The 72,089-nt window shown below is 42.7% G+C and overlaps 1 protein-coding gene across 1 annotated transcript; it reads left to right on the forward strand.

Moving 5' to 3' along the window:
• The first annotated feature begins 4,687 nt into the window (after positions 1 to 4,687).
• Positions 4,688 to 41,535, forward strand: LOC107384100 (potassium/sodium hyperpolarization-activated cyclic nucleotide-gated channel 2). Its single transcript, XM_015957158.3, has 8 exons — positions 4,688 to 5,967; positions 7,842 to 8,265; positions 9,924 to 10,085; positions 27,902 to 28,120; positions 38,476 to 38,622; positions 38,846 to 39,086; positions 39,169 to 39,333; positions 39,753 to 41,535. Exons 1-8 carry the CDS (start codon positions 4,826 to 4,828, stop codon positions 40,700 to 40,702), a joined length of 3,450 nt encoding a protein of 1,149 aa, XP_015812644.3. The 5' UTR covers positions 4,688 to 4,825; the 3' UTR covers positions 40,703 to 41,535.
• Positions 41,536 to 72,089: the final 30,554 nt, after the last annotated feature.

The raw sequence follows: 72,089 nt of genomic DNA on the forward strand, positions 1-72,089 counted from the left end.
CACCAGCATATCCTTCATTGTGTTGTCGAACAGGTTCTATTGAAGCAATTTCTTTTGCAGGTCTGGTAATAATCAGTTCTGGATGTGATTGTGAAACAGAACTCACCTTTTCAAATAACCTTTTAGTCACAGTCAAGTTCACAAATACACAAGTAGAACAACTGATGTTTCACATAAGATTAAATGTGTCTGTGAAAACCTTTAAAGAATGCATTTTTTATTTATTACCATTTATTTATTTATTTAGTGATTTGAAATTTTAAGTGTGACAAAAATAAAACTGATGAGGGAAATTATCTAAGCATTATAGTGGACCACTTTGTTTATCTTGGTACAAAATGCCACTGTATAAAGTTATAGCTGTGGGTAGAAATAATTACTGGGCTTTTGTTGCAGCAGAGATGTAAAGATCTTTAAAGAAATTCTGTAACAGTTTGTTGAAGGTAAAACAGCGATCCCCCCTTATAATTTACTAGTTATGAATTAGAAACTGTTTAATCTTTTCATTTAAACAACTTTCTGTTGTTTTTCATTAGCAGCTCTTTCTGAGTGAGGCTTTTTCATCCCAAAGACCTAAGCTACTCTGAGTCAAAACCCATTTTGTCTCATTCTGTGTGATAACAAAAAATTCAGATTAAGCATGATGGGACTTTAAATTTGAGCTTGAGGGTGAGAAGAAAACTGCAGCGAGTCTTCAAAGGTGCATACTTGCCCACTTGTGAGTCTGAATAACAGTACTCGTGCTACTCTTAGGTTATTGCTGCTTGTTAGTGGTCATTAAGTGCAGATGGATGAAATTTTTAAGCTGGAACCCCCCCCCCCCCCCCCCCCCCCCCAAAAAAAAAAAAAAAACAGGTCTTCCAAAGCTCCAGAACCTGTTCCTGACTTGGATTAAAGGGAGGCTGTAGAACCCCTAGAGCTCATCAGCGGGCTTTCATGACCCGATGACTGGTTTCATCTGGACCTGTAGCTTCCAAACAAGTTGGCTCCCCTAGGTCTGGCCTTGAAGGCTGAAAAATTCGAACTCGCTCTAGAGACAGATACAGGTAGTTGCTTTGCCCCTCCCTACCTTACACCTCACATGGGACTGTGAACTCGTAAGATCAGCTTGCGAGTGATCTTGGAGAAAGGTCAGCCCCAGAAGTGAAGGGATGCTGTCATTAAGTTTCAAGTCTATTTTTACTGCTGCGCTTCCGACACACCTCAACCTCTGCAGTTTACATCATGCCAGACAGGAAGTCAAACACAAAAGCAGTGTAAAACATCCAGAAACTTTCTAAATAAAAGTCTCATGCAGGTACATTTATGTAATTTCTTGTAAAAAAGCAAAACAAAACAAAAAAACCCGTAGCCAATGTAAACAGCTATATTTTGATACATCCGGCAACCTTTCTCCTGGCTTATTGTTGTGTGTGGACTTATGAACTCACACGTGGTGTTGCACTTCCCCCATGATGTCATGAAATCACAGGAGAGCAGCTGTGTGGAATGCTTTCACTGCCGTTTTGCGTCAAAATTGCTCCTAGTTGTGAATGAGCTCGCGGGTAAAACGTCGTTATTACGTTACGTGCCGCTTTCACATCCAGTGGAAATAAGGGGGTGAATCACTGATGATCCAGGGCTTGTTATTGGAGAAAGATGTCAGTTTGTTTTATTTTTCATAAAAGTTAATAAATCCAGCAAAGTCTGTGTTTTGAAGCTTAGCAGAAAGACCTTGTTTATCTGTCCAGAGATAGCCATCAATGGATTTGAGTATGATAAATGATAATGATAAACGACCCGCACTTGTTTAGCGTCTCTCAGAGTAAAGACTCCAAAGCGCTTTACAGTACAGTGTATCATTCATCCATTCACACACATTCACACACTGATGGTGATGAGCTACGATCTAGCCACAGCTGTGCTGGGGCACACTGACAGAGGCGTATGTCAGAATCAGATCACTTGCATTAATGAAGCAAAAGTACTTGGAAGATTTTTCTACATCACAATGTTGGAGCCGTGATGTTTGGCAGAGACAAACCTCTAAACGTCTTCTGAAACCTTTCTAGGAGACATTATGACTCTGTTGCATTTTAGTGTAAGTCAAACAAACAAACTATTAATTATGCGTTCATTAGAGCTCAGAAATATTTAGCTGCGATTAACAAGCAGGTGGTGGATGAGTCACTGTGGAAACCTGCAAGCCTCTCATTTTTAAATCGGCATGAATAACAAATGTTTTATTTGTTATTACTGAAGCTTTCAAAGTTGTTTGTGCGAATAGATGACGTGTTTCCACCCACTGCAGATATAAAAAGCTGCTGGCTTGGCTGCTGTAGTGGTATAATTAGCAGGAAGTTCAATTTGTTTAAAAGACTTCCAGACAATAGTCGTATTTGTTTCCAGGACATTTGTTTATTTGTTCTTGCCACACTAATGAGGCCATCACTTTATCTTCCTTATATAGGTTAACACACTTCAGCATGATCAATGGATCAGCCTTATTAGGATGCAATATCTCCACCTGTGTGCTGCTGAAATGTGTTTCTAGGTCAGTATAGCTTCACTAGTTTGTTTAGTTTTGTTGCAAAGTTTTAACTTTTTTAAATTAGTGACAGAGAGCATCACACTGCTGCATCAGAAAATAAAACAACTTTCATGCAGATTCATACTTTTTTGGCTAATAAAGTAGATCATGAGAAGAGCACAATGAGTTGATTGATGTCAAAAAGTCACACTATCAAAATCTGATCTTTTAATTTGTTGATGACGCTGATTTTTATTTGACAGGTGACAGCTGTTGCTGTTACATGTATGCTTTCAGCACACCTGATTGTACAAGGAGTCAACATCAGACTAAACCAAACTAGATCAAAGAAAGCAGGATAACTACTTTATCTTCACTCTGGTGCTGGTCCCCTCAATTATCGTGGCCTAGATGTGTAAGGAAGAAACACTGTTGCTTTGGCTTTTGGTACAAAAATGCATTCAACATATAGTGCTGGAGTTCCTGTTGCTTTACATGTGTAAACCAACCCAGTAAACACAAAAATAGTATAATGCAATATGTCTCACTTCCACTTGTTACCTATTCATCAGGTTTAACTTTTATTTTGTCTACGACTCTTTTTTAATCCTTTGGGGATGTTTTCTGGCATCAGATTTTAGATTTGTTTTGGTTTTCTGAAACTAATTTAGTTGAGAATGATGAAATTATTCTGATGAGGATCAGCACCTCCAAATCTGAGACCATGGTTCTCGACCGGAAAAGGGTGGTTTGCCAACTCCGGGTCGGGAGAGAGGTCCTACCTCAAGTGGAGGAGTTTAAGTATCTCGGGGTCTTGTTCACGAGTGAGGGTAGGAGGGATCGGGAGATCGGCAGGCAGATTGGTTCAGCGTCTGCAGTGATGCGGACGCTGAGCCATTCTGTCGTGGTGAAGAGGGAGCTGAGCCAGAAAGCCAGGCTCTCGATTTACCGTTCAATCTATGTCCCAATCCTCACCTATGGTCATGAGCTTTGGGTAATGACCGAAAGAACGAGATCGCGGATACAAGCGGCCGAAATGAATTTCCTCCGTAGGGTGGCCGGGCTCAGCCTTAGAGATAGGGTGAGGAGCTCGGACATTCGGGAGGGACTCGGAGTAGAACCGCTGCTCCTCCGGATCGAAAGGAATCAGCTGAGGTGGTTTGGGCTTCTGGTCAAGATGCCTCCTGGACACCTCCCTGGGGAGGTGTTTCGGGCATGTCCTGCCGGCAGGAGGCCCCCGGGTTGACCCAGGACACGTTGGAGAGGTTACATCTCCAATCTGGTCCAGGAACGACTTGGGGTCCTGCCGGAGGAGCTGGTGGAGAAGGCAGAGGAGAGGACGGTCTGGAGCTCCCTAGTTGGGATGCTGCCCCCGCGACACGGACCCGGATAAGCGGAGGAAGACGACGACGAGACGACGATGAAAATATTCTTGTTTTCACTTTTTATAATCTGGATTATGTTTTAACTCAGTCAGGATTTAGAAATCATGCATAAACTGTGTTTTATCTTATTCCCATGTTGACACAGAGAATCAATTCAAACACAAAATTTGTTCAGTGGTTCCTAAACATTTCCATTTCTGACTCACCAAATGGCTGTTAAAGAAACATGTGAATCGTCTTTTACTAAAGAGCACAAACATTAGTCAACTAAAACAGAGTAGAATAAAAAACTACAACCCATCTCAACAACTATTTTACTCGTTTTATTCTCTGGTAGCATTTTTTAAAAGTGTCTTTTTGGTAATTTAAAAATTTTCTTGATTTCTGGGGATCATTTGAAGACCTTTTTGGTGTTTCATGAACCACAATGGGAGTCCCAACCTCAGCTTTGGGAACCGGTGTTTTAATCTCCTAGTTCTGATGATCTGTCAGAAAACATCTCGTGCGCCATCTGCGAGGCCGCTAGAGGGTGCTAAACACCAGATCAGGGTAACATTGTCGTTGTTAAAATCTTCTAAAATATATGACATCATTTGAATGTTCATTAGCACGTGGCAATTAAACTTTTGATCTGCCGAGATGCGTCACTCCTGCTTGCGTTTTATGCATTTTTTAAATTAAACCACGATTGAAAAAAATCATTTTAAAAAGTTGAGATAATTTATTTGAGAGAGAAAATTGGGTTTCATCAATTTGATAATGTTGAGATTATTACAGCATTAGTTTGCAAAAAAGTCACGTCCACTCCTCCCTCTCTTCCTCTGGCCCTTCTCCGCCCCCCTCTTTCTGATTGGCCTTCTTAAAGATAATTGGAGACAAAATCCGGTGTGTCAAGGACAGGAATGAGGTCTCACAGGTGTCTGCTGCTACCATGAAAAAGAAGGCGGTCGGCGGCAGCGGGTGCAGCCACATCAGCGCACCCAAGGAGACTGTCGCATCCAAATGCTCGAGAGGCAACAGCGGACAGAACTGCGCGGAGCCTGGTGGTTCACCCGGTGCGCCAAGCGGCGAGCAGCCCGGTGTGAGCAGCAGCGTCATGATGGACGAGATGGAGGAAGGAGAAGAAGAGTCCAAGTTCCAGCATCCGCGTTTGCGCCGAGCCGGGGGGAGCGGCAGCAGCGGAGGTGGAGGAGAAGGAGGCGGAGGCAGTATCAGGATGAAGAACTTTACGCCAGGAGGGGGAGCCGCGTCCTCGGCTTCCAGGAGAAACTCAAACAAGGAGCCCAGCCTTACGCACACAGAGGACGTTCCTGCCGCCTCACGGCCCACTGCTGCCTCCAGAGCCACCGAGACACCCTGTCCGGGCAATGCTGCCCGACGCGGCGAGATCAACCGAGCGTCTGGGGCGGAGGTGTCGGGATCTACTGCCACGTTAGAGGCTTTAAACGCGACAACGAGTGATGGTTGCAGGGGCGTCGCTCCCATTTCCAGCATGAAATGCAACAAAAACGGAGAATGCAGAAGGGACTCGGGGACCGGGAGCCTGCGCTCAATAATCTCCAAGCAGGAGAAGCAACCAGCGGGGTCGGGGAGAACCGAGGAAGGAGGGGGTGCCAAACGAGGAGCCTGTAACTCGACCACCGCTATGGACGGTTCGATCACACCAGGCCGGTCTCTAACCGGAGGGCAAGGAGGGGAGAACACAAACCCCGGGACCACCTCCGTGTCCAGCGGTGCCCCTGAGAAAAAGGACTCCAAGGTGTCCTTCTCTAACGCACCAAGTCGAAAAGCATCTTCCTCGCTGCACGGCCAGACTCAGACTCAGACCCAACAGCCAAGGAACTCTGTAACTTTCCAGAAACCGGAGGATGGACCGCCAATTGTGCCAGCCGAGGATGCAGAACCTCGAGGCAGCCAAGCCAGCTTCATGCAGCGGCAGTTTAGTAGTATGCTGCAGCCTGGAGTTAACAAATTTTCCTTACGCATGTATGGTAGTCAGAAAGCTGTAGAAAAGGAGCAGGAGAGGGTAAAATCAGCCGGAAACTGGATTATCCACCCTTACAGCGATTTCAGGTAAGAGATGGAGCTGCCAGGAGAGGCCCGTAAGGGTCCTTATCGTCATCTATAACTTACTTTACAGAGTAATGAAGCACAGGAAACAAACGCATTTTAGAGCTACACCTGATTTATCATTCCTCCCGTACTAATGAACCCATAAAGGATGTACTGCTCCAGTCTAATGGGCTGCTGTCAGCACACCGCCTCCCAAAAACAACCTGTTGTCAGGCAAATGGACTTAGCAAAGAGTGTCCTCTCAAGGTTGTAAACAAATCCGGCTCCACTCGGAAGAATAGCATGTCTGGGGCTCTCAGCAAGCCAGGCCTGCTATTCCAGCTCTTCGACGCATGACGCTCACATTTATCAGAGAGCACAGAGACGATGGCATTCATGGTCCAGCTATTATTTTAAAGATCTGGCTAATAAACGTGGCGCTGTCTACTCTGCGTCAAGAGCCGTGCAGACAGGATGGAGGCAATGAGCGCGTGCGCGTGTGCGTACGATGCACTCAGTAATGGAATGTCACCTTGAGCAAAGTGTGCGAATACCTCCAGCGTGCTCACTGGAGACAGATCCGCCAAGATTCTCCGGATCATGTCGTTACTCGACGGATTCGCCGTGTTTGTGACGTGGCTCAGCATCCAGCAGCTATGTCTTTCAAGCATTTAAACCACCAAATGGTCTCCGAGCGTGGCTGTGTCTGCAGCTCACCGCTCCCCCCAGGGGATGGGTCAAATGCGGAGAACAAATTTCGCACACATATCAGTGTGCGTGACAACTAATGGGACTTTAACTTTAGGGGGAATCCACGAGCCGAAAAGGCTCTACGTGACTAACGCGTCTCTGTGAGCAAGTATTGGTTGTTGGAGTTGCGTTTTAGTTGCGCAAACCAACAGGTTTTATTCTGGGCTGGGTCGGTTGCTTTCAGCACCACAGGGAGTGGACAGCTCCCCTCTCATTTGGAGTCGCGTCGCGCGTGTGGAGCGCTCTTCTACCCCCACCCCCGCGAGTCATTCATGTTTGACCCATTTGTTTTCCCATAACGCCGCGAGTCAGTAAAGCTCAACTTAAGACAATGTTCAAGATAAAACGTGACGACAAGCTACTTAATAGACGCTCTCCTACTTTCAACATGAGAGGAGTTTTTTTGCTCCCCGGCTTCTGTTCCTTATTCTTAAGCTGCTCCCTCACGGCAGCAAAGTTGCATCAAACATTATCATCAGCGGCGATTTAGGTAGAATTATCAGAGCTTGTTGCATAAGTCGCAGCGTAATGACTCAGCACTGCACCTGTCCCGCAGAGCTTCCTCTGTCGGGCTGAAACAACCATGATCTCACCTGTCACCTCTGTTGGACAACCTAAACACCATTCATGTCGAAAATCACTATTTTCAGTTCAACTTAAAACATTAACGACCCGGTTTGAGCCTAAAACATTCAAGTCACAAAATCCCTCATTATTTGGGCTAAATTCACTTATTACAATAAAAATACCACAAGAAAACAAATATTTTATTTACGATCATCATCTTACAGACACTTTAAGGCTCTGTGTTTGATTATCTAATATTCCAAAGACTAAGTAAAAAAGTAAATATTTTTCGTTATAGATTTGGAAAAATTTATACATAATACATGTAATTATGCTGCATTTTAACATAACATAACATATATTACAATATGTGCTGATCTGTAACAGAAAACCATTTTTTCATTATTCTCTGCATGTTCAGGCATGAAAAGCTCAGTTCCACATTTCCTCCATCTCCAATTAAGGATCCTCTTGTTTCTATAGGCTTTCCACCGCAGCGCCTCTTTCTTATCTGACTATTTTTGTCTTGTTTTCTTTCTCCTGCCCTTTCCCATTAAACACACACACACATCTGCCAGGTTCTACTGGGATTTTTCAATGTTGCTGTTCATGGTGGGCAACCTGATCATCATTCCCGTGGGCATCACCTTCTTCAAGGAAGAGACCACCACGCCCTGGATCATCTTCAATGTAGTCTCCGACACCTTCTTCCTCATGGACCTGGTGCTCAACTTTCGCACTGGAATCATCATTGAGGACAACTCGGACATTATTTTGGACCCTGAAACCATAAAAAAGACATACTTAAAAACTTGGTTTATTGTAGACTTTATCTCCTCCATCCCAGTGGATTATATATTCCTTATAGTGGAGAAAGGGATTGACTCAGAGGTGTACAAGACCGCCCGGGCCCTGAGGATTGTTCGCTTTACCAAGATCCTAAGTCTTCTGAGGCTGTTGAGGCTCTCCAGATTAATACGTTACATTCACCAGTGGGAAGAGGTAAGAGCTCATGTAGTTATATTTACTAGTAAAATCCTCCGAAACACCAATGGTGGTGTTGGCTCGTGACCAAATAAACAGTCTGCCTCTTTCTGCTCCAAGTGGCCTGCTCTTCTGATTTATTGATGCTGTCACCTGCCACCTGGAGAAAAACAAACACATTTGATGTTAGTAAGACATTTGAGCATGAACAAACCTTGCATTTTGTTGCTCCCACTGTCACTGGAGCTCCCCTCCACTCTGCCGCCTCACCGTCTGACCCAGCAGTCCCACAGGTGGCACCAGGCAGCCTAATAAGCAGACTATTATCAGAACAAACATGGTTAATCAATTAAGGCACCAGAGAAGGAGCAGGTGAGGTGGAAGATGATAGTAACAATCACCACTGAGGGCGAGCAGTGTCTATCATTAGTTATGTCACTAATTACATGAAATAAAGTTAAATAAATACATTTACTGTGTCCTGTTTAGTTGCTGGGAAGACTCTTTCTTTCACTGCCACTTTGGTTGTTGTAGCAGTGTGAGGGATAAGAGATCAGCTCAGGACAAAAGACCTCCAGTGATGTCATGAGATCACTCGACTTTTCATTCTTGCCAGTGTTAGCGGCCTGGTGTTGGCATTTTGCTGTGGTGAACAGCTCATTGGAGCTTGGCTACTCACTTGACCTTTGGATAATTTGATTTCTGAAGATATGATGTGATATGCACACATACACACTCAGTGATGCATGATGGGAAGTGATACTTGACAGGCATGGAGAATGAGGGATGATGACGTGTATGGTAACAGCTCAGGCCCATACAGAAAATATCCACTAGAAATGTTGGTTGTTTTTAAGTTATCTGTTGAGTTTTGTTTGGAAAACCCAAGATTCTGAGCTTGAAACTGCATGGTGGGTTTGTAGAGCTGTCCATGGTGCTGAAAATCTCCAGCGGCCAGAGACAGCAACAGAGGATCCCTCCTTGTTGGTAAAAGTAGGATCACATTCCCCTTTTCCTTGGTTTCTGGCCTGATGGAAGTGACAGTGAAAACATCAAAAAGGTTAAAACTGCATTTAGAAAGTTCATCACGTGTGATTCATGTCAGGTCCTATTCCTCATCACTCGCGTCACCAAGTATCACCTCTCTCTTTGCTGCACTGAAATGACCCACCTCCTTCAGTGGGGACTTCATCAGACAGTTCTGCACGTTTATATGTCGTTTCCACACATTTTTTCTGGCTGAGGATTACTTTTTCAACCTTTAGGTTGCTAAGCAGCATCATGATGAGGTTTCTTGAGGTTTGATGATTGGACTGAGTGAGTGAGCATGATTGATGTGTGAGACAACATGGACTATCAGCTGTTCAGGATCATGATGGTTGCTGTCCATCACTCTGTCCATGTGAATATGTCCATGTGTGTGATGTGATGACATGTCTGTCGGTGTATCCTTGTGCCCGCAGGCTTGCGTGAGAGTAACACATGTATGTGGCTGTGCGTGTATAAAACTCCGCCTGATGTCACACATCTCTGTGTGAAAACTGTATCACCTGCTCCTGTTGATGTTGGTTCAGGACTGTCGCCATTTACCTGCCATGTCAGAAACCCAAGGATCTCATCTCATCTCGTGTCAGATCATTCTTAACACTTCTTCCTTTTTCACTGTCAATATCCAGATCTTCCACATGACCTATGACCTGGCCAGCGCGGTGATGCGGATTATCAACCTGATCGGTATGATGCTGCTGCTGTGTCACTGGGATGGCTGCCTACAGTTCCTGGTTCCCATGCTGCAGGACTTCCCATCAGACTGCTGGGTGTCCCTCAACAAGATGGAGGTATGCATGAGGGAATCTGGTTAGCTTTAACTAACGGGGCGATTACGATCAAAATAAACCAGTTACATAAATCATCTTTATGTGAGAACAAATGCTGAGGGTTAACCAGATTACATTTAAAGCAACATGATTAAAGAAAAATGATTCTCCAAACAGATGGTGGGACACCTTTGCAACTTTTTCACATTTTTAAATAATCTTCTTGAGCCAGTATGTGCAAAAATGACCCTTAACAGTGTTAATGAAAGGCCACCCAGTTCCTATTGTCCCCCCGTGGCCGGAATATTCCACTTGCATCTTCAGACTGGCAGGCGGCATTGTTAGGACTTTAAAAAAAATGAGCTGACATACCTGGTGCTGCAGTCTGGTTCCAGCCCATTTCCTGCAAGTTTTAGATATTGAACACAGCTGATTTGTTTAATTTAGTGATGAATCACTCCTGTAGACACTGGGGAGACGTTTCAGCGGTTACATTAAGGTGTTAAAAAGACAAACACACAACGAGGAAAAAAGTTTAGCTTTTGGTTCTACAAACATACACTAGGGGGTGCTAAAAGCAAGCCAAAACTGATTTGTTCTTTAAAATGATGACTGAGAACATTATGACTGATTTGTAGTTATCCTCCCGTCCAGAACAACTGGATACATTATTTCCAGGAAAATGCATTTTATAGTATCAGAGAACTATTGGATTCACTCACTATAAAATCCAGTTTCTCGGTCCTGCACCATCTCCTCACATGCATTGTTTTATTAAGTTTAAGTGCCTCCAAGCAGTTGTGCAAGAACCTGAACAACTGAAGCTAGTAAATGAGAAATCTCAGGTTCCACATCCCTGACAAAGAACATTAGAGTGTACTTATATTTCCTCTCTATAAGCTCATATTGATTGGAAGTCATTAATAATGGCATACTGGGAATGATTTTCCAAATCACTGAAGGAAAGAAGCATACTTTACCCTAATGAGAGTGTGTTTGCCGTGCATGCGCTCATTCTCTTGCTGTGAATTAGAGCTGGGATGGTTCTTCTGATTCTGTCACTTCATACTGTCTCTATAGATGAGTGCTACTTGCCTCTGCATCACTGATCTCTCAATGTGCAGTCATCTTAGTAATGAAAAGTTGTGAAATGCATCTGTTCTTGCTCACAAATCGGATCATGCACTGACATTCTCATCAGAGGAAACATTTCTTCTATTTCTTCGAATTTTCCTCATGTATACCGCATTGTTTCTGACATTTCTTAATTGATATAATCTCCAAAGAAAGATTTTTAGTCCCCCACACACCCAATAATTAATTCAGTAATTTAAAGACAATCAGACCTTTTTTACGCCTTCTTGACAGAACTTAAGCATTAAATCTGCCTGAACTGTATTTTTACACATGCTGCAGAGCATTAATGGATGCTAATTCTCTTGTGAGGAAGAATCTACAGATTCAGTCATGTTTTTTTTGCCCCACAGCTGGATTTGTACTTTTATTTAGCATTGACAGTGAGAAAAGCATCAGTAAAAGTTGGCTAAAGGCTGATTAGTAATCAGTGATCATCAAAGTCTTTATTGTCTGTTGCTACTGTAGGGATATCTGTGCTTTAGTAAAGAAGAAAAGGCTTCAAATAAATTCATTTTCTTGATTTTAAATTTATGGAAATTGTGGAAATGACATTTCTATGGCCCTTCATCACATCAGCAGATGCTACATGATGTAAAATATCAGTTTTGTTAGCTCTGCTTGAGATTAGCAGCTCATAGCAACAAGTTCTGCTGTAGATCTTGTGTTCACTGAAGGTCTGACGGAACATTTATACAAATATTTTACCAAATTTGTATGTTAAGTCTTTCGGTGACCTCAAAGTTGATAATTTGCGCTGTTGGCTCATCATTTTGAGAATATTTATGCAAAGTTAGGTAGCTCTATACAGCGCTCTAGTGCTCAGAAACACATCTAGGTGACATTCGCTGCAAATATTTTATCTCTCATTCAAGGAGAAAAGCAAAAAATTCTCTCAGACAGATCAAGAAAGTCACTCATATCTCCATCTTGTGCAGCACCGATCAGTCTTTGTGACAGACAGAGGAAACATCCGCAGGTTATCGGTGAAGATGCAGTGGAAAAGAAGCCAGAGATTTAAACACACCTCCTGATCCCCCCATGCCTCCCCACCAGTGCCGTGGGGCGATGACAGGAAAGATAAAAGGGGAAAGCAGAGGGATGAGGGGGAATATGGCCAGGCAGCTGGGCTCTTTGTTGCCATGTCTCTCTCATAGAGATAAAAGCTGGTTGTTCATAGGTCTGTCTTTCAGCCAAGCCTTTTGCTGAGCAGGGGAAGACCACACCAACCCAGACACGAGGCACAAGTCCAAATTGGTTTTAAACAGATTGAGTCCTGCTCACAGACGTTGTCTGGGTTCAGCACGACTCGTCGTAAAACTCAGATTTGAAGTTTTTCTGGATGAGGCTTCTGACTCTTGATGTTATGGCTGTACAGAACCACAAAGTGTCCTACTTGCCATGTACGGACATTTTTATTACATTTTTATGCAACATACGACCCATCTGACCAATCATCGACTTGCAGCTTATTTGAAGAGCAAGACACACCCGGCAATGGTGAACCAGAATGGATTAAACACTTTAGTTTTTCAACATTATATCAATTTGTGTGCATGAAGAATAAAAGTTATGTGATATGTAATCAGCTCTGAATTGATTATGTCAAAAACAGACAGAAGCATTTTATACTTGTATCCATCAGCTATGTAAATCATCAAAGTGTGGAAATTAATTTAACTTTACTGCACGGTTACTCCATCCATCCATCCATCCATCCATCCATCCATCCATTCATTCATTCATTCATTCATTCATTCATTCATTCATTCATTCATTCATTCATTTTCATCCGCTTATCCAGAGTCAGGTCACGGGGGCAGTAGCCTAAGGCGAGAGGCCCAGACTTCCCTCTCCCCAGCCACTTGGGCCAGCTCCTCCGGGGGAATCCCAAGGCGTTCCCTGGCCAGGTGAGAGACATAGTCCCTTCACCGTGTCCTGGATCGCCCTTTAGGTCTCCTCCCAGTTGGACGTGCCTGGAAAACCTCACCAGGGAGGCGTCCAGGCGGCATCCTGACCAGATGCCCGAGCCACCTCAACTGGCTCCTCTCGACATGGAGGAGCAGCAGGTCAACTCCGAGCCCCTCCCGAATGGCCGAGCTTCTCACCCTATCTCTAAGAGAGAGCCCAACCACTCTTCGGAGAAAACTCATTTCGGCCTCTTGTATCCACGATCTCGTTCTTTCGGCCACTACCCTAAGCTCATGACCATAGGTGAGGGTAGGAACGTAGATCGACCGGTAAATCGAGAGCTTCGCCTTCTGACTCAGCTCTCCCTTCACCATGACAGACCGGTACAACGCCCGCATCACTGCAGATGCAGCACCAATCCGCTTATCGATCTCACGCTCCAATTTTCCCTCACTCGTGAACAAGAACCCGAGATACTTAAACTCCTCCACTTGGGCAGGACCTCATCCCTGACCCGGAGAAGGCATTATACCCTATTCCAAATCAAGACCATGGTCTCAGATTTAAAGGAGCTGATTCTCATCCCAGCTGCTTCCCACTCGGCTGCGAACCGCTCCAGCGAAAGCTGAAGATCACGTTCTGGTGAAGCCAAAAGGACCACATCATCTGCAAAAATCCTCAGGCCACCAAAACGGATGCCCTCCACACCTTGGCTGTGCCTAGAAATCCTGTCCATAAAGGTTATGAACAGAATCGATGACAAAGGGCAGCCTTGGCGGAGTCCAACTCTCACTGGGAACGAGTCCGACTTACTGCCGGCAATGCGGACCAAGCTCTGACACTGGTCATACAGGGACCTAACAGCCCGTATCAGAGGGCCTGGTACCCCATACTCCTGGGGTACCCCCCACAGGGCCCCCTGAGGGACGCGGTCAAACGCCTTCTCCAAATCCACAAAACACATGTAGACTGGTTGGGCAAATTCCCACGCACCCTCCAGGACCCCCTAAGGGTCTAGAGCTTGTCCAGTGTTCCACGGCCAGGACGAAAACCACATTGCTCCTCCTGAATCTGAGGTTCAACACACCGATGGACCCTCCTCTCCAGAACCCCTGAATAGACCTTACCAGGAAGGCTCAGGAGTGTGATCCCCCTGTAATTGGAACACACCCTGCGGTCCCCCTTTTTAAATAAGGGGACCACCACCCTGGTCTGCCAGTCCAGTGGGACTGCCCCAGATGTCCACGCGATATTTCAGAGCTGCGTCAGCCAACACAGCCCCACAACATCCAGAGCCTTAAGGAACTCCGGGCGGATCTCATCCACCCCTGGAGCCTTGCCACAGAGGAGCTATTTAACCACCTCAGTGACCTCAGCACCAGAGATTTGAGAGGCCAACCCAAAGTCCCCAGACTGCTTTCTCACTGGAAGATGTGTCGGTGGGATTGAGGAAGTCTTCGAAGTATTCTGCCCACTGATCCACAACGTCCTGAGTAGAGGTCAGCAGCACACCGTCCCCACTACAGATAGTGTTGGTAGCGCACTGCTCCCCCCCCCCCCCCCCCCCCGCCCCCCACCCCCGAGGCGCCGGATGGTGGACCAGAATCTCCTCGAAGCCGTATGGAAGTCTTGCTCCATGGTCTCACCAAACTCCTCCCATGCCCGGGATTTTGCCCAGGCGACCACCCGAGCCGCCTTCCACTTGGACTGCCGGTACCCGTCAGCTGCCTCTGGAGTCCCACAGGCCAAAAAGACCTGATAGGACTCTTTCTTCAGCTTGACAGAATCCCTAACCGTCTGTGTCCACCAGCGGGTTCGGGGGTTGCCACCACGACAGGCACAGACGATCCTGCGACCACAGCTCCGGTCGGCCGCCTCAACAATGAAGGCACGGAACAGGGTCCATTCAGACTCAATGTCCCCCGCCTCCCCCAGAACATTTTGGAAGTTCTGTCGGAGGTGGGAATTGAAGCTCCTTCTTACAGGAGACTCTGCCAGACGTTCCCAGCAGACCCTCATGATACGTTTGGGTCTGCCTGGTCTGATCGGCATCCTCCTTCACCATCTGAGCCAACTCACCACCAGGTAGTGGTCAGTTGACAGCTCCGCCCCTCTCTTCACCTGAGTGTCCAAGACATGTGGCTGCAGGTCAGATGAAACAACAACAAAGTCAATCATCGAGCTGTGGCATAAGGTATCCTGGTGCCAAGAGCACATATGGACACCTTTATGTCTGAACATGTTCATTATGGACAATCCATGACTGGCACAGAAGTCCAATAACAAAACACCACTCGAATTCAGATCAGGAGGGCTGTTCCTCCCAACCACACCTCTTCAGGTCTCACTGTTGTTGCCCATGTGAGCGTTAAAGTCCCCCAGCAGAACGAGGGAGTCACCAGAAGGAGCACTTTCCAGCACCCCCTCCAAGGTCTCCAAAAAGGGTGGGTAGTCTGAACTGGAACACTGTTTCCATTTATATAATTCATCATAAGAAGTCTTCGGGCTGCTCTTTGTCTGATCCCTCACCTAGGACCTGTTTGCCATGGGTGACCCTATAGGGTCTGGTATACCAGAGGCAGAAAGCCTCAGATAACTTAGCTCCTAGGATCATTGAGACACTCAAACCCCTCCACCATGGTAAGGTGGCAGTCCAGGGAGACAGTTACTCCTTTTTCTAATAAAATGCAATATTTAATGCAAATTAAAACCAGATAAACTGAAAATAGTGAAGCACAATCCGTTTTGTGTGGTTATACCCAACAGCTAAACCAATTTGTGCCTTTAAATCTGACCTTTTATTTAAATGTACAGAACCTCACTTGCATTTGTTCAAGTTAAAGTCCCATAGTCATCATACATTGGTGAAATTAATCTTAGCATTTGACCCATCCCCGTGGGGAGCGGTGAGCTGCAGCAGTGGCTGCACTCGGGAACTATTTGGTTAAACACCCTAATCCAACCCCTTAAAGCTGAGAGTCAATCATGACCTGACCGGGATTTAAACCCTGATCTTCCAATTCCAGGGCGGACACTCTACCACTAGGCTACTGAGAAGGTTCATACATAAAACATTTTTCATGCGAAGAATTTAAAACACATTCCAACAAATGCCTAAAAATACTTGAACGTTTCCTGCTTTTTGATCTAGTGCATGGAACATGGTGACATGGTGACACACTGAGTTTGAAGAACAGAATGATGAAGCTGGACGCTGACAGGTCACTGACTCCTTTAGCGCTCTCCTCACTGTGTGTTCGCTCTCCAGAGAGCCGTCACTCTCAAACCAAAGGGTCGCTATGGCGCTAGTGCAGTACAGGCTGCACACAGCCACCTGAGACCAGCTCCCTATTGAGAGCCTGACAGCTTTGTGACAAAAGCCATTGTGCTGCAGCCAGCCCTCCATCCCGCCTTGCACCCTGCAGGGACTTTGGAGGTGTGGGCCTGCAGGCAGAACCCACTCAGAGTTTTCAGGGCACACTGTCCATCCACCAGCCAGTGAATGAATGTTAGCTACGCACCCCAGTTTTCATCCCCATTATTAATATGTCCATATTTTAATGTAAACTTTGCATAACCTTGTCACAGCCTCTGGATTTTCTCTATAATAAAGTGCTGGAAGCAATCTGCTGCATCAGTGATGGCTTACTGACACGCACACACGGAGTACTGTTTCAAATCTGTAATTACAACTTTGTGTGCATCCATCCTTTACTGAAACCACACTGCGGAGATGTCTCTTTCCCATTATTCCCCGCTGCCATCAGTGGGCGGGGCTTCTCAGCCTGCTTGCATCCAGTTGATAAGGCTGTAATCACTGTGTATGATGATGAATCACCTTCTATACACACTGAGAGATTAGTTTAGACCAAACAGAATTACTGGTCTGCAGCAGGACACCACAGATTTGATTTGATAAACTCTCTGGTCCAGCAAGAGCAGATGGGTCAGAAAAGTGAAAGCTGCTGTTTGACTTCCTCAAATGGATGAGCAGCAAGGAGGTATTTGGTTTCTGGGTGAGGAGAGGCTGAGGCAAGATGGGATCATAGGTCAAACACACGCACACACGCGCGCACGCACACACACACACACACACACACACACACACACACACACACACACACACACACACACACACACACACACACACACACACACACACACACACACACACACACACACACACACACACACACACACACACACACACACACAAACATGAGCAGTTTGTACCTGATCACGAAGCTTTAACATTTCAAAAATTGGTGTTTTCATAATAAAAAATGTAAATCTGATGGGATTTCCTCCTGATTCCTTCATAAATAAGAAACAAAAAAAAAAAAACGTAAACTCCCTTTGTGACCACTGCAGAGATTAATATAAACTGCAACACAATCCTTTTCTTTGTTTTACAACGTTGTGCCTGTCTGAAGGAGCCTTATCCCATCTGAATAAAGTGATCACAGTTGCTATTGATCAGTTAATCAGGCATTTGACTAGAAGAACCTGGCTGCTATAAACCCTCCTAAGTCCTTGGAGAGAGTTTGAATATCCTCACTGCTTTGCGTTTGCATGTAGTTTCTGTTGCATGAATAATAATACAAAGAAATATGTTGTTTTATTGATAAACTAATGTTTTTTAACATCATTTTACAAATAACCAGAAGATCAGATGAGATCTATTGTGTTTTATGTCAATCTGTGGGTTAGAAGGAGCTGTCATAAATTACAGTACTTTCGTGAAATAAAAGCAGTATTTTTGTATAGAGTGCATGCATAATTCATGCTCTTTAAAATATGTTTAGAGAACATAATGTTCTGTAATATTTCAGCAATTTATCACTGACATCAGATTTGCTTTCTGCTATAAAACAGAGAAAATGACCTTTATTGTTGATGAACAATGATCATGTAATCTATGCATGTTTTATAGTCAGCTTTACAAACAAAGGGTAGTCTTATGTGGTGACAAACTGGGTTGAAATCAGGCTTCTTTTGACCAAGAGAGCCCATCTGTCCTTGGATCCTGGCAAGAATGTGATTTTCTGCATTGCAGCTGTTTTAGAATGTGTTGTCACATATTTAGCTTTATTACTCTTTATTCACAGATTTGTTGTAAATTGAATATTTTATTCTGTGATGGAATGTCCTCTCAGGCTGCAGCAGGCTCTACGCCACACTACTGAGGTGTTCCTGGGCTCAGGAAATCTGCAAGTGGCAGGGGTGCCCCCAGAACATTTTCATGGGGGGCCCTAGAGAAATTTTTGGGGTGGCACACCAAATCTGTCCTTGTGGTAAATCTAGGAGAGCCTAGCCCACTAGCTCAAGCTCCACTCCAGGGTTTTAACCTTATTAACTAGTCCATATAAACCAGTAAAACCATTGTTTAGTCAATTTACCACCTTCAAACTGCAGACTAACAACTTCAGTATAACAGCCATCTAAAAAAATGTTTTTATTGATCTAATCAGGTTGTTTTACAGCCTTAAACTTGAATTAAAGGTGAACAATCCAGACATGAATGAGAAAAGGTTAACACAAACAAGCAGACATTTCTCAGTTAATAAAAACCAAAATAAGCAATAGTGATGCAATTAAACAAGGGTTTACACAGGTAAATTAAAAATTTGAGAGGGATTTTATGTTGTGCACAGATATCCAGGTCCGTAGATCATGTCATCCCCTTAAATTTTTAGATAACTATCTGTGTAATTCATCACCTGAAACCGAAGCTTTTGATTAAAGTGACAATGTGTAGTTTTAGTAGAGATGCTCCATTCTGATCACGTGATTGGAAATCAGGTCCGATCACATGATTTTTAAGAAATTGGAATAGGTGGGAAAAATCGAGTTTAACCATTTAAAACAACAAAAGTCATCCTGAGAAAGATATTTTCAAATGTAAAAACAATGGCTTAAGTTCCTCCACATCAGCATTCTTTGTTTCACAGACAACACCGTAAGTCCCGCAATTTAAGGTAGTATGAGAACTCACCTGCCATAACATGTTGCAGTTAGCTAACACAGAGCATAGAGCTCCGGACCCCACGTGACTCTCAGTTAGTAAATGCTATATTGGCAGTCAAAAAAGGTAAACAAACACGGATCGTAAACATGAACATGAATGGGAACGGCTTGGATTTTACTTCGTCGGAGTTTACTTCACAGTTTAAAACCGAAGAAATCGTTTTATATAGTCAGAAATTAAATAGACTAAACATCTCCGACCCTTACCGTGCCCCTGGGATACTTTTTAAAAATGCCAGAAGCTGTCGGAGCGGACTTCTTACCGGACCTGGCCGGGGAACCCCTTGGGTGCTTTTTATGTGTGATCTGACAATTGATCAACCATTGCTTAAAAATTAAATACAGCTTAGCCGGTTAATTGCTGTGATCATAAAACACGTAAACGGCAGCACGCAGAACTCACGAGGCAACGTTTTACGTGACGTTTACTTGTTGCTATGAGTAATAAGACAGAAAAAGCCTAGCCAAAATAAGTTTAGGAAGCCCACTAAGAATCGTAATAAAAGCATTTAAAATAAATACCATACACAGTTGAGGAAACATTGGTTTAAGTACCTGATATGAAGCGGTCGCTGCATAAGTGAAAATCTTTACTCTCTGGATCCCACAGTTTCATTTCAGCTCGGTCACTAGCACGTTTTATTACAATGATCCAGCGTTTGCGGCGCTCCGGATCTTGGGGAATCCTGTAGATGGATCATTCATTATGTCGTCCGCGTCTGTTCTGCATCCTGGGGCACAACAGGAATCTACCATATTTCCTGTCTGATTGAGTTTTCTGACAACAAATAGTCCAGCTGCCGGCTTCTGCATGCCAATATGGCGTCGTTTCGATTTGAACTGTTGCATGCCGGGAGAAGTGACGTCAACTCCCGGAGCTCTATAGCTGTCATCTCAAGAGAGAGAAAATGTCTGTGTAATTTGGATATTATTTTTTTTAATGAACAGCAAAGGGAGTGTAATAAACACATGTAATGTGTGCAAACTGGGCATTTGGTGAGGTGGGAAAGGTAGCGCTGCGTTCTACACTTATGCGCCACCCCGCTCAATTCACTGCAGTAATTCAGCTACGCCAGCCGACACTAAAAATCTTAAAATCAAATGACTCGGAATAGGATTGGGAGCAAAAAAAACATGATTGGAACATTCCTAGTTTTCACCGTTTAATCTAATGAAAAATCAATCAAAATGTTTTTGAAAATGGATTAAATGATGTCCAGTTGTTGAAAAATATTGGCAGCTTTGTGACTAATGACCATTAAAATCAGGTCTAAAATACATGGGAGTAGGGCTAAGTCTCTGGGCAACACCGTAATAGACACAATGTTTCCTTCTACGGGAGCCCGTGAGGACAAAAAGCATTTACTGCTTTGTGACAAGCGGTTACAAAACTATCACCATTCTGTAAAGCACATGGAGTTACCTTTGTGTAGGAAATGTGCTTTATAAATAAAGCAGTCTTGTCACGTCATTCATGAACATGTTGTTTTAAACTTTTTCACTCGTTACCAGTGGTGAATAGGAGTCTGATGTGCTTTTATTTAGCTGGAAGTTGAACGATCTGATGAAGTACTCGTTCAAAAATTGCGGTCCCTGGGACTTTTGACCTTGATGACCATACATGGGTAAGGGTATAGGGAGCCTGAGTCTCCTCCCTTTCCGGTCGGCTCATGGGTCCCCAGAAGAAAGAAAAAATGAATGCAAGTCAACGGGGCTAAAAACGTTATTTTCTAACCCGCTGTGCCTTACGCCCTGGATCGTACATATGTTGTACTGCAATTTTAATGAAAGGTAATGATGGGTGTTTTGACCACACCAGTCACGTACTTTGAGATTTATCAGCTTGTAAAAGTTTGTAATTAGCATGACTACAAACTAGAAATCGGCATGTCACATATGTGACGTCACCACATGATCTCCTCTCCACACAGTAGCTGCTGCTTACCAAATGGCCAGGTTTATGATGGTTCTTTCTTCCTGTGGGAAGTTTTCTGAACACACAGCCCTTTTCCCTCAGTTTTCTCCGTGTCTGGTTTGATGGCGTCACTTTCGAGAAGCGCATTTGTTGTCCTGAACTTATTTTCACACAAAAACCTAAAAAAGCGTTTCCCCCCGTTCGAAAATAAGCACGTTCTTGGTATCAAAATGTGTCTTTAAAATTCACGGACATCATAAGTGAAATCCATGGCACAAAACAAGCTGGATTAGAAAATAGCGTTTTTAGCCCCATTGACTTTCATTCATTTTTTCGTTCTTCCAGGGGACCCATGAGCCGGAAGTAGATGGGCTTGACTTAGGCTCCCTACACACAAAAATACCCTTGCTTGCAATGATTTAGGTATGTTCTGCCCCCTGTTGCCGGGAAAATACACACCGTCACTTTAAATCAGGCATCCATCATTATTTCGGCACAACTAACACTATAACGATAAAGGAATGACCACAACATCTACAATTTGCATGTAGCTTTTTTTAGTTGAACACATTTGTAAGGCTTCAATGCACACATACGGTAGAAGCCCATAAAAAGGCACACTTCAAACCCAACCAGGAACGTAAAAAGCTCCTCTTTTATCCTCCAAGTTCAAACAGGCTCTCTGCTGATAATGGGGACATTGATTACCAATAAAGCGAAGGATAGTTCCCAATCTGAAATCCCAGTGGAGGACTGTCACGATTTAGGTGGATAGAGAGTCTCTCCTTCTCTCTTACTGTGCTGTTTCAGAATCAAAGTGCTCATCATTCATCTATTATTCAATCTGTTTCACTCCACTGTTTCTTTTTCTCTTTTCACATCCACCGTTTAGTCCCAGCCCACTTGGTGGAGCTATATTTACTTTTGGCGTCTATAGATTCTGCTCTTCTCATTGAACAGAGATCCGTCAGTCCCTCTGAAGTCTTTTGTTGTTGTGTGGCTGAAGGCAGACCTCTTTATGGGAAACCTCTGCTCCTTCAGGATACCTGAGAGTTTTATAACTAATGACCATTTTAATAAATAATGAGTGTTTTTGAGAATTTGACTAAAAAGCATCAAGAAAAATATAAAACACCTGTTTCAACCTTTAGTCGTATCAAAGAAGGAAATGATGAACACTTATTCAACATTTTAAATTATATATATGTTTAACATTTAATGTATAATCTTTATATATTTTACCACAAGGTAAAACTATGTAAAAGCTAAAAAAAAAATCATCATTTGAGATTTCCAATTATAAATTCCTTAATGAACACGTGACAAGCTGTCAGAGGGTAATTTAAGGTTAATTCCAACAAAATGCATGTTTTTAAAATGATGTACCATCCTCACAAAATGGGATTGATCTGATTATTTGTCACACTGAGGACAAAGTCGACCTTGTATAAATTTATTAATCAAAAAAGGATCCTGCATGTTGGGGTTACCTTACAGGTCAGCCATAGAAATCTCATACATTTTTTTATTGTTGTTGCCTTGTATGAAAGAATCAAAGGTGCTTTAAAAACAATTCAAAATTAGATAACTCACCACCCAGTTCTGTGTTGAGATAAAGTGAAACGCACTTCTTTTATCATTCACTCATTCATTCTGAGATATATCCCAAATGTCCTTAAAGATGTGGAAGTCTAAAAAGACATTTTAATGATAATTTCTGACTATAATGGGTCACTCTAAATGAAAACAGCCTCCTACACCTATCTCCAGCATTAGCTTCTGATAGAAAATAGACGGTGAAACTAGGATTGGAAAAGCCTGACAGATCTACGTCACACTGTCACTTAACATTCATGGACTCACCCATCTCGACTCCCAGCGAGCAAGGCTGATGTTGGTTTAGCGCCCAGGAAACAGCAGAGAATGTCTCAGTCACAGACATATATAAGTAGACGCCCCGTGGACCGGCGCTGCCTATTGGAGCTGCCGTAATGGCCGGCCACCATTTTAAATGGGTCTCCATTCGCCCCTGTGCATTCATTCCTGCTGAGGAAGGTGCTTAACCAACTTAAAAACATATTTTATCAAGCTTTTTCACAAAATATGCATGACACATTAACATGATGAGTAAAATATAAATATAGTTAATGTGACAATGTGTAGTTTTTATTGTTAATCTCTGTAAATATCATTAAAAATGTTGTTGAAAAGTTATTAAATGATGCCCAGTTGTTGAAAAATATTGGCAGCTTTGTAACATATAATAAAAATCAGGTCTAAAATACATGGGAGTGGGTCTAAGTCTCTGGGCGATGCCATATTAGATGCCATGTTTTCTTCTACAGGAGCCTCTGAGGACCAAATGTGTTTACTGATTTGTAACAAGTGGTTACAAAATGTCAACATTCATGAACGTTGTTGTTATACACATTTACCTCTTCACTCGTTGCCAGTGATGACAGGGAGTCTGATATGCTTGTTATTTTGCAGAAGTTTTAGGGATGGGTATCGATTAGGTTTTATCCGATACTGGTGCCAAACCGGTACTTTTGAAACGGTACCGGTGCTCAAACGGTGCCGGAACTGGTGCTTAAAGAATGTAAAAATACACACGTTTTCCAAAAACCTCTTATTTTTTTATTTTTATTTTTATTTTTTGCAAAAAAATCACCATGTTAGCTTTTTCTGGCAATATTCGGCATCGCTCTTGGCTGATGGCATGCCCAGCGCAAGAGAAAACACGTTCAGAAGGTGTTTATGAGGCTGGGACACACAAGTATGTATTGGATTGGGCAGATAAGTTGGGCAGTGTATCCCTCTTACTCTACCACCAGGCCACAGGGTCTTGTCCAGAGGGAATTCTTGGCAGTCTTTTGTATACGTCAAGTTCCTTTTGTACCTGCTCTGTGATGGAAGGGACTCTACCCGCTGTATGAGAGGCTGCATCCTCCTTAAGTTGTCTGTCTTCATCCTCAAACAGCTTTTCTAAGGCTGACTTTTGGACCGTTCTTGGCTAGAAAACAAAAATAAGTAGTGTGAGGATTGTCAAAACAACAAAGATCCCTTTTAGAATGTAGGACTACATGGTTAGATTAGAAAAACTCAGAAATTACATATTTTTCTGGCTTCATCTCGGCGTCATCCATCACCCTGTCTGCTTGAGGGTCCTCTATGGGAGGCTATGGATACACACATAATAAAAAACATTCCTTCAACATGGAAACTACATCATGCAGAAGGACAACGTTGTTCAGAGAATACCTGTTCAACTGCTGCTGTGGCATTTGCAAATGCTGCCTTCTCCAACGTGTCCCAGATGTCAGCTGCCTCACCTTCATCTAGCTTGCCTTTAAAACGTGGGTCAATCAGAGTGGCCTCCTTTAGAAATTTCTGAAGGTTTACATCCTTTAAAGAAAGTATATAATATAGAAGCGGATACTTAAATGCAATGCTACCCCTATATTTGTTAGTATTCATATGTTCTGCAGATACCTGACATCTGTTCTGCAGACTACCCCAGACTTTCCCTTTCATTGATGAGGTGAAAACTGTGTCTTCATCGGATTGCCTGAAAAGTGTCTCCAGCTTCATCAGGATGGGGATGATTTGGCTGCATGTGGGCGACTTCTCACTTGACACACACATGGTTGATGTGTACAGGACTTGCATGCGCTTAATAAACATCTCTGCTTTCGTTAGATCAGTGCACGTGAAGCCTTCTAGCCTGTGGAAAATTATTAACAATGTTTAAGGTAAATGATGAAATGAAATAATTTAGCACTTACAAGTGATGCTGGTGTCCTTCACTCACTTGTCCTTCTCCATTGGCTTCCTCAGTTGATCCAAAACAGCTGCCTGGATTGCATCAAACTGCTCAATAAATCTCTCCACCATCAGGAAGAGAGAGTTCCAGTGCGTTTTAACGTCAAGAATGACATTATGCTCTGGCAAATCTAAAGCACAGACAGACACAGATGTATTTTGAATTACTGTAAAAAGGTAATATTATTAACAACACATTTAGATGTGTAACTGCATATGCTACTTACTCAGGAGTCGCTGCTTTTCTCTGAGCACAGTTTTGCTCAAGGATGAACGTTTGAGCCACACCACAACTGAGCGGATTTTGGCACACCAGCTGGAAACTGCAGGAATGTCATACACCTTTTGTGCTGCTAGGTTTAGGGTATGAGCAAAGCATCCCACTTTCAAAAAGTTCAAGTTTTTCAAAGCAACATCCATGTTGCTGGCGTTGTCTTCTGTCCTAAGTTAAACTGCTCCACAACGCTTGATATTTCTTTAGCCACTACCAGACCTGTTTATGACTCATAAACTGCTTCAGTGCTTAGCACATTCTGCATCATCCTGCCTTTGTAGATATAATGAACCGTGACTGTGAGGAAATGGTCCTGAGCAACACTAGTCCATCCATCACAGGTGATTGCTACCTTGTTAACCTGAGCCAACTTCTGGATGAGGTTGCTTTTTTCAACAGAATACCATGCAGGTATAAGTGTGTTGGACAGGTCGTCTCCGGATGGGGGCTGGTACCTCAGATTAAGGGCAGTGCACATCTCCCTGAATAGAAACAAATAAATTTGAATTTAAATTGAAATGTGGTTATTTTTCCAAACAGATAAAAAAGACTAAATAAAAACATGTAACCCACCCTTTATTTGAACCAATTATTAACAGAGCACTTGCAAAGCTAAACAGCTATGAACAAAACTATTTTTATATCAGAGCAATACAACATTTTTACCTAAATGATGATGACTCCACCATTGAGAATGGTTGGAGATCTTTGACTACAAATGTCGTCACTGCCCTGTGTATTTCCTCCACTTTTTCTTTGGTCAATTTACACCTCTCGGCCAGCGTGAAGGGAGTCTCTGCCAAAAAGAATGCAGCATGTAGCTACGACCGTGTTTGCTAGCTCACCCTACATGCATTCATTTAATAACGTGTGCTCAACGTATAACACACATAAACTACTTTAAGCTACTTACCCAAAGAAGAGCGGCTGCTGCTGCTGCCGCCATCCTGTGTCATCTTTTCTGCTACAGCGGGAGGGACTCGGCTGGGGCCAGGACGATTCTCCTCCTCTCCAGGTTCTTCTGGGGGAATGTTGCTAAAGCTATCTCCATTACCGACAGTAGATGCGTTCGGTGGGAGGTTTCGCTGTTGCAAGCTATCAAATACGGTGCATGTCTCGGCTTTTAAAAAAATGCTATGCGTCACCAGGTGTTTCATTAAATTAGAGGTGTTACCTCCTTTACTGAGTATCACCTTGAAGCACCTGTTGCAGGTTGCTGAGTCTGCATCTTTTGCTGTGAAGTACAGCCACGCTTTCGACCACTTCGCCTTCGGCATTTTGACAAATAATGTAGGTCCGCTCTAACCAAATACGCACTTGGCTGGGCCCGCCTACTATCACCGGAAAAGTAAAATGAGTGACTACTAGAGTCCAACATGATTGACATCTCCGAAATGAAGCACCGAAATCTGCGTTGCTTTTCGGTCTGGTTACTACCGTTTATGTCAGAACCGGTGCAATTAAAGTACCAAGTACCGGTACCCATCCCTACCTGGGGCTTTTTGACCCTAGTGAGCATCAGTTGGTAAGGTCTTACTTCAACACAAAAATACAGCTTGCTTGCAACAATTTATGCATCTACTGCCCCCATTGCCAGGAAATATACACACTGTCACTTTAAACACAACAAATAAAAATAAATGTAAATATAAAATCATATTAGGTATACTAGAAAAGCCACCAGTAATCCCACGTGATCTATTTTCAACTGTATGCTGGTTGTTGTGAATGTAGGCTGCACAAAAAAGGGCATAGTTGCTCACTTTGCTTTGACGTTGGAGAGTGAGGAGACCCATCCAATATGGCGGCAACACTGTTACACTCTCCAGCGCCCAATGGGGCATCTACGTATTCATGTCTATGGTCTCAGCTAGTAGAAGCTACTGTTAGCATTAATAACTCCACCACACAGCAGAACTCCTCCAGGCTTGTGTTATTTGTGGAGATAAAACATCAGCGTTGCAAGTCAGTGGTAGAGTCAAGTTGCTGTTATCCAATCAGAGGCGAGATGTCCAAAATCAGCTACTAAGACTCCAAATCCTGTGGTCTGAAGCTCAGCTGTGATGTGACTCACTTCTAGTTACTGGAAATGGTGCACCAGTGTATTTTTTTGTTGTCCCCCAAGAACGACGTACAAAGCATTTATTCCTACTATAGACCACTACAAATGTATTTACTTTTTACTATTGTCTTTTCTTACATTGAACTGACACTCTATTCTTCCTTTAATGTCTTGTGTTTCTTTTTGCTGCTACTAAAACTGCTCTGCCTGGCCTGCACAGAGGCTTTATGTTACGTACATCCCACTTTCTCACTGTCATCAAACAACCTCATTAATGCGTCTCTGTAAGTTACAATCGAATGTTTATTTTCCTACACGAGTCTCCGCACCAGCCGGCCGGTGACCGCTGCACGGCTGTCGCTGCCTCTGGTAGATTCCTGCTCACACACAGCTTTGAAAAGGCATATTTAATGACCTCTCATTATCATTCCTCTCGAAGGAAATAATTTCCTACCGTCTCTGCTTCACTGATTAGGTCTCGAAGGATTTCCCCAACGTTGTTTCCACTTCCTCCTTCTCCCTCGTCCCTCCTAAAGCAACACAGCCCCTCAAGTTCTCATTTGTTTTAATCCCATTCCATGACCCTGCTGTGCCCGAAGATTTTTTTTTTATCTACATGCTCTCTAAACATGCATTTTTACATAACAGCTGTGTTTAACTAACTTCATATCCCTGCTTTTGTCTTTTAACAGAACGACACCTGGTCAGAGCTCTACTCTTTTGCTGTTTTCAAGGCGATGAGTCACATGCTGTGCATCGGTTACGGCCGACAAGCCCCAGAGAGTCTGTCAGATATCTGGCTGACTATGCTGAGTATGATTGTAGGAGCTACCTGCTACGCTGTTTTTATTGGCCACGCAACAGCTCTGATCCAGTCCCTGGACTCGTCTAGACGGCAGTATCAAGAAAAGGTAGGAATGAAAACTTTCTCTGTGTTCTCTACACTGTATTTTAACACATTTGAAACAGTTAAAGTCCTGTTTTCTTCTTTTGTACCCTCTCTAAGAAAGTATAGCACTTGCTACATCCACTTAGGTGGGAGAGTTTAAAGAAAATAAAACTCTGCATAAAGGGAAACACAAGCCTCGCTCTATAAGAGAAGTTTTATGATAATGACCTATTCACTATAAAAATAATATATAAGAGGCGTGCCTCTTTATCAAAGACGTTCATTCTTTTTCCTCTGCTTATCCGGGTGTCACGTTTCGGGGATGTTTAGGACCCAAACATGCAGATACACAGGAGGACACGAGGCAGGAGTAGATATAAGGAAAAAATCCTTTTATTAGAGGGTGAACAAAAATAAATCCAAGGCAACGAGCCTACAGTCAAAAGTCCTGGAGCACAGGACACCCAAAGCTCTCAAAGAGCACAAAGACCAAAGATTTTGAAACAGAAGCTCACCTCGAGCACAAAGTCTGGGGACGAGACAAAATGCTCATAAAGAGCATGAACAAACGCAGACAGAATACAAACAATGGACTGACAAGACACTGAGACAAGACAGGGCTTAAATACACAGGGAGGATGAGAGGGAGATGAGCTGCAGGTGTGTGGGGTGTGGGAGGAGGACCAGGTGAAGGCAATGACTAATAATTATCAAAACGGGAAAACAGAATCTGAGTAGGGCCAAATAACCTAAAAACTCTGAAACACAAAACGAAACCTTAAGACTGCGGGAAGGACTAACACACACACACATAGCATCACACACAAATGCACAAATATAAACAGAACTGGGAAAGGGACAATCACACACACACACACACACACACACACACACACACACACACACACACACACACACACACACACACACACACACACACACACACACACACACACACAAACACGCACACACAAAACTGGAGCAGGACACTTACACACGCACGTCGAGCTGGGGACAAAGAGGCTGGGGCTACAAGGACACAGAATGTGAATGAAGACCTGGAGGGGCTGGGGATGAATGAGATGACACAGGACCAGGGAGGAATGATTTTTAAAGGCTACAACATAAGACACCTAACTGAGACGCAGACAAAGGACACCTGAGGGCGCTAAGAGACACAAAAGGGAATCCAGAGAGGGATGGAGAACACCAGGAGGCACATGAAGGAAGGGGCAGACGCAGACCATGACATCGGGTCCGGATTGCAGGGGTAGCATCTCAAGTAGGGCATCCCAGACAGCCCTCTGCCCAGCCACCTCCACCAGCTCCTACGGCAGGACCTCAGGCCAGATTGGAGATGTACTTGCTCCAATGTGTCTTGGGTCGACCCGGGGTCCTCCTGCTAGCAGGACATGCCTGAAACATCACCCCAGGAAGGCGTCCAGGCGGCATGCTAGATGCCTGAACCACCTCAGCTGGCTTGCCTCAACTTGTAGATAAATAATTTAAGCTCAAAATCATATCACATCTTTAACTGTTTTACTGCAAAGGGAAAGTCTTTCTTTTACTGTTATTGCTTAGCATAAATATTGTTCAAAAGTAACTAAATGAATCAACCAGCTTCTCTTATGCAGTTCCATTGTTTTCTGTTCTTATCTTATTCACAGAGTAGCAAAGTTTAGTTTTTACCTTATTTTGCTAACAGTTTCAGCTTCTCTCAGTCACGTTCATCTGAATAAATCAGGGGTACTCAAATATAATGTTCCGGGGGTGTCTGTGCTGGCGAATCATGACACCACACACACAAATCTAATGTAATCAAACATCAATATACACCGTGCTCAACGGTCGGACCAGGGGGATGGGGGAAGCGCCTCTTCGTATGTTCTATATACAAGAATATTTAATAATAGCAAATTAGAGATATTTTATTGGTTTTAAGCTATACTATTTCTTTGACTAATTAAACAAAAGGTTGTAAATGATATTAGCAGACAAAACGTATTATTTTTTAATATTATGAAATAAAGAAATTTAACAGATTCAAAGTTACAATCTAATACTGATATAGAACTTTTGTGTTACAGTTTTTAGTTTTAAACTGATGAAACAAATGTATATTGATGTTTGTGGTGAGCATTAAAGGTGTGGAAGTCAGGTAAAACATTTTTTAATGATTTTCTCTGATTATAATCAGTCACTCTCAGTTTAACATGCAGGCTGAACATGAAAATAGTCTCCTACACCTATCTCCTGCGTTAGCTTCGGATAGAAAATAGACGGTGAAACTCTAGGATTTGAAAAGCCTGACAGATCCACGTCACACTGTCACTTAAAATTCATGGACTCATCCATCTTGACTTGCAACAGGGAAGGCTGTTGTTGTTTTAGCGTCCAGGAAAGGGCAGAGCATGTATCGGATAGTAAAAGCTAACTGTTAGCATTAGCAACTTCACCGCACAGCAGAACTCCTCCTTGCTTGTGTTATTTGTAGCGATAAAACATCAGTGTTGCAAAGCTAATGGAGTCAGTGGCGGAGTCATATTGCTGTTAGCCAATCAGAGACAAGATGCCCAAATATCAGGAAACAAGTCCAAATCCTGCCATCTGAAGCTACTTTCGCCACCAGCTGACTTTTACTTCCTGTTTCAGGCACATCTGCACAAACCCAAACATTGTGTTTAAGCTCTGACCTTGACCCTGCTTCTCTGACCCTTACATATCGGCTCCGTGTTTTATGTGGCCCATTGTGTGCCTCTAGGCCCAAAGCTTTGGGTCGTGCTGATCGGCGCTGCAGCAGTGGCCTGTGGCGTTAGCAGCTCAACCGCTCTGTTTCCAAGCAGAGTCTCGCTGGTGAGCAGGGGGAGGGCTGCTGACTGTCAGCAGCCAGTCAGAGGCTGCGGGTGTGTTCGGCCAGGTAGAGCCACGTTGGCAGGGGCCGAGCATGAGCGCGCCTGCGTCTGTGTGTGCGTGCACGTTATGATCTGCCCTTGAGCAGCGGTAGAACTGATGAGGCAGCAGACCCGTTTGTCCTGCCAATGTCATCCTGAAGGTGACGTAAGCAACCGTGGCTTCCTTCCTCTCTATCTCCTCCTGATAACTCACACTCTTCAAATCACTCTATCTGCACTCTTTTGTGTCCTCTATATCTTTTACCATCCTTTCTTTTCCTCACGGGTCTAATATCTCCACCCGTTTACCTGCTCCATTATTTCCTTCAGCTCACCCTCCTCTCACCTTCTGATCTAAATTCCCTTTCCCTCCCTTACATCCTTTCTGGTGGTGGTGTCCTTGAAAGGTACAGCGCTACTGCTGCCCGGCTGCTACAGGGAGTAAAGTGAGGGGGAGGGGAAACCTGTGGGAGACGTGGTCCTGGATGTTTGAGGGCGGTGTACCTCACATCAGAGTTTAGAGTGTTTTTGCCCTGCTATCATCAATCATATCTGATGAATGCTTTAGAGGACAACAATTCAGCACGCAGAGTGCTGACTAGTGCTCTTATTTTTAACATTTGTCTCAGATGATGGGAGTTAAAAGGCTAGAGAGATGCCTCTTGTGTTGCATCCCACTGGGCTGACTGAATAAATGAGGAAGCTGCTCGAGAGAATAAATTGTTCCCCAATATTTTTTATTCCCATCTGGATGCAGGTTGAAATATTTGAGGAAAAGTGATAATAAACTAAAATTAATTTTATCATGAGTTTTAACAACATATCTGTAACTTAAACATGGTTTAATTTCAGGACAAAGTGAGGAGTAAGAAACAAAAAAAAAGCAATAACGTCAGAAATGTGTTGGGAATGTTGTGTGTTTTATGCCAGTTCCCAAGCAAAAATAATGTTCCTATTTCAGTAGTTTTTCTGCTCAGAGCACTGAAGGGCTTTTTCTCTGACCGGTTGGCAGATACTTCTCTTTTCTGGGGATTAGTTTTGCAGCTGAAGATGTACGTATTCCCAAAAAAGTGAAGAAATAAATATAAAATGCACACAGCAGAGACGTGTCAGTGATGCCACTGAGGGTGATGCTGATGCTGCTGGGTGGATTTGCCATGCCAACAGACGGGACTATAAGTGATGTTATAATCATTTTGAGGGTGTTAGCAGAATAAGGCCACCGGCGGTGAGTTATAGACCCATGTCAGAAGCTCCCATTTAAACCCAGAGAGAGGCTTTGGGCTTTGTGGGTTTGGTGCAGATATTAGAGGATAGACATTGTGGCACATGCACAAGCAAGCATACAGCTTTTATATGTAATTGCCTTTTTGGTTTCAGTCCTGAACCACAAACATTTTGTTGGTTTAGAAATCAGAGATGTGGCTGTCCAATCATGTTGCAGAGATGTCATATTTCCATGACTCGTGCAAAAGTGCAGCAAAAAGGCACAACAGTAACTCTGTCAGTATCATTCTGCCTCAGCTGAATTTATTTGTCTTATTGTGTTTTTAAAATACCTTCAGCTAACATCCAGCTGCTCTAAGACCATTGTTTCAAAGTTATTTTTACACCATCGTAAAAAAAAATCTGCCTCAGAGCATCAGACTATTGTTTTAAAGACTTAATCTTCCTGGACAAAACTTCTAGGTGATGGTTTAAGAACTATTCAAGCTAACTTAATGCAATTTCCAAGAATCAAGACACATTCATCACTTTTATTTACGTGCAAGTGATACCAGTCCAGCCCACATTAGGTCTAATCCTGGGCATAGGACATCTGCATGGACTATGTTTAGGAAAGGCCCATTTTTAATATGTTGTCATAGAAATGCACGTATCTGCAGACTGATACCAAAGGAATTAACTAGTCGAGTAGATGTGACATCACTGCAACACAATGGCAGCTGCAGTGTTGAGCCAAAGAGATGAAAGCTATAGGTCATGCAAATTTATACCACATGGAACTCAGAGAACGTGTCCTGCCAAAATACACAATAAACAAACAAACAATTATTTTGGCACGGAGAGTCTTCTATAGTGTGAATTCACCTCTCTGTTAATTTCAAAATGTAGAGAATTTAAACCTCCAGAGATTTTGTGTCCTTGCTGATGGCAGGAAAAGTATTCATCAGTTTTTGCCCAATTCCTTAACGACTTTTAGCTCTTTTGTATGTTCAGCTGCTCAACAGCTGCCCAACTAAGTAAACATTACCTCTAAGTTTCTGCATGCGTTCTTGTCTCTAATGGTTTCCACATTGTGTTTGCTCCCAGCCACAAGCAAGTCAAAATATGAGCAAATAATATTAACGTCATTCTTCAAAGATGGACTAGAAAATGAAAGTAAAGCCAACTTTTAAAGTCTTAATCACACAAATGTAGTAAAGCAGATTTTGTATTTATGCAATATGATTGTTTTAGTTTTAGTACACTGATGTCTTCCTAACATCTAGAGAAAAATGCAGTTACTGTTTTTATTTGATCCTTTTTGTTTGTATTCTGACTTTAGCACAAAGGCTTGTTTCATCTTTTTTGAAGTGCTGTAGAAAGTCGATCGAGTGCATCTGTAATCACCCCCTACTGGACTCACCGGGCTTAGCGCTGAGTCAGCACTTTCCAGTGGATGCTACAGACCAAAGTTGTGACCAGGTGTGAGACAGGGACCGTGCTCGGTCAGCAAAAAGGCGAGCAGCCTGTGGTGTGAGCGCTCTGTGATGACGCACCACAGGAAGGTGTTGAAGATTGTTCTCTCCCCATCCTTTTGCCTCTTTGTTCTGGTGCCACCAACAGTCACAGCCGTTTGGGTCTGTGAAACCGCTTATCACTGTTTACCAAAAGAAAAGGCTCTTTTAGTCGTGTCAGATGATACTCGCCACTCAGTTTTTTTGAAGTACTAATTGAACAAACCCTTATCATCCAGCTTCTTCTGGATGTCGCTCATTTTGACTGAGCTGCATGATTTCCTGTGTTACCCAAGAAGCTTGATTTCATTTAATCAGGCTTTGGGCTGCGTGAGGCCTCACGGTGCGCTCTCACTCTCTTTTTACAAGTCTCTGAATTAAAGAGAGACAAGACAAGCTCCGACTTACCCCTATCTGATTGTAATGAGTTGGAAATAAATGAAGTGACTGAATTATGCTTCCAAGAAGACATTTCAGTTAGAGTCTTAGAATTTGGGGGATGGAAAAAAAGAGGAGAGGAAAGTTAAAGTTTGATTTCTATTTTGGGAAACTCTATAAAAGAAATAAAAGTAATCGAAGGAAAAGAGCAAACTCATCGTAAACTTTCCTCTGCATGAAAGGTAAAGTCACCTAAATTACCATTAAAACTCCAGTCAGGCTTTAGTTGCCTCATTGGTTCAGAATTATTTTCTAACCACAGCTGCATGGTCACCTCTACCTGTCTGACCCCCCTCCCACAGACAGGCTCACCCACAGACACACTTTTCTCACAATCAGCTGTTCTGTCCTCTACAACACACCAGCTGTGGCTCTGAACAGTCTGGGTTGTTATGACACGGGGTCATTTCTTCAGGCTGCTCTCCATCTGTAGATGTCAGGAAGGAGAGTCACTCATGCAGGTGAGATTCGGTGTTGAGAAAGTCCATCAAAGCTGCTGCAAAGAAGGTTTTTCCTCACATAGATTCTTAGTTCAGAAGTCCTGATGTGGTTACAGCTTTTGTCATAGTTGTGTATATAATGTAAAACAGTCTTTTGGAATAGCAGCATCTCTTGTCACAAACAGTATGCGGTGATAATGAAGTATTTTTCATTAATTTGGCTCTTTAACGGAGCTTCTGTCTCCCATGGTTTCTCGGGTGATGTGCAAGCGTTATGGCAGACATACTTGTAGAAATCACAAGTAAAGCTGGGGGATGTGTCTGATCAGATGTACCAGAATAACTTTTCTGGGGTCTCATTTATCAAACATTGTGTAGAATCCTTACTAAAACCGTACTTAAGCTCAGCAAAAAAATGTACTTACGCCAAGTAGGTTTGTGATCTATCAAACATGGAGTACGCACAGCTGCACGCAATCTCCGCTTCATAAATCAGAGACTAACGAGAATGTTTCTCAGCTGCATTTTAGTCACATCCCGCCCTCACCACGCCCACTTACTGCCATAAATGGTCAATGCAAAGTGCCTTGTGGACCTCATGCATGTACATAAGCTGGCTTGTTGCAGCATTTCGATCACGACCGCAGATCAAGGAAGCACAATTTCACAAGCAGAAGTTGAGGTACTTGTGGGTGAGGTGGAGAAATGAAAGGAAGTGCTAATGCGAAACAAATAAGAGAAAATCCGGAGTGGCATTGCTGAGTCAATGCTGAGTTCTTCAGAGAGATCTGTAGCGGATAAAAAAAAGATCTGATCAGGTTTTGAAAGTCACATGTGCTAACCAGTCAGCCAAACAGAGATCTCTCTTGGTCAAGCAGCCAGGGCGCATGATCAATCGGGTCACAGTGACAGGACACACACTGTCACGGATGCATGACATTCTGTCTCAGTCTTTCCCCCTGCTGATTTCTGCATTCTGTATTCTGGCTTCAGGCTGTGTGTGTACGCGTGTTTATGTGCGTGTGGGGGGTCTTGTTCTGTGTGAAAACAAAGCAGTACAAGTGATAATGCTGCAGGATTTCATGATTGTATCCTTCTCAGCAGCAGCACTGCAGGTGCTCTCCATGTCCAAAATGTGCGTAAGCAAGGTCCTTAGTCAACTTAAAGTTGTGCACATTTTTCCACTAAGTTTTCTTTCATAAATCCCAAAGTTTGCATGGAAAGTTGCTTACGCAGTTTTCCGACCCCGTTTTGTGCGTAAGCAAGCTTGATAAATGAGACCACTGGTCACTAGCAACACAGGAATCATGCTTGAAACTTTTTCTTCTGGTCAAAAGATGCCATGTGAATGCAGAGGGAAGCTTCTTTCAGAAAATAACAATATAGCGATGTGTTTTTAGGGTGAGGCAGTTTTCCCCTTTCTTGTTTATTATTAGTGTTATTTCTTGCTCAGTGCCACCATCACTCAGGGAAAACCCCACAAACAAAGAAGACAGGTTCACAGACAACAGGTCCATCTCCTAAATGTTTCCCTACAGGAACAGAACCAGACTCTAAACAGAACATGTAAAATTCTCCTTAAAGGTGTGGGAAACTTGTTTAATCAAAGTATATGCAGTGGTCTCTGGTATGTAGGAATGAATACATAGCAAGCCATACTCGGGGCAAAAAAGAAGCTCACAAGTGCTTGGATCAGCACGGACAAGTCTGCTGCAGCAGAGTGGCACAACACACCAGGATTTGGAGTTTTACTTCAAGATATTTGGACATCTTACCTCAGATTGGATACCAGCAATGCTACTCTACCACTGACTGGCAATGTGGATGTTTTATCTCCACAAATAACACAAGCCTGGAGGAGTTTTTCTGTGTGGTGGTGTTGCTGATGCTAACGTTTAGCTTTGAGTAGCTGAGATGTTAGCAACAACAGCCTTCCCTGTCGTAAGTCAAGATGCACGAGTCAATGAATGTTAAGTGGCAGTGTGACGTAGATCTGTCAGGCTTTTCAAATCCTAGAGTTTCACTGTCTGTTTTAAATCAGAATCTAATTCAGGTGATAGGTGTAGGAGACTATTTACATGTTCAGCCTGCATGAAAAACTCACAGTGACAGATTATAATTAGAAATAATGATTAAAATTTTATTTTCTGAGTTCCACACCTTTTAATTAAATTAGCAAATGACAAATAGAGTGAGACATTCTATCAGCTACGCTTGGCAGCCCGGCTCTGGCTTCTCTTCTTGTTCAGCAGCTCTGAGCTGGGAAGCAAGCGTGATTTGTACACAGAGGGGGGTTATGCTCGGGGGGGTGGGGGGTGGGGGGTGGGTTGGAGAATCAAGGGGCAGTTTGATGGATTGGTCATGACTCCTGTTTTTGATAAAACATTTAATTTATTGGTAGCCATCAGTATGTGAAGAGTGCTTCAAGCAAAAATGCTTCAACCCCTCCCCCTTCTTAGTTATTTTACACAAGGCCAAAAGCATTTTAGCAATTACATATTTTGTTCAAAACAGACTTTAGCTCAATGTAATTCCTTAGACGTAAAGTAATCAAACAGAATAGACATTTTAAGCGTGTGTGAACATATTTCCTTGAGTGGATCTGTCTTTTTTTAGTTAATACGCTTAAATCTCAAAATGTTGTTTCATCTCATTACTAATGCAAAATAAAAACCAGAACAGGGTGGTTTACATTTATTTTTAATGGGACTATTTTAATTAGCACAGTGTGGTTTGTTTTCTATTACAGTTTGTTTGGTCTCATAAATAAAGGGAATCCTAAAAGTACAGATTTTTTTTAATCCTGTTAGCATTGGATCTCCCTGCGTTCCTTCACCTGCGTTCCTTCACCTGTGTACGACCGATTGTTTACTACGTGTGTGTTTTCTTTCAGCAGTAGCAGGGCACCTGTTCCTGATAATGAGCTATTTTCTCTGTAGGAGTTTACACCTCGCTCTGGAGGACTCTGCACCTGCAACGATGCTTTGAGCCGGTGGACTTTCTTGTTTTGTTTGGGGCCTCTGACAGGACACACAGAATTGCTCGGAAGCAGAAATGAACTCAGGACCTTGCTCGTGTCATTTTTTCTTGCTTCTACGAGGCAAACCGGTTTACGTCCCTGTAGGGGATGTTTCCTCATACCTTTAGATTGTAGTTTAGGAGTGCAGTGATAAGGGTTACAGTGATGATGACTCACTTAATCCCTGAAAGTTATGAGTCTTCAGTACCTGCCAGGGAGGTTTTGGACAGATTTATAGGCTCTGGGTTTAGCTGGGGTCTTCTGCGAGTCTTTTTTATTTGAGCTGAGCTCGTTTACACGGTGGGACAGCAAAGAAGATGAAGAAACCTCTTCATCACTTCCTTTTCTGCAGTCCAACAAACATTCAAGCATTAAATACTATCAATAGGCAGCACAAGGAAGAATGGTTTTTACTTTTCAGCACCGTGTTTCTTACAGCTCTGGAAGTTTGTTTAAGTGAGTCATTGATCAGAACGGGATGACGTCATCGGACTCATGAGGTGTCAGTGGAGGGATCGTGTGTCTCTGCGAAAACGCCTTGTGATGGTAAGACGTCCCCAAAGTCTCTGGGCAAGGACAGTCCTGGAACATATGTGATGTCTCGCTGTCTCAGAGTCTTGTGTGGAGACAAATGTGCACGGCACATGAGGGACTTGTTAAGGATTTTGTGACATTGCACCATTTGGTGAGTCTTGTCAACTATTTGATGAATTTTTATTTTTTTGGGTGGACATATGAGTTTCAGATACACAAAGACACTCATGCATTTACAAATGTACATGTTTAAATGAAAAACAATATTTGCATGTTTTGCTGTAGGAGTTGCATTAACAGCCAATCACCTCTATCCATATCTCTCTCTGTCTTAGTACAAGCAAGTGGAGCAGTATATGTCCTTCCACAAGCTGCCCGCTGACTTCCGACAGAAAATCCATGACTATTATGAGCACAGATACCAGGGCAAGATGTTTGACGAGGAGAGCATCCTGGGAGAACTCAGTGAACCTCTCAGAGAGGTGAGATGAATACACACAACATGGAGCAATTCTTCCATGAAACTAGAGTCAGTTTCTTTTTGATTATTCCAAATTAAATGAACTTTTTGTGTTTCAGTAAAAATGCATCCAAACTGGGCTTTTACACTCCCTGTGCTGCACTCAAACTCATGCAGGCAAAGGGACAAATGCTATCTTTTGTTGCACAAAGAATTGTGTGTGTGTGTGTGATTTTTATTTTTAGGAAATTGTCAACTTCAACTGTCGCAAGCTGGTAGCGTCCATGCCACTTTTTGCCAACGCAGAGCCAAACTTTGTGACAGCCATGCTGACGAAGCTCCGCTTTGAGGTATTCCAACCACAAGACTACATCATAAGGGAAGGCACCATCGGCAAAAAAATGTACTTCATCCAACACGGGGTGTGCAGCGTCATAACCAAAGGGACGCTTGCAATGAAGCTGTCAGATGGCTCTTATTTTGGAGGTAGGGGAGCAACTTTTTCTGTTTTTCTCCAATTGGCACTGCTTTTGTCTTTGCTTTAATTTCATGCTTCTTCCTGTTTCAGAGATCTGTTTACTGACAAGAGGCCGACGAACAGCGAGCGTTCGAGCAGAGACGTACTGTCGGCTCTACTCTCTGTCTGTCGACCACTTCAATGAGGTGCTGGAGGAGTATCCCATGATGAGACGAGCCTTCGAGACGGTTGCCATTGATCGTCTTGACCGAATAGGTAAAATAAATACAGAAACGATGAACATGCATGACTCATGGGTACTGTGTTAATGCATGGCAAACATACAAGGGTTTTAGATTTTACTGGAATTTAAAGACCTTTGAAATAATCTTCATGTACGTAAGTAAGAAAGAAATTATTTCAGAACAAATGTAGATATAAGCAGTAAAATGATCTGTGCTGTTCTCTGAAACGAACCCTGTAACTGTAGATGAGAGTACATCTCCTTTGTCCTCTGGGTTGGTTCTGTTAGAGGACATCACATACTGTAACTAACTCCAGTTGTTTTCTCTTTATAAACCCTAATTTTGTCTGTTTTTCTTGCTTTTCTCAACCTTTTTTTGTCCTTTATGCTCTGCCCTCTACCATTTTCTGCTTCTACCTTCTAACTTAGTCTTTTTTCATCCTCTCTGCAGGTAAAAAGAACTCCATCTTGATGCACAAGGTTCAGCATGATCTCAACTCTGGTGCTTTCAACAACCGGGAGAATGAGATGATCCAGGAGATTGTCAAGTATGACAGAGAAATGGTGAAACTGGTGGACCTTCAGCGGCCACGGGCCATGTCTATGACCCCCTCCATTGGTGGAATCTTTGCCCCTCCAGGTCAGCCGCAGTCAGGCTCTGCAATCGCCACCCTCCAGCAAGCTGTGGCGATGAGTTTCTGCCCTCAGATGGCTAGTCCACTGGTGGGTCCAGGCACCCTGCAGTCTCCACGCATGGTGCGAAGGTTTCAGGTGATGCAGAACCTATCGAGTCCGATCTCTATGTCTCCTCTTCAGTCCCAGCCTCCCCAGACACCTGGAGGGGCATTTGGATCTGCAATCTCCAGTCCACCGGTCCAAAGCCCCCTCACAGCTACAGGTCGGACTTTTCAGTACATGGCAAGTGTAGGACCATCTGGGTCCCAGTTGTCCCTTGTGCAGCACCATGCACCCAGTCCCACACAGACCCAGCAGAGGCCTGCCTCACACAAAAGCACCCACTCTCTTCATACAGACAACTTGAGCCAAGACACTCGGGCTCTATCTGCCTCCCAGCCTTCACTTCCCCAGGAGGGAACACCACAAGCTTCCTCTGCAGCCCCCAGCCCTCCCCCCTCCACCCGCACCTCCAACTCCTCCATCGGCCCCCCTCAGCCCCCTCACCATAGCTTGCCGGGGCCCTCAGGGGTGGGGAGACCGGCGGGAGCTCAGCAGAGGGTTGCCTTTGCCTCCACACCCCCTCCTGGTGGACCTACTTGCATGGGGGCAGTAGCAGCAGCTGCTGGATCAGGAACTCCAGACTCTGCAGTTCCCAAGAAAGATTCGATTGTCAGCCTTCCGGAGCTAGACTCTGCCAGATCCCGGCTTTCTTCCAACTTGTGACCCTGGAGGACTTCAGGAACGAGGCCTTTTTTTCGTAGGAGAATCTGTTCGGTTAAAGGTCAGTCCAGCTGATCCCTCAGCTCGCCACTGACTAATCAGCTACTGCCAGCGCCACCGGTCACTTGACCTGGATGCACTGTGCGTTGGTCTCAGCAGAATGAAAAGAGCTACTCGACATCTAGAAACACTTTGGCAAGAAGGAGTCTATACAATTATACTAGAATAAAATTAAGGTTGAACTTGTCTGGTCTGCTGTGCCAGCACTTTTAGTCTTAGTATCACCCCTTTCACTCTGCTTCCAAACACCTACTGCATATCGCTGTCTTTACTGTAAAGATATGAAGAAAAGTATGATTAATGTACCTACTGCATACTGTGTAGAATCCATGCAATGCAATCTAGCAGGAGCTGGACTTAAAAATGAAAATCAGGGACTTGAGGTAAAATGACAATGACATTTTAAGTGTTCAAAAATGTTTTAAGTGTTTTTTTCTTCCTATATACGCTGTCGTAGCAAACGAACTCCTTTTGTTCAAAATTGTCGTGAAAATAGTGTTTTAGACCGCTGGTCGATCTTACATCAGTGTGTAAATAATTGATGAAAAAGGTGAGGAAGGATATTATATTCATCATATCTACCCAAAAACCAAAGTTGAGCTTAAACACCAAGTCTGGTTGTGTCTGTATCAACAACAACAACAACAACAAAAAAGAACAACAAAAAAAAAGAAACATAAAAGAAAATGCCATTTATTTAACTGCCTTGATTCAACATTAGAAGCCATATATTTGGTTTGTGTGTATGTATAAATATGGGCGTAAGTGTGTGTGTGTTTGTGGGTGGGGGGTGGGGGTGGGGTGGGGGGGTTGATGTGTTTTGGTTCCATTTTCAGAGAAGGGACTCACACTCTCCACGATGCATGGTCAAACTTGACCGGTTTGACATGCTGACAGTGGCACTGCCCTGTTTTCATGAATCATCTGAGAAGTGGTCAGCTGTTTGCTCAACACACTGATTGTAACGCTAAAGGCAACGCTGGATAAGTAATCTGAGCTTTACTGGGAGGAAACATTTGTGAACAGCCCACACTGTACACTTGCTTGTTTGTGTCTAGGTTCATCGATTAACACATGCAATATAATTCTGCAATACTCTACCCCGCCTTTATATATATATATATATATATATATATATATATATATATATATATATATATATATATATATATATATACTTATGCTGTACAGAAACGTGTTTCTTTACCTTTTCTTTTTAATGTAAAGTCTTAAAGAATCCAGCAGCTATTGTGGCTTCACTTGAGGTATTGTAATCCAGTGATGTCGTTACCTTAACCAAAAATGTTCAAGGGGATGAAAGGATGTGTTGCAGTGCCAATTTGTGTTCAAAACAGACCGAAAACACCTAAAACTGGTTTAAAGTCACACTAGAAATCTATGTCAGAGCTCAGAAAGTCAGATCCTCCAAAACCTTCAAGCTCGTTTTATTTCTAGGCCAATTTGTACAAAGTCTAAATGTGCCCACATCACAGAAAACTTTAGTGAATGTCAACAAAAATCCTGGTAGAAATATCAGATTGGGTTGAGGCTTTGGTTAATGTTCTTTTAAACAGTCTGATCCTGTTGAACCTAACAATCCTTCTCTTGCTGAATGTATGCCATATGAGAAGTAAAACAGCTGATCAGTCCTAAACTGCCATGTAAATAAAGGAACAGTGATTTAGGGAGGATTTTATGATGCAAAAGGCATTGCTATATGAGGTGCTGAGTGTCTATCTTTTCTTAGGTCTTCTGATGCCCATTGGGGTTGAACATTGCTGTATTTTACATTTTATGCTACAACCCGATCCCTAGAGCTAACACGAGAGGATGCATTTTTTTTAAAAGAATACAATTTATTTATTGAAATGGAGGTGAATGAGAGCGAGTTGTTACCACTTTGAGCTCCTCTGTCCAAAGCCAGCACTGAGGACATCCAGTTAAGCACCTTGCGTTGCACTACGACCTTCTAATCAAAACAAAAATCAATGCTCTGTTCTCTTGAAAAGGTTGGCGTACTTCTCCTGGACCCGTTATCTGGTTAAAGCGTGGACAAATGAAAGAGAATCCAATTGGGATTGCGAATAGGCAGCTGATTCTTTGTGTTAAACAAACACGGCGTCCAACTTTTGCAGCTCTGAACATCGATCTGGAGCCAAACTGTAAAATCAATCTGATGGACATTTCACTCAGGTTTTCTACCTTTCCAGAGAAATGTATCGATTGCTGCCATGTGGTTTTTCATTCATTAATGTAGACGTGTTGACTGAACCATCCTAAAAGAAAAACATCCCACGAATTTTGGTTGGCAGAGAAACCACGGAGGATGGAGTGGAGTTAAATCCCTGAGAAAACCTTCTGCTGAGAGGTTTTGATTCGTTGTCCTGAGTGTTGTTCAAGTCTTAAGACAAGATGTAGGTGATTGTTTTTATCCAAGGGCTTCATTACATGGCTTTTAAACCCTGATTTGTTGTCACAGTTGCGCAAACACAGCTTCTTTTTCTATTTTTACCAAAAACATGCACTAAATAAAACTTGTTCATCCTAGAGTTACATCATTTTGTCAGCTGCAGGAACTTTCTGTATTGCTTTTATTTCTTGTGGGAACGGTACTTGCCAAAACTCCAATATGATTCTGAATGGTCTATTCGAGTCTGCAGTTTTCGTGCACTTCAGTACTGTCCCAGCGTGATCAGTGGGTCCTCCTCCCTCCCTAATTCTTTTTGCTAATGCCAGAGTTTGCCCTATTAAGCTGCTATCAAGACTGTGCAGATGCGTCCACAGTCAGAAAGAGCAAGAATGGAGAGAGAAAGAGTTAAAGAGCTAATGTTTCAGGCAATATCAGGAACAGTCTCTGTTTTTATTGCACCCGCATTTTAAAACACGGTGTGTGGGATTCACTCTCACTGAAAACAACAACACAGCGACCCAGACTCTTTGATAACTCTGATCCCTCAGATGCAATGCTGGACAAGCACAAGGTTAGCTTAGCTGCTCTCCGTCATGAGTGTGTTCAGCAACCACTGATAAATGTGCGCACAGCTCCGCGTTCGCTCGATGATGAGGGTTGAAAGTGTGATTGTTCTGGCGTTTGCTGTGGAGTGGGAATGAATTCTTCGTGCATTTTTGACACTGGCTGATAATTATTGAGAATATCAAAGTTACAAACTTCTCATTCTTGCTGCACCAGATGTAAAGGGTACCGAATGCCTTGGTGTTGATACGTTAGCAAATCAGGGTATTGTTTTTGTTTGTTAGGCTTTGGTTTGTTTGTCTGTTTGATTTGATGTTGAGGTTTTTTTTTTCAATTTATTTATACAATGTGCCCCGTGCACATGGACTGTATATACCTTGTGCCTAGTATCTAGTTTTCACATAGTTTATTTTTGTGGTATGTATGTGCCTGTAAAAATGCAAATGTGTATTTTTAATTTCAACTTGCAATATATGTAAAAAAATACATTAGATAAAGGCGAGCATTGCTGAATTACAATGACAATGTCAATATTTATAATTTTCCCTGATGTGGGAAACACAAAATTGCACATTTTTGTTGGGTTGAACCTTCCAACACCATGCGCGGCGCTGTACTCTGTACTTTCATGTTCTGTACATACAATATACACAGAGATGTGGCGCACCTCGTTGTGTTTTACTGCAACCTGCTGCATAAGAAACATTTTCTACAGTGAGAGGGTGAGCTCTGACTGGCTCCTGGTGGATATTGGCAGTCTAGACATTAGCTTAGGGGATTTTCTTGCTGCGAAAACACCAAAAAGTGGCAGAAAATATAAAGAAAAACGGTGGAAATGCTTGCATAAGATTTCAAAAACACAGACTGTGCATTTGCTGCACAGTATTTCACACTGATGTTGGTTGCACACTGATCTGGTGTTGGCCATAAAGTTAAAAAATAAGACCTCTTCAGTAGTGAGTCAGACTCCGGAGCCATCACAGTCTCGAGCGTGACTCCCAGCTGAGTTACCCGACTGAAAAAGCAGAGTGCATGCTTGTATTTTTCATGTCTAAGCAAAGTTCAGTGTGTGACTCTTTGTGGGACCTTCAAATCTAGACATTGTCGTGTACTAACTACTATACAAAGATTTTATTTAGTCTAACAGTTAAACTTTTGTGTCGTAGCTACTGTAGCCTGCTTAACTTACCTAAGCCTTCTCTCTGCTTCAGGACTCTGTGTGCTTGAGTTTGTGTGTGCGTGTGTGTGGGCGTGTGTGTGTATGTGTGTTCCTGTGCCTTTCCTTCTATAATGTTGGTCCCACTTGAGAATATGATGCCATTGAGGGGTTTGAAACTCACAAGATGCTGAGAGATGCCAGCACAAACTGAATAATGGTAAATGGTCATGGCCATATTTGTTTCACAATCAATAGAAAATTTTAAAAAAGCTAAAAGACACATAAACAGTGAAAAAGGCTTTATAGAAATGACTCCAGCACAGGCTTAGATTTAGTAGCATTCCACAGCCTGCAGGAACTGCTTGGTGTGGACATCCAGACAAACTTTACCAGCACTATGTAGACGACAGCACAGATATCCGATACAGCACGTGTCCTCTCTTCCTGAAAGCCAGTCTGCAACCATCTCAGGCTGTGCTCAGCTTCTACTCATGAACAAAAACGGTTCAAGTATTACTCGACTCCAGCTCTGTCTTAAGTTGATGTCTACAATCCAGGGACAACTCAGCTCCTAGCCCAAGCCACAGCGCTCCCAAATCAGTCTCCAAGGGTCAGAGGGGCTCCTGGTTTGTGTTAATCAGTGTCCGATCCCTTCAGACTGTGATGCACAGCTGGTGTTCGGGGTGTGGGGCTGATTTGACCCTGCGTCCAAAAGGCTGTCTTGTCCACCACCTCTGCTGGCCGATAAGGCAGAACCACACCCTGGTTTATCTCAATAAGCTGGTCTGTCAGTCAGTGGCAATGTTGTTCAAGCGTTCGTAAAAACAGACAATACTTTGTTGTGCAATAAAAAGATGAGCGCATTGGCATACTTATCTTTGTGTGTGGATTTTTATTTGTCAGTGTGTCTTTGATTGTTATGTGCAGTTTCAGTTTCCACACCTTGACTCATTTCAGTATACTCACATGTTAAATGGCCACCCCTTCACACTTATTGTACCCCAGATCAGATGAGATCTCTCTCTGTCTCTCTCTCACTCCACAGACAGGAGCTCTGCTGCATCCCTGATGAGATGTCTGAGCTCAGACTAACAGCCCTCCTCTGGTGTGTTCTTGTGCATGTGAGCACACAGCGCTGCGCAGCAGCAAGTGAGCATTTTTAGCCGTTTTGGGTTTGCCACGCACATGCAAGCCCTAGTTTGGTGTTTGTCTGAGACCGAGAGGGTAAATTAACCTGTAGCAGGAGTGTGTGAGGAAAGGCGGGAGGGTGTGTGCGTCAGAGATGAGGGCAGTCCAAGGACACCGTCCTCTGGCTGCTGGAGGAGCAAAACCCACCCTTTTTGCTTGCTGTCTACGTCTTTTTCTTCTCGTGCACACACACAAACACACAAAGCTGTCTGGATTCCCAGTGATTATGCATGGCACACTGAGATGGAAAGATTAAGATTACAAGCAAGGTGAAATTTCGACACAGAGCTTCACGCCACTGATGTTGCCTCCCCAGGTCTACATGCAGCTTGTACAAATGTGGGTGAGGCCATCCGCAGTGCGTGTCCGTACTTTTACCTTGACGTGACATAATGTCCTCTCTCTACCACTCTATTGACACACTCTCTCTCTTTCTATTTCATTGTAATTCAATGAGGAAGCAAGCAGTGTAATAACAGTGGCTGCAGGGAGATACTACACCAGGTTGTGAAGTCTAAAGCCTGAGTACGTATTTTCATCCTCATATGGGGCTGAGGATTGTCCTCTACCTCCTTTTCTCTGCGATGCGGCTCCTCTACCTTGTCCCTGGCTATCCTACTTCAATTAATCATATCAGCATCACTTGCACTACCCTCCTGGATGTTTTCCTCCAGAGAGCAATTTGCTTATTTAGCTTCTTCTTTGTCCCTTTCCATCTATCTCCTTACGGTTTCCTTGTGCTGCTTGGCTCACCTTCTTTCCATGAGCCGTTTTTCAGGCCATGTTCAGAGCTCCCTAAACACTTTTGTCCCTCGAGATCTTTCCAGGTAACAAAATCTGCAACTTCAGCTTTTATTGGGCATAAAAACAGATAAATATTCCACTTTTTTTTTGCCCAAATAAAACACTTATTCACGTCTAGAAACCTGGGAAATGTATGAAGCATTGTTCTTGGACTTTTTCCAAGCGGGGCAATAGGTTTTTTTTTTCTACACCTTGAGCAGTTGCGGGAGAAAAAAAATGACTGTGGGGTGGAATTTAGAAGACTTTTTTCTGTCTTCAAGAGTTTCTGGCAAATTGTCAAGCAGCACAGGAAGAAGTGCTTTCCCAACATTGACAGCGAGGACAGAGTACCTCTGACCTTGACTGGGAAAATACTCAAGAATCACTGTGAGTTTTTCTCAACCCCCAGGAAAAGCCTTAAATAATGGCAACAGAAGTTGGGAGCGTTAATGAGGTACGTTGTTGGGTATTGTTATATCCTGAAATGAACCACACAGGAGAGAAGTCAGTAGGTTTTATACGCTGTGAGAGGCAGCAGAGAGCAACCGGCCAAAAGCCTGCAAAGGCCCATGTCCGATCAACTCTGGTCTCCCCTCTGCACCACAGATGGTTTTATTGAAACACAGGGAACAAAGGACAAAGAACAATCCATCACTGTCTACACTTAGCCAATGCTTTTAGGCTAAGGCGGGACATTCCAAAAAGGAAGTCTTAATTTATGACTGACAGCAAGAAGCTCAGTAACCATGGATACCTGTTGCCGGACAGGCTATTTCACCAACCCCCACAGCATACCAGACAAACATCAGGGCTTACCAGCCACATTCCATAGGCATGAGGAAGAAGGAAAAAGCCCTGTGGCTTACTTCACAATCATAAGATTAACATATGATTACTTAAAAAGGAACATTTAAGACAGTAACACATTAAAATACCTAACATACGTAATGACCAAGATGTGAATGAGACTCACCCAGAGCTCAGATATGGCCTGGCTGTTTTGGCTGAGTTAGTAGTGGTAGTTTAGAAAATGAGGATAAGGGGTTGTGCTCCACCTATAGAGCTCCGGGAGTTGACGTCACTTCTCCCGGCATGCAACAGTTCAAATCGAAACGGCGCCATATTGGCATGCAGAAGCCGGCAGCTGGACTATTTGTTATTGTCAGAAAACTAAATCAAACGGGAAATATGGTAGATTCCTGTTGTGCCCCAGGATGCAGAACAGACGCGGACGACATAAGGAATGAGCCATCTACAGGATTCCCCAAGATCCGGAGCGCCGCAAACGTTGGATCATTGTAATAAAACGCACTAGTGACCGGGCGAAAATGAAACTGTGGGATCCCGAGAGTAAAGGTTTTCGCTTATGCAGCGACTGCTTCATATCAGGTACTTAAACCAACGTTTCCTCAACTGTGTATGGTATTTATTTTAAATGCTTTTATTACGATTCTTAGTGGGCTTCCTAAACTTATTTTGGCGTGGCTTTTTCTGTCTTATTACTCATAGCAGCAAGTAAACATCACGTAAAACGTTGCCTCGTGAGTTCTGCGTGCTGCCGTTTCCGTGTTTTATGATCACAGCAATTAACCGGCTAAGCTGTATTTAATTTTTAAGCAATGGTTGATCAATTGTCAGAACACACATAAAAAGCACTTTGGATTGCAATTATCTGTCTCACCGAGACTACTTACGTGTAAATCTGTTATTTGTCCGTCCGTCCATCCATCCATTTTCATCCGCGTATCCGGAGTCGGGTTGCGGGGGCAGTAGCGTGACTTCCCTCTCCCCAGCCGCCGGAGCCAGCTCCTCCGGGTAAATCCCAAGGGGTTCCCCGGTCAGGTCCGGTGTTGTGCCGGTAAGAAGCCCGCTCAGACAGCTTCTGGCGTCGGAGCGGGCAGTTGAGTCGAGAGTCCCAGACCTTCTCCCCAGCTCCTCCGGCCGGGGGAATCCCAAGGGGTTCCCCCGGCCAGGTCCGGTGTTGTGCCGGTAAGAAGTCCGCTCCAACAGCTTCTGGCGTTTTTAAAAAGTATCCCAGGGGCACGGTAAGGGTCGGAGATGTTTAGTCTATTTAATTTCTGTCTATATAAAACAATTTCTTCTGTTTTAAAGTGTGAAGTAAACTCCGACGAAGTAAAATCCAAGCGGATCCCGTTCATGTTCATGGTTACATCCGTGTTTGTTTACCTTTTTTGCATGCCAAAATGGCGTCCACTAACTGAGAGTCACGTGGGGTCCGGAGCTCTATAGGGATCGCTCCTCTCTGCTGAAAGTCAGTGCTGGTGGACTGAAGAAGAGAGACCAGGTTCAGATTTAGGAGAAGTATTAAAGACCATGTTCACTTGTTTTTTTTAAAAACATATTTGCAGTGACATTTAGTTTAAATGAATGTCTTGTGAGTAGAGTTCTGTGGGAAAAAGGTCTCGTGCTCCTGTTTCAGGAACTAAAAGTCAGCCAGTTGAGAGGGGAGCAGAAGATGGCAGGATTTGGAGTCTTGTTTCCTGATATTTGGACATCATGCCTCTGATTGGCTAACAGAAACGTAACTCTACCTCTGACTCTGTTTGCACAAATAACATGCTTGGAGGAGTTCTGCTGTGTTGTGGAGTAGCTAATGTTAACGGTTAACTTCTACCAGCCTATACGTGCTCTGCTCTCACCTGGATGCTTAACCAACAACAGCCTTTGCTGTGGTGAGCCAAGATGGGTGAGTCCATCAATACAAGATTAATTTTCAATGTGATGCGACTTTTCCAACAAAGAAAACAATTATTTCTTAATGAGCTTGGTCTTGAAGTTAAATTAAGACCCAGTTGAGGTTGTCTGGTTAAAAAATAACTTCTGGACACCTTCCCATTGAGGTGTTTTTTTATGTCCCACCATGATGAAATCCTCATTGCAGAACCAGGACTTGCTAGATGTCTACAGTTAAAAAGAAGTGTACACCTTTTGTAAGGTTCCCCAAAACAATCACTATTAGTGGATTTCACTAACATGAAGAACAGACTGTATCTGTCACTGCTCAGTTGCAAAATGACACTTACCTATCTTCACTGAGATATGATTTTTAGCAGAGGTGTGGACTCGAGTCACATGACTTGGACTCGAGTCAGACTTGAGTCAACATTTTAATGACTTCTGACTTGACTTCATTAAATCTATAAAGACTTACAACAGGACTCGGACTTGAACGCCAATGACTTGCGATTTGAATCGACTTGCATCTGTTGACTTGATGATGGCTTGAGCACATTTGATATTTTAGCACAAAAGTGGCACGACATGGACAAAAATTCATAAACCATTCTTCGTTCTGGGTTTGATCTTGTATCGCTAACTGCAGCACTTTGTTTATAATCAGTTTCAGTTGCACTTTCTGCTTGTTTGAGCAAATAAATGAAGCTTTAAGAAGCTTTATATCTGGAATGTACAGTATTTATTATCATTGTCATTAAATTGATGTTAAACAGATGACTTGATTATGACTTGAAAATTCAAAGTTAAGGACTTGAACTTGACTTGGACTTCCACATCATTGACTTTGGACTTGACTTGGACTTGGTTGTCTTTGACTTGGACTTGAATCGAAACTTGACTGGAAATACTTGTGACTTACTTGTGACTTGCAAAGTAGTGACTTGGTCACACCTCTTCTTTTTAGAAGATGATCGCACACTGAAGGTGCTGTTCTGTTTGAATATTTCTGACTGCAAAAATGAACAAAAAAAAAAAACACCAATATTTTCCCAAAACGTAAAAATACTCAATGGCAAACACTAAAATATCTATGTGTATGTAACCCAGAAGCTAGAACCTTAATGAGGTATTAACTAATTGGCTTACTAATATGATCCATCCTCAATTTAGATAAAATATAAAATATAAATTAAGGAAATTAACAATACTAATTAATAGATATCTAATTAACTAATAGATAATTTCATAATGAATTATTGGAAGGGTGAATAACTAAAATAACGAGTTTAATATTAAACATCGGTTAAAACAAGAATCTTGAACATCCCTAACAGAAACAGAAGAGGAAAGCTGTATACTATTGGTCCAGGTGGGAATCTGAAATTTCATTGGCTGAGAGAAATAAGTCCCGCCTCCGCGAAATAAAACCGTGCGACGCAGCTGAGCGAGAGGAGAGACAAACGGCTGTGCAGCACGCAGATACAGAAAGCAAAGACTGAGCGGTTAGAGAGAGAGAGAGAGAGAAAAAAAAACAACGGTCGAGGCCGTGAAGAACCCTGATTTGGGTGCCGCATAGATAGAGGGAGAGGCGGACTTGACTCCTTCTAATAAGAGCTAGGAACTTGGAACCAACGCGGTGAGTAAAGAAAAAAGAAGAGAAAAAGCTAACGATGCAACTTAAAAAAAAAAGGAAACTTAAATAGCTTATCAAATTAATTCCATTCTTATAGATTTGTGTGGAGACGACAGAGTGAACCAATCCTCTGTAGGAGGGAACCGTTGGAGCGCGTTGGTGAGTGAATGAGATTAAATTCAGTAAATTATTAAATTCAAAAAGCTAATTACAGCAACCGAGGTGACAGCAGTGGGCTGCTAGACGTTAGATCCCAGGAGTTAACATCTCAAACTACCAGTTAACGGTGGTAGGGCATATAGGAGTTAACGGCTCAAACCGCCAGTTAACGGCGGTAGGGCATATGGGATTCCCAGGAGTTAACGGCTCAAACCGCCAGTTAACGGCGGTAGGGCATATGGGATTCCCAGGAGTTAACGGCTCAAACCGCCAGTTAACGGCGGTAGGGCATATGGGATTCCCAGGAGTTAACGGCTCAAACCGCCAGTTAACGGCGGTACGGCATATAGGATTCCCAGGAGTTAACGGCTCAAACCGCCAGTTAATGGTGGTACGGCCTAGATGTACAAGGTCCTCAGGGGCGTTATAGCTAACGCCATAGAATTAGCAATGCGTCCCTTAACCAAACATTTAATAATAATAAAAAATAGATAAATAAAAATAAATAAAAGCTAACTGATTAGGGAGGAATTATTTTACAAAGGTGGACCAAAGGACCAGAATTTATATTTTGTTGAATTTTGTTATAGAACATTTTATTTATTTATTTATTTATTTATTTATTTATTTATTTATTTATTGTGTTACAGATATACAAGGTGTCACAATGCTGTATAGAAACACAACTAAATGTATCCTTGTTGTCATGAATGTATTTCTTGTTGAATAGTGTAGAGTAATAGAATCTAACTGAGCCTATTGAGCTGAACAATTGTTGTCATATGTAATTATATTTCCAGAGCTACTGAGAATTATTTTAATAGACAATCAAATTGATGTTATGTTAGTTGAACTGTGAACCCAAACATGATTGGCTATGCCAATAGAGTGAAGCATTTGTTAAGTCTGTAAGACTTTATGCTGTGATGTGACGAGAAGGGTCGATGCCAACTCGCTAACAGTCCTGTTGTTTACAGGCTGGGTTTTTTTTTTCCTTGGGTTTGATCCCGACTCCTATGATCACTCACTTGGAACGAGAACTGGATTTCTTCCTGACGAGGGAGATGGCGAGCCTTAACCACTGAACGAACCAGGACATCTCAAGTAACTGAAGAGCAGACTGCTCTCTTCTGTGAACAATCTCAACGGTGCGGTAGGAAAAAATCGCACCACCGGACTCTGACTTTCACCCCAAGCGTGGGGATTTGACTTGACGCCGGCTGACTTGTGACTCATATGATCAAATCTCATACCGAGCATTTTACTATTGTCGATTGTTTTCATCTGTTTTTGTGTGTTATCTTTATGTGTTATATTTCCCATTATTATTAAGATTTAGTATATAAACCGTTTCATGCTATACCCGTGACTCCAGTCATTCTTAAACAACCTCCAATTCTCCCCGAACCTAATTATTGGCCCATTTGTTTATTTTTTCTTTTAATTATCTTATTGTATCCTGTAATCCGGTTACATAAAACTTGGCGAGCCAGCCAGGAGAATTGTAGAGTTGTTACCTTAGCTAACCATTGACTGACATCATAAGAGTGCCTGGAGGTCACAGTGGTTTGCCATTTTGGCATTATTGGTACTTTTGAGTGTTTTAAAATGGAAGTTGTAAAAACAGAAAAGGTCAAAGTTTCAAATGCTGTTTTAATCAGTGGGTTAACTGATACAGACCTTGATAACGAAGTCTTTGGGTTTATGGAAGGATTCGGACCAGTTAACAGGCGCATTAAGTTACCAAACTGTGATCAGATTATTGTGGAGTTTCAACATGAAGCCACTGTTAAGGAATTAAAGAAACAATGTTTACCCTATGACAAACCTTGTACTAGGAACCCAGATGTTTTCTTCCATATTCAAGACCTAGCCAGCGCGTACAGTCTAGAAACTAGCACATCTGCCACTGATGCCTATCTGTCAGAGCTCAGGGACATAGCTGCGCGTAGCAATCAATCATTTAAAGACCTTCTAATGGAGGAACTGGCAAAAATTGGGGAATCTTTAGGAAGGGATACCCATGCATCTGAACCAGTCACTGAACCAGAGCCAATGCTCCATAGTGACCAAGTTACATATTCCCTGCCTTTAACACCAGAAGTTAACTATATGAACAACTCAAAGGACAATTGTCCACCTACAGAGACTGGAAAACAAAACCCTTGCATTCCACCAAATCTTTTAAACACACCTGAGGTTCAGCGAGTTATTGTGGAACACATTGTTAAAAGCAGTGAGGTTATCCCTCCGCCTACTTCACAATACAGACTAAAACCGTTCTCAGGGCGAGTTCCACACCCTTCTTTTGAAACTGACTATGATACTTGGCGTAGTAGTGTAGTGTTATGCATAAATGATCCTTCACTCACCAAGTCCCAAATTGTACGAAGAATCGTGGAGAGTCTGTCAGCCCCAGCAGCGAGCATCGTTAAAGCTCTTAGTCCAAAATCCGACCCGGAAACGTACCTTGAACATCTCGATTCAGCTTACGCAGCTGTCGAAGACGGCGACGAGCTCTTTGCTCGCTTCTTAAACACAAACCAGGACAGTGGTGAAAAACCTTCCGATTACTTTCAGAGGTTATACACCTTGTTAAACCTAGTTATTCAGAGGAATGGAATTTCCTCCAGTGACGCCGACCAGCAGCTGCTCAAGCAGTTTTGCAGAGGCTGTTGGGACAGCTCGCTGATTTCAAACCTGCAACTCGAACAAAAGAAAGACAACCCGCCTCATTTTACAGCACTTCTCCTCAAACTGCGCACTGAAGAAGACAAACAGGCTACTAAAGCAGCACGCATGAAACAACACTTAGGGGCACAACGAACTAGAGTGTATTCAAATGTGCAAACAACATGCTCTCAGAGTAAAAACACTTGTGAACTGGAAATAGATGATAACTGTGATGACTTACGCAAACAAATCGCTGAGCTCAGGAGCCAAATTGCACAGCTTAAGGTTAACAACACAGATAAAAAGGCAAAGAAAACTCAAAAAGAGTCAAAACCCCGTGTGGGGACTAAAATTCCAGATGAGCCCAAACAGATTCAGCAGATAACAGCAGTGGTGCCCAGACCAAAGCCTGGATACTGTTTTAAGTGCGGAGAAGATGGGCACATAGCTTCTAGCTGTAGCAACGAGCCAAATCCAGCACTAGTTGCAACTAAAAGACTTGCTCTTAGACAGAAGCAGCGCGAGTGGGAGATGTCAAAGCCAATTGCTCAGTCTCCTCCTTTAAACCGGTAGAAGCTCCTATCGTGGGACAGATAGGTGCTAAAGTAGAACCAAGTCCCTCTAAGGAAAGGACAGAGAGACTTTTTTGCAAGCCAGTTCATGCTCATTCAGTGCCAAAACTTCCCAAAAGATTAGTGGGTGGGCGATGCACAGCTACAGTCTCAGTTAACAGTGTTGAATGTAATTGTTTACTGGATTCAGGGTCCCAGGTAACCACCATTGCCAATTCTTTTTACCAAGAACACTTACCTGACCTCTCAATTAAACCCATCAGTAATCTGTTAGAAGTCGAGGGCGCAAACGGTCAAGCAGTTCCTTATTTAGGATACATAGAGATAAGTGTCACATTTCCAAAAGAGCTCGATCAGTCTGGACTTGAGTTACCTACCCTTGCGTTAGTGGTTCCGGATATAAGCTCAAACTCTGATACACCACTACTCATTGGCACAAACACACTCGATCCTTTGTATGAGCAATTGTCTGCCAATAACTTACCTGATTCCAAGGCACTCTCTTATGGGTACCAACACGTGCTAAAAGCCTTAGCAGTCAGAAAAAAACAAAGCAAAGATGGACGAGTTGGTGTGGTGAAGCTTCGAGGGAGAACCCAAGAAGTTCTCCCTGCAAATAAAAAACTGTTACTAGAAGGGTTTATGCAACCCAGCCAAAACAAGCATGAGCCTTATGCACTCATTGAACAACCCACCAATGGTTCTCTACCAGGGGGTATAATTGTAGACTGTTGCCTCATTTCCTTACCTTCACATGGTCCATACAAAGTACCTGTTGTACTAAGAAACGAAACTAACCATGACATCACATTACCCACTAACTGTGTGATCGCTGAGTTAGTTAAAGCCGATCGTGTTATGCCATATCCAGAACCTGACAAAAGTGATCAGAAAGTACTTGCGGCGTGTAGTTCGCAGCAACAGACTTCACCTTCAAACCCTCCTCTCAGTTTTGACTTCGGTACTTCGCCCTTGTCCGAAGAATGGAAAGGGAGGATCACCAACAAACTTAACACTTACTCCGATGTGTTTTCGCACCACGATCTTGATTTTGGTCATACACAACAGATAAGACATCACATCAACTTAAAAGACGAGACCCCATTCAAACAGAAATCTCGGCCGATCCATCCACATGATTATGAAGCCGTGAGAAAACATTTGGAAGCCCTCTTGGAAACCGGTATAATAAGAGAGTCGGAGTCTCCATTTGCCTCACCAATAGTGGTAGTTCGGAAAAAGAATGGTGAGGTACGTCTATGTATAGACTATAGAAAGCTTAATCTGCAAACCATTCGCGACGCATATGCCCTGCCTAACTTGGAGGAGTCCTTTTCTGCTCTCGCTGGATCACAGTGGTTTTCTGTGATGGACCTCAAGTCAGGTTACTATCAAATAGAGATGTGTGAAAAGGATAAACCTAAAACTGCTTTTGTTTGCCCGTTTGGGTTTTATGAATTTAACCGTATGCCACAAGGAATAACAAATGCTCCAAGCACTTTCCAACGGGTTATGGAAAAGTGTATGAAGGACATTAATCTGAAGGAAGTGTTAGTTTTCCTAGACGACTTGATCGTCTTTTCCAACTCCTTGGAAGAACACGAAACCAGACTTTCTCACGTTCTTGAACGGCTTAGAGAATACGGACTCAAGCTATCACCAGATAAGTGTCGTTTTTTCCAGACATCTGTGCGTTATCTTGGACATATAGTATCTCGAGATGGCATAAAAACCGATCCAGATAAGGTGGAAGCACTCAAAACATGGCCGAAGCCTCAGACTTTGAAGGAACTCCAATCTTTCTTAGGATTTACCGGTTATTACCGACGCTTCGTTAAAGATTACTCAAATATTGTCAAGCCACTAACATCTCTCACGGCTGGTTATCCACCCAAACGGAAAAACTTTAAAACACCACCATGTAGATCAAAGTACTTGAACCCCAAAGAACCCTTTGGGAATCGTTGGAGCCAAGACTGTGAGAAGTCCTTTCAAACTATTATTGAAAAACTTACCACTTCGCCAGTTCTTGGCTACGCTGACGCAAAACTCCCATATCTAGTACACACAGATGCTAGTACGACCGGACTCGGTGCAGCGCTATACCAAGTGCAAAACGGTGTCACACAGGTAATCGCTTATGCAAGTCGCGGTTTAAGCTCCAGTGAAACTAGGTACCCTGCGCACAAGTTGGAGTTTCTAGCCTTAAAGTGGGCCATAACAGATAAGTTTCATGACTATTTGTATGGGAACACATTCACTGTCATTACTGATAATAATCCGTTAACTTACCTCTTAACAACGGCAAAACTCGATGCAACGAGCTATCGTTGGCTAGCTGCGTTGTCCACCTATAATTTTGACATCAGATACCGTGCAGGTACACAGAACGTTGACGCGGATGGCCTGTCTAGGAGGCTGCATGATAAACCTGAAGACAACTCAAAATTCACTGAGGAATGCCAACGACTAGATGAGTTCCGATCTCATCTTTTATCCTCTGTCAAAGAAGTCGAGCTTCAACTTCAAGCCGAAGCAGTGAAGGCAACATGCCAAAAGCACATGGTCTTGGATGAGACTGATTCTCCTTGTGGTTTAGTTCAGTCACTTGCCATGTCTGCAGCGGCCATTCCAGACCTATTCCAGTTGGAAGACAATAGTGACAGTTTCTTTGCTGTGCCCAAGTATAACCATGCTGACCTTGTCTCCTTGCAGAGGAAAGATCCAACCATTGGCCGAGTCATTCAGCTGCTTATGACTGACAATAAACCGCCAACTGATACTATTGCAGAACCCCCGGTGGTTCTTAACCTTTTGAGAGAGTGGAAACGGTTTGAGTTTCAAAATGATTTACTGTACCGGAGACGCCAATTAGGACCAGAGACATCATTGCAGTTAGTCTTGCCTGATTCATTACGTTCAACAGTCATGCAAAGCCTACATGATGATATGGGGCATCTTGGGGTTGAACGTACGACAGATCTCATTCGGTCCCGTTTTTACTGGCCAAGAATGGCTAGTGATATCGAAATCAAAGTTAAAACTTGCGAAAGATGTATCCGTCGGAAGGCCCTCCCTGACAAAGCTGCTCCAATGGTGAGTATTACCACCACCAGACCTATGGAGTTAGTTTGCATGGATTTTCTCTCCATAGAACCAGACAGTAAGAACACTAAAGATGTCTTAGTGATTACAGACCATTTTACAAAGTATGCAGTGTCCATCCCAACCAAAGATCAGAAAGCCACCACCGTCGCGAAGAACCTGTGGGAACATTTTTTAGTCCACTACGGGTTTCCTGAGCGTCTTCATAGTGATCAGGGACGGGATTTCGAATCACGTACAATCAAGGAACTTTGTTCTTTACTTGGTATCCGTAAAGTCAGAACGAGCCCTTATCACCCTCGTGGCAACCCCGTTGAACGGTACAATCGTACATTACTCAGCATGTTGGGAACTTTACAAGCCACTGAGAAACATCACTGGCGCGATTTTGTAAAACCACTTACTCACTCGTACAATTGTACAAAAAATGACGTGACGGGATACTCTCCCTACGAGCTAATGTTCGGTAGGCAGCCTCGGTTGCCTATAGATATTGCCTTTGGGTTACCGCATTTGAACAAGCCCTCTATAACTCATTCTCAGTATGTTAAAGAACTGAAGAGTCATCTGGAACAGAGTTATGACATTGTCATAAAAAACTCTCAAAAAACAGCGAGGAAGAACAAAGAACGGTTCGACAGAAACATTCGTGAGTCCACACTAGGTGTGGGAGATCGTGTTTTAGTCCGAAATCTTCGCTTAAGAGAAAAGCATAAATTAGCAGACAAATGGGAGCAAACAGTGTATATAGTTCTCAAACAGATGGAAAACTTGCCAGTATACACTGTAAAACCAGAGAACGGAGAAGGACCCAACAGAACACTCCACAGAGATCTTTTACTGCCTTGTGGTTTTCTCTCTTCATTAGAAAATGAAACAGAACGCGTTACGAAACCTAGCAGACCTCATACAAGACAGAGTTCAGCCTTAGAACCTGACCCAGATGAGCCACTTGACGAAGAGGTAGATGAGTTTTATTACTCTGATCTTCCACAAGTGCTAAACCGACCATCCTATCAAATAGCGGTCACCTTGCCAAATAGGGAACTCATAGCAGATTCAGGACCGGTAAATAATATTCAACAACAAAACACACTATCCTTACACACAGGGGATCGCAAGGAACCAACCTTAGCTGGTAATGAAAATGCTGAATTGTCCTTACTTGACAAAGGCATCAACACCGAAACATTCTTACCTGACAGAATGAGTGAAACTGCGACATTCTTACCTGAAAGAGTGAAAGAAGCAGCAACATACTTACCTGAAAAAACGAAAAAAAACGAAGTATACTTACCTGACGTAGAAACGGGGGATGAAACTAACACAAACCTACCTCAATTGGATGGTGTCCTAAAGTCGCAGCAATGTGATGTAAGTTTTGAACCCATCATACACGATCAGACACATACATCTGAAAAGACCAAAGTCTTAGAGAATAGCTCATCAGCTCTGTCGGAAACAGAGAGCTCACTTCGTCCTGTCTCAGTTGAGAATCAAACCGAAACGGATGAGCATGATACTGTGCAACCAGAGATGTATGTCAGGAGATCTGAACGAAGTAGTCAGCCTCCTCAAAGACTAACTTACTCTCAATTGGGCAATCCACTAGTGACCGTAGTTAGGTCCCTTTTCCAAGGACTTAATAAAGCTTTTATTGACTCTCTTACTCAAGAAGTTGTGTACCCCGTAGAAACAATGCACAGGGACGTGCATGATATTTAATGGGGGAGGATGTAACCCAGAAGCTAGAACCTTAATGAGGTATTAACTAATTGGCTTACTAATATGATCCATCCTCAATTTAGATAAAATATAAAATATAAATTAAGGAAATTAACAATACTAATTAATAGATATCTAATTAACTAATAGATAATTTCATAATGAATTATTGGAAGGGTGAATAACTAAAATAACGAGTTTAATATTAAACATCGGTTAAAACAAGAATCTTGAACATCCCTAACAGAAACAGAAGAGGAAAGCTGTATACTATTGGTCCAGGTGGGAATCTGAAATTTCATTGGCTGAGAGAAATAAGTCCCGCCTCCGCGAAATAAAACCGTGCGACGCAGCTGAGCGAGAGGAGAGACAAACGGCTGTGCAGCACGCAGATACAGAAAGCAAAGACTGAGCGGTTAGAGAGAGAGAGAGAGAGAAAAAAAAACAACGGTCGAGGCCGTGAAGAACCCTGATTTGGGTGCCGCATAGATAGAGGGAGAGGCGGACTTGACTCCTTCTAATAAGAGCTAGGAACTTGGAACCAACGCGGTGAGTAAAGAAAAAAGAAGAGAAAAAGCTAACGATGCAACTTAAAAAAAAAAGGAAACTTAAATAGCTTATCAAATTAATTCCATTCTTATAGATTTGTGTGGAGACGACAGAGTGAACCAATCCTCTGTAGGAGGGAACCGTTGGAGCGCGTTGGTGAGTGAATGAGATTAAATTCAGTAAATTATTAAATTCAAAAAGCTAATTACAGCAACCGAGGTGACAGCAGTGGGCTGCTAGACGTTAGATCCCAGGAGTTAACATCTCAAACTACCAGTTAACGGTGGTAGGGCATATAGGAGTTAACGGCTCAAACCGCCAGTTAACGGCGGTAGGGCATATGGGATTCCCAGGAGTTAACGGCTCAAACCGCCAGTTAACGGCGGTAGGGCATATGGGATTCCCAGGAGTTAACGGCTCAAACCGCCAGTTAACGGCGGTAGGGCATATGGGATTCCCAGGAGTTAACGGCTCAAACCGCCAGTTAACGGCGGTACGGCATATAGGATTCCCAGGAGTTAACGGCTCAAACCGCCAGTTAATGGTGGTACGGCCTAGATGTACAAGGTCCTCAGGGGCGTTATAGCTAACGCCATAGAATTAGCAATGCGTCCCTTAACCAAACATTTAATAATAAAAAAAAATAGATAAATAAAAATAAATAAAAGCTAACTGATTAGGGAGGAATTATTTTACAAAGGTGGACCAAAGGACCAGAATTTATATTTTGTTGAATTTTGTTATAGAACATTTTATTTATTTATTTATTTATTTATTTATTTATTTATTTATTTATTGTGTTACAGATATACAAGGTGTCACAATGCTGTATAGAAACACAACTAAATGTATCCTTGTTGTCATGAATGTATTTCTTGTTGAATAGTGTAGAGTAATAGAATCTAACTGAGCCTATTGAGCTGAACAATTGTTGTCATATGTAATTATATTTCCAGAGCTACTGAGAATTATTTTAATAGACAATCAAATTGATGTTATGTTAGTTGAACTGTGAACCCAAACATGATTGGCTATGCCAATAGAGTGAAGCATTTGTTAAGTCTGTAAGACTTTATGCTGTGATGTGACGAGAAGGGTCGATGCCAACTCGCTAACAGTCCTGTTGTTTACAGGCTGGGTTTTTTTTTTCCTTGGGTTTGATCCCGACTCCTATGATCACTCACTTGGAACGAGAACTGGATTTCTTCCTGACGAGGGAGATGGCGAGCCTTAACCACTGAACGAACCAGGACATCTCAAGTAACTGAAGAGCAGACTGCTCTCTTCTGTGAACAATCTCAACGGTGCGGTAGGAAAAAATCGCACCACCGGACTCTGACTTTCACCCCAAGCGTGGGGATTTGACTTGACGCCGGCTGACTTGTGACTCATATGATCAAATCTCATACCGAGCATTTTACTATTGTCGATTGTTTTCATCTGTTTTTGTGTGTTATCTTTATGTGTTATATTTCCCATTATTATTAAGATTTAGTATATAAACCGTTTCATGCTATACCCGTGACTCCAGTCATTCTTAAACAACCTCCAATTCTCCCCGAACCTAATTATTGGCCCATTTGTTTATTTTTTCTTTTAATTATCTTATTGTATCCTGTAATCCGGTTACATGTAGCTTAAAAAGTGCGACTTGGACTTTTGGTTTTGCAAAGAGACATCGCCATGCCATCTTGATTCTGGCATTCTCTTACAAAATAAGATGCTAAGTTGTTATTGAAGCCTTATTTGAAATAATTCAAGTAATTATGTACTGAAAGCTGCTGTGTACACATGAAGGGAAGTCAATGTGTGTCCCCTGCTTTCCTAATATTTTCTCTGTACAGAAGCTGTTTCAGCCATGTCTTCCTGCTCTGGGGATCATCTAGAGAACACCGCTCAATTCTGAATACCAGGATTAGTATCTGGTCCCAGCTCTGTCCATGAATGAGTCAGTGAGCATGACAGCAAATAGATACAGAAATCATCTTATAGCTGCAGGCAGCCTCAGTCACATCACAGTTTGCTGGACAGTGGGCTGTGGAGGAAGTGGGAAGTGCGTCAAGCTGACATGATGAAAAAAAAAACCAAGCAGCAAGAGGAAAAAGGCAATGGTCACTGGAGGTTTTACTAGCTGTGCCATTTGCTTAGACAAAGCTCAATTAAGTGTTTGATTGGTTCACCTTGTATTTGTTGGTGTGTACTGACTTACAACACCCAATTATGCAATATTTGCCTCTTGGGTAAGATGAGGAGGAGGGCATTGACATTAGCAAGGGCACATGGGTGCATACATTGTGTTTTACATAACATTTATATAATGTTTTGTATAAATTATCTGAGGCAGAATGCTCCTGCAGGTTGGGAGTGAGTTCTGCCGCAAGCAGAAGTGTCTTACAAATGATGATGGTGTGACGGGGTGAGATATGGACCAGCAGTTTGGGTCTCGTTCTCAGAAACGAGAGAATTCAACTTGCATCTGAGGGATGAGAAATCTGAGGAAAAAGAAGCATGTGGGATTGTTGCAGCTGGGCTGAGCAGCCTTCTGTGTATCTGACCTGCTGAACTCTTCCTTTACAAGTGACCTGGAAATGTTTGTGAACTCAGCGGCCAGAAAAAAGAAAGGAAGGATATGTGGTGGACCAATCTGAAACGGAAGGAGATGTTAGGATTTTAGGGTTATATAGACATCTGAATAACAGAAAATATGATTCACATCAAGAAATAAAAGACAAGTACTATGCCCTCCTTTTTCTTACAAGCACTTTGTCTCGTTAACAAAACATTTAATCTCCTGGAGTCTTTAGTGTCTTTCTGCGGGGATTGTTCCGTGGCAGGAAACGAAGTCCCCTCACTCTGTAATTTTGCTCCATCATCCACTTCCATGGAGAATATTTGCTGTGGGCTGCCAGCTGAAGTGATGAGAGCCAGGACAATGCTTTGCTTCTGAATCATCTCATCTGTTCTGCTCCGTCAAGGTCTGCACTCGGTGACACTGTGGCTATTCATCCGAGCAGACATGCTCACACATTCACACATTGTCACACGCTCCCAGTGAAAGACAAAAATATCCAACATCCGACTGCAAAGCTCTCATTAACTAATCAGTGTTACGTTTCCACCCAGTCTCTTTGTGTCAGCATGTCACTGCGTGCAGTTTATCAGTTCAAAGGGAAGGTGCCCCGAGGGGAGATTTCTGTTTTTATATTTGGAGCTACGTGTTTACCTTTTGTTTTAGTCAACTGGGGCAAAGTGTGAACGTCTATAACAATTCCCGCTAAAGGTTTCTGCAAATCGATAGGAATGTCCGAAATTGGCTTTAAAATATATTATCGGAAAATATCAGTATCAGTGTTTACTAATTTACAGAGGTGTGACAAGTCACTGCTTTGCAAGTCACAAGTGAAGTCCAAGTCCTTAACTTTGAATTTTCAAGTCATAATCAAGTCATCTGTCAAACTTCTATTTAATGACTATGATAATAAATACATTCTGGAAATAAAGCTTCTTAAAGCTTAATTTATTTGCTCAAACAAGCAGAAAGTGCAACTGAAACTGATTATAAACAAAGTGCTGCTGCATTTAGCAGTACAAGATCAAACCCAGAACCAAGAATGATTCATGATTTTTGTCCATGTTGTGCCACTTTAGTGCTAAAATATCAAATATGCTCAAGTCATCATCAAGTCAACAGATGCAAGTCGATTCAAGTCGCAAGTCATTGGCATCCAAGTCAAGTAGTGAGTCTTCATAGATTTAATGAAGTCAAGTCAGAAGTCATTAAAATGTTGACTCAAGTCTGACTCGAGTCCAAGTCATGTGACTCGAGTCCACACCTCTGCTATTTCAACAACCCAAATTTTCCATACATGCACATATTATACACCAAACTCTTTGGCTTAATCTCCTTTCTCTCAAAATACCAAAATATGACAGATCTGAGGTTTAGTTGTTGAGATATTAATTTTTATTTGGCGCAACCTATAAATAATTAGGAATTTGCCCAGTACAGTGGAGCTGCTGTCCTGAGAGCACATTGCACTGACAATGTTTAAAGCTTAAGCATGCATGATAGGACTTATGTGATGTTGGCAAGCTCGTTTTTTTTTTTTTTTTCATGGGGGGACCCTGCATATATCGGTATTGTTTTTTATCTGTATTGGAAATTAAGAGATTGACAATATCAGATATTTCGGCCGCTTGTATCCGCGATCTCGTTCTTTCGGTCATTACCCAAAGCTCATGACCATAGGTGAGGATTGGGACGTAGATCGACCGGTAAATCGAGAGCCTGGCTTTCCTCCGTAGGGTGGCCGGGCTCAGCCTTAGAGATAGGGTGAGGAGCTCGGACATTCGGGAGGGACTCGGAGTAGAACCGCTGCTCCTCCGGATCGAAAGGAGCCAGTTGAGGTGGTTTGGGCATCTGGTCAGGATGCCTCCTGGACGCCTCCCCGGGGAGGTGTTTCGGGCATGTCCTGCCGGCAGAAGGCCCCCGGGTCGACCCAGGACACGTTGGAGAAGTTACATCTCCAATCTGGTCCGGGAACGCCTTGGGGTCCTGCCGGAGGAGCTGGTGGACAAGGCCGGGGAGAGGACGGCCTGGAGCTCCCTAGTTGGGATGCTGCCCCCGCGACCCGGACCCGGATAAGCGGAGGAAGACGACGACGACGACGACGACGACAATATCAGATATTGGTATAAAAAAAAGACAATATTGAGCATCCCTACAAATTGATATAATCTTTGTAGTTATGTGACAAATTATTTTTCCAGGCATTTTGCAGTTTGATTAATAATAACTCTTGACAAACAGAAGAGCATTCAGCATCAGTTTCAGATGTTGTGAAGACTTTAAATACATGTATTATTTCTGTATTTTGTGCTTTTGGTTATTAAATATATCTAAAGCTTCTGATCCAGTGCAGAAAATGAAAATTAGTTGATATATTAAACCAAATGTAAACCTCCACTGCCATCACAATTAAGAGTTTAAGTTTAATTAGAAATGTTTGCTCTTGTGTCAGAACATCTTCTATCATCTCTCAAAGCTCCCAATAACGCCACTGTCTGTGGATGGCGAATGGGACCAGAATGATCAGAATGTGATGCAACAACTCTTAACTCTTTAACCTAAATGAGTGACAATATAGAGCAAATACAAAAAGAAAATCTACATTAGGTTCAGTTGCAGCTTTTCCTGCAGCTGAAGACCTGCTGAAATAGACACCTACAATTCTTTGTATGGTTTTCAGTAAAAGCTGTTGTTAAAGTACAATGAAATAAAAACATGCCAAAATGTAAAGCAGATGAACATTAATGAAAAGAATGCAGTACTGTCTCTATAGTTTCTTAAAATTAGGGTTGGTCCCAGAAAGTTTTTATAGAGTAAATGAAAATAGGGTGGCACACCAAATTGGTCCCTGTGGTTACTCTGAGAGAGTTTAGCCTGTAGCGGTGCACTGCATTGCTCTGTCTTTAAAAGACCAATGAGCCATTTCTAGAGAAATTCTGTATCTAAGAGTGGAAACATAATTTCTGGTGGTGACTTACAGAAAAGTTGGATGACTTTGTGCTGAGGCCTTTAAAACAGAGCAAGCTTTGTGGGTGAGGGCGAGAACAGCGGTCTAATTGTCAGGAGTGTGGAGAAACCCTTCTACATCCATCATCTTCTCACAGAGCACCCTGGGATCGTACCAGCACTCTCATCTCTTTATTCTCCAGGATCAAACAAACCTTGGGAAAGTCTCTCCAAGACAAACAAAGACAATAAATGCTCCCATAAGTTCTGTCGTCAGCTCTAATGAGTCTGTGCTGGGCCTCCTTTTGATCGCGACATAAACACTTGTCTTCAGTGTTGTGAGTCACTAGCACTGCCCACCATGGATGGGTGCTTTAAATGCTTAAAATCTTAAATGATGCAACCTTTTTCTCAGTCGAATTATATATTTTATTTTGTACTTTTCTAAACAGCAACATTTTGGCCCTGTCCACACGTAGCCGGGGATCTGCCAAAACGTAGATATTTTTCTACGTTTTGGCCTGTCATCCACACGAAAACGGAGTTTTTTCACACGAAAACGGATCTTTTTAAAAACTCTGGCCAAAGTGAAGATCTGTGTTTTCTCCGTTTTGGGTGTCTGCGTGTGGACAGACAAAACCGGAGTTTTAAGGTCCGCAACGTCACTTTCCGCGACAAAAAAATGCTGACATCACGTGTGCGACCTGTGTTTACACTAGCCGACAGCATGGATGCCCTCAGAGCTGCGCTCGCTTTATCAATTGTCCAAGCGCTTTTTGCTTATTTGTTTTTGCAAGCAGAATTACTGCTCCTTGCGGAAGGACGAGGTTAAGAACGGCTATTGCCCGGCACCTGGCTTCTCCAAGTACTGCTGCCTACAGGTCTGGCATGTCCTTAACAACGGATTTATTCGGTACGTGTGGACAGAGTTTTTTTTAAAGAGGTGGTGTGGATGCAAGTTTTTGGAGGGGCGGATATTCGTTTTTATTTTAAAAAAAAACGGCTACGTGTGGACTAGGCCTTAATTTAACTGCTTCTAGACTGACTGACTTCTGCATCAGTGGTGCCTAATCCAGACCCAGAGAGCCACTTGTTAGGTAATTTAATCTATGTTTGGTAATTTAATTTAGCATTATTCACTATTATGTTGCGTATTTTAATTTATACTATTGTTCTTATATTACCTTAAACTTAAATTACCTTAAAGGAAGTCAGAACACCCACACAGAGGGATTAGATTCTTAATTTGGTAAACTGTAACAAACCTTTAAACAGACAACAAACTCTGCAAAGTGTGAGAGAATCAGACCACACAACACGGAAGCCATTTTCCTCTCACAAAGGAGCCAAAGCTGTGGAGGGGTTTTATTGAATACAAAATGTTCACACCCACAAATTCCACAATCACAAGAGAAGTTTCTAGATTTGAGCTAATTTTCCTACCTGACCAGTTTGCTTTTAACTAATGGAAGACACTTTGGTCTTAGAATGCACAGGACAAAGGAAAACTTCAGATACTGGATCAAAATGCCTAAAGCAGAAAGGAGTTTCTGAGAACATACAGACGTAAACAAGTAACTATAGGTCAGGGTTTTTTCCTAACACCATTTCACAAAGGAAAAGATTTCACAACAATAATGAACAATCAAAAATACCTAACACCACTAACCTACACGGATTAAAAGATTCCTGCACCAACACACCTGGCCTCTTCAACATGTCTTCAATTTCTGCAGAAGCCTGATGATCAACTACTTATTAAAATCAGGTGTGTGAAAGTAGAAACAAGTCTAAAACATGGAGGATAGTGTCATGAGTCGGGGTGAGTACTCCCGTTGCACATTCCATCTCTGAGTTGATTTTCAGGAGAGGGAGGCGCCCAGCTGCTTCTGGTTAGCAATCAACGGCACTGGCTTCTTAAGGAGTTGGAGAACACACCTCGACGTGGGATGATTACTACTACCTGGTAGAGTCCAGCCTCATAGTGCTTTGTTTTCTTGAGCCTCTAGTGATTTCTCTGGATTTATATGCTTTGCGTTTTTTTTTATGCTCACACCTGCTTCAGGAATTTTGGAGAATCTCTGATGAAGGAACTCTTTGGATTCTCTAAACTCGTCAGGATACTCACCGCCTCTACATAACCTTCTGGGCGCAGCTTCCCAGTGTTCTCCATCCCTCCAGTCGCTCCACTCCGTTCCACTCCTCTGCTTCCCACACGCTCCCTCTCCTGGATACACACACCTCGACTCACCCAACTCTCGACCTGCCCCTCCCTATTCCTCCTCATCTCCTTTGCCCAACGCTGAGTACGGACTTTACTCCATCCACTGGAAGCTCCAGTGCGCTTTTTGTTCCCGTTTATTAATAAATTCCTTATTTTGATCATTTCCTGTGAGTGTGTTGATTCTGCATGTCCTGGGTTAAACTCCTTCCCCAGACCATGTCAGATGATGGCCTAGACACTTAATGTGGTCTGTATTGACCCATGATCGACTGTTTATGAAGGCAGCTTTGATGACAAGTTCTTATTTTTAGTTAATGTAATTCATTAAAGGTTTCACTAAAAGAGTTGTATTTTTCCATAACTTTATTTTCATTAATAATAAATATAATCATCATCAGCATCATCACAATACGTTGTGCAAACAGTCACACAAGTATAAATAGGTAATAGAGGAGGACAAAGAAGGTAAATATTTTGGGTTAAATAAATACAAAAGGAATTTATTTTCTTCTGTTTTAGTGAATGTGATTCAATTCATGTAGTTTCTTTGCTTCTTATACTTGTCTTGATTGGTCTGTTTACAACCCTTAAAATGGAATAGAATAGAAAAAACTAAATACTTCTTTTTGGACATGGGATCAACGTTAGCCATCCAAGTTCTAAACCCGGGTCCTGTTCTGGGCCACATCTGTGTCGTATAGTTGGCCTGACATGCCATACTTTACGTGTCTGGCCACGACCCACTGACGGCTCTCAGTCATGGGGCAGAATCTACGATTATCTTTCAAACCGTCCCCACATGCTATTAGACAACAATGCAAGGCAACACCTCAATGTGTTTATGCTATCCTAAAGCTAAAGGAATACAGTCGGGTCAGGAGAATGACCAGGCTGGATAAAAATTGTTGTTTTCCCACTTATCTAATTTTGAGAAATATGTCAACAGACAACATTTCTATTTTGAGTGGTATATCCTGTTAAAATAATACCCTTTGATTCCAGCCTGGTGCATTAAGTGAAATCTACCTATCAGATAGTTGCAAATATACAAACCAACAGTGGGACTTATGAAAATAATATTTTAAACCAGCCATTTTCAACAATACAAATAAATATAGGGGGGGATAAAACAATCTTGATTTTAGTTGTAAATGATTCGCAAATATTTCTAAAGTATTTTTTAGACAACTGGTCTTTTTTCCTTGATTTTCAAGATGTTTAGTGCTTTTATCCTTAGGATCATAAAGCCTTGATTGTCAAAATTTAACAGAAGATAGCATTTAAATTGTGTATTTGACAAAAACCCAGCTAAATCTTCTAAACAGTGGTGCATGTTCTCACCCTCTCTCTGCTCTCCTCAGTATTGTGCTGGAACGTTAAAACCTGAGACTTAATTTGTTTCATTCTTGTCTGATGGCTTCCCCCTTTATTGATCCTTTGTGTCCAAAACATGATCACTGCAGCCCAGGACTCCCTTATTCGTGAGCTGTAAGATGACGGTGTGCGGTGCATTTGTGGAGACAACTGGACTGGGTGCATCACACCTGTCAGCACAAACTGATCCTTTCTGTGGTTTAAAAGATGCTGTACAAAACTGCTCTCTGGAAATACCCCCTTTGAGCTTGGAAGTCAAATAACACACAACAAATTTTCTTGATTTGGTGAAAAACATGAAACTGCAAATCTGAACTCTTCCAGGACAACTGATTATCAGTAAACGGGTTTCCCTTTACCCCCAAAAGTAATCATTAAAGTGGGGATTAAATCACCCCTGAAATCAAGATATGCTGCTAGCCCTGGAAGATGAGGGAAATTATCATACACTCAACACCCTTGACACGTGTGCTCTCTTATTACCGATGTTCTTCAGCGTCCCCGTGGTCCTTGCAGGCTGTTTCTAATGTAATAAGGTTATCTTGGAGGCTTATTTCATTTCTCCTTCCTCTGTCTTTTGTCAGACTACCACTGTTTTGACCATCACAAGACTCAGACACACACACACACACACACACACACACACACACACACACACACACACACACACACACACACACACACACATTCGGTGCATGACAGCTCGCCATTGTCTCTGCTGGTGTTTATCCTCCACCCCAACAGGCTGTATTATCTAGGAAGGCCAAATACCCTGGGCGTCTCCTCTCTCCCCCTCTCCTCAGATATCCCAGTATGATCTATTTCTGTCCCTGCATCTCTCTGCTGACATCTCCTTCTGCACTAAACAGATGAAAGCTGCCAGTGCAAAGCGAAAGAATTAAAATAATGCAGCACATTATGTTTACCGTCACAATCACTTTCCCAGAGGAGGACTGGTGATCAAACTACGGATGTGTGATGAGGAGGCTTTAAATTGCCATCCCGCTTTGCTTTGACTGAAAGTCATTATCTTGATGAGATGTTATTTTTACACACAGGAACAATTAATTAATGAGACATAAATTGTTATTAGAAGAGAGGACGGAGGAGGGATGGGGGTGGGGTATGGAAAGGGCAAAGGGGAGAAGAAAGAGCAAAGAGAGGAAAACTAGAAGAAGGGATTATTTACAAAAAAAAGCATGACAGAAAAAGCTGAGTCACAGGATGGGTAAAGCTGCAGACCGTCTCTCTTTCTCCTTCTGTCTCTTCCTCACCCTCAAGACACACAGCTTGTCCCCACCCCAAAGCAAAACGCTCACTTACACACATGCATGGCAGTCCAAGAGGACAGAGGGTGAGGAGTATTGTTACCCTCTTTGTTGCTGTCATATGGATTTATTAGGCCAAAAAATAGATCAAAGGGAAATTCAAGGAACAAAAAAAAAACCACATTTCTGCATCCAAAAACGAACACAGAGCCCTTGAGACCTCATGATCAGATGACGTGCCAGTTGTTACACGATAGATTTTTCTCAGACTTTACATCACAGATGTATTTTGCATGATAAATTAACAAATAAATACCCTCTGGTTACAGATGGAGATCTGTCACAAGCAGTCTGAACATCGACCCTGAACATCATGTATTAAAATATGTTACGCTGTGGGTGTAAAACGTCAGACGCTCTGTAATAATTTAGTCGCACGCCTCGTTTACTGGAAAAGTCACAGATCATCGTGAGTGACTGGCAGAGCCTGATGATACAGTTTTATTGGTCTGGATGAATATTTCTAAACAGTAAATTCCACAAAGTAAAAAAAAATTCTAAAAATGTCTTTGCTTTTTTAATTTATTTAGTTTATTCAGAAGGCAGATGCAGTTGATACCCATGCATACACCTACCAACCTAAGCACCGACCAAGCTGCACTTAGGTTAGCTTCTGTTGCGCCCATCAGCAGCATCAGGACCTGATCGATGGTGCAGAACCTCCTATTTGTGTGTAGCTGTGATAGAACCACACAGGAGAGGATGTGATACTGTATGACTCAGGCCTATGAAGTCAGAGCGGGTTTAGGCAGAGATTAAAAGATTGAAGTGTTGGGGAGAGAACGTGTGGGCTGACAGACAGAGTCTGTGAGAGCCCCAAAGCCTGCAGAGAGAGACACAAACAGTTACTCATCACAATATACTCTGATGAAATTAAGTCCCAACACTCTCTCTGGAGGGCAATGATCAATAGCTTCTTTGTCTCGAAATGGTTCAATAAATATCACATGACTGCTAAGTGAATAGAGGAAAAGAGAAGAAAACAGTCTCCTCTGATGTAAGGGGTGTGTGCTTGGGTCCCATGAACAGAGATGGTTTTCATCCTGATCAGTAACAAAATGTTTCATCTGACCCAGAAAAATGTGGAAGTTTCATTTCCTCATGGTAAATAGTCTGTATTTGATATTGCTCCTTCTAGGGGTCTACAACCCCCCGAAGCCCTTTACAACACAATCAGTTATTCACTCATGCACACACACATTCACATGCTGGTGGTGCTGAGCTACAACGTTGCCACAGCTGCCCTGGGGCGCACTGACAGAAGTGAGGCTGCATAGCATTGGTGCCACCAATCCCTCCCTTGCCCATGGACACAACGACTGCAACAGTTGGGGCTCGAACCTGCAGAGCCTTATCGAACCTTATTTTATTCATAAACTTATATTTCCTGAGGATGAAGCCGCTTGAGATGAAACATCTCGTGTTGAACGGGTCCTCGTACCTTACATAAAAAAACTCATGATAGCTGAGTCGAAAGAAAAAGTAAGTAAATGAAAAAATAAAAAATACAAAAATTGTAGTAACTACTAATATCCAGTAGGAATAAATGCCTTATAAGTCATTCTCTGGGGGAAAAAAAGCTCGGTGCGTGCGCCTGTTTGAGGAAGTACAAATCAGCTGGAGGAAAATGTAGCTTCAGACGACAGGATTTAGTCTTATTTCCTGATATTTG

Source organism: Nothobranchius furzeri, chromosome 11, assembly GCF_043380555.1.
Source record: "Nothobranchius furzeri strain GRZ-AD chromosome 11, NfurGRZ-RIMD1, whole genome shotgun sequence".
Lineage (NCBI taxonomy): Eukaryota > Metazoa > Chordata > Actinopteri > Cyprinodontiformes > Nothobranchiidae > Nothobranchius > Nothobranchius furzeri.

Bases quoted from the DNA above. Each gene is read 5' to 3' on its own strand.
- LOC107384100 (XM_015957158.3), top strand. From the start codon at position 4,826: ATGAAAAAGAAGGCGGTCGGCGGCAGCGGGTGCAGCCACATCAGCGCA. The intron at 8,266-9,923 runs GTAAGAGCTCAT...GTCAATATCCAG, and splicing joins ACATTCACCAGTGGGAAGAG to ATCTTCCACATGACCTATGA. The intron at 28,121-38,475 runs GTAGGAATGAAA...TCTCTGTCTTAG, and splicing joins GACGGCAGTATCAAGAAAAG to TACAAGCAAGTGGAGCAGTA.